The 71,766-nt window shown below is 43.5% G+C and overlaps 5 protein-coding genes across 12 annotated transcripts; 4 read left to right on the forward strand and 1 right to left on the reverse strand.

Annotated features, from left to right (window-relative positions):
* On the forward strand, positions 1,474-4,848 carry LOC8071262 (putative serine/threonine-protein kinase-like protein CCR3). Its single transcript, XM_002439168.2, has one exon. It carries the CDS (start codon positions 1,859-1,861, stop codon positions 4,472-4,474), a length of 2,616 nt encoding a protein of 871 aa, XP_002439213.2. The 5' UTR covers positions 1,474-1,858; the 3' UTR covers positions 4,475-4,848.
* Positions 17,964-23,105, forward strand: LOC8071263 (dnaJ homolog subfamily B member 13). 5 transcript variants are annotated; one of them, XM_021448243.1, is made up of 5 exons: positions 17,966-18,247; positions 18,346-18,692; positions 22,209-22,314; positions 22,546-22,623; positions 22,709-23,105. In XM_021448243.1, exons 1-5 carry the CDS (start codon positions 18,089-18,091, stop codon positions 22,748-22,750), a joined length of 732 nt encoding a protein of 243 aa, XP_021303918.1. In that variant the 5' UTR covers positions 17,966-18,088; the 3' UTR covers positions 22,751-23,105. The 5 variants fall into 5 exon arrangements, with proteins under 5 accessions (XP_021303917.1, XP_021303918.1, XP_021303919.1 ...); XM_021448244.1 differs by having other exon boundaries at positions 17,967-18,247; positions 22,542-22,623; positions 22,709-22,776; XM_021448241.1 differs by lacking the exons at positions 22,546-22,623; positions 22,709-23,105 and adding an exon at positions 21,188-21,638 and having other exon boundaries at positions 17,974-18,247; positions 22,209-22,343.
* LOC8071264 (probable 2-oxoglutarate-dependent dioxygenase At3g111800) lies at positions 24,960-30,738 on the reverse strand. 2 transcript variants are annotated; one of them, XM_021448365.1, is made up of 4 exons: positions 29,398-30,738; positions 28,703-29,036; positions 26,380-26,432; positions 25,314-25,456 (listed from the first exon to the last, which is right to left on the reverse strand). In XM_021448365.1, the coding sequence occupies exons 1-4, from the start codon at positions 29,886-29,888 to the stop codon at positions 25,450-25,452; spliced, it is 885 nt and encodes a 294-aa protein (XP_021304040.1). In that variant the 5' UTR covers positions 29,889-30,738; the 3' UTR covers positions 25,314-25,449. The 2 variants fall into 2 exon arrangements, with proteins under 2 accessions (XP_002440516.1, XP_021304040.1); XM_002440471.2 differs by lacking the exon at positions 26,380-26,432 and having other exon boundaries at positions 24,960-25,456; positions 29,398-30,735.
* On the forward strand, positions 48,584-51,651 carry LOC8068166 (trihelix transcription factor GT-3b). 3 transcript variants are annotated; one of them, XM_021446912.1, is made up of 3 exons: positions 48,584-50,118; positions 50,263-51,178; positions 51,282-51,651. In XM_021446912.1, exon 1 carries the CDS (start codon positions 48,877-48,879, stop codon positions 49,951-49,953), a length of 1,077 nt encoding a protein of 358 aa, XP_021302587.1. In that variant the 5' UTR covers positions 48,584-48,876; the 3' UTR covers positions 49,954-50,118; positions 50,263-51,178; positions 51,282-51,651. The 3 variants fall into 3 exon arrangements, with proteins under 3 accessions (XP_021302587.1, XP_021302586.1, XP_002439215.1); XM_002439170.2 differs by having other exon boundaries at positions 48,585-50,054; XM_021446911.1 differs by having other exon boundaries at positions 48,584-51,178; positions 51,282-51,522.
* Positions 57,617-58,534, forward strand: LOC8071265. The gene has a single exon (XM_002439171.2). It carries the CDS (start codon positions 57,792-57,794, stop codon positions 58,257-58,259), a length of 468 nt encoding a protein of 155 aa, XP_002439216.1. The 5' UTR covers positions 57,617-57,791; the 3' UTR covers positions 58,260-58,534.

Here is a 71,766-nt window from a genome sequence, read left to right on the forward strand (position 1 = left end):
CGGGAATCTGAAAATTTTTATAAAATTTATTGAGAACAAAACAAGGCCTTAATTTGTTTCGTTTTTGAGCGGGGCGAAGGAAAGTTTGATTTGAAGACATAAAAGTGTTGGGTCGTACGTTTGTTTAGTTCCTCAAAAATTTTACAAAATTTTTTAGATTCCCCGTCACATCAAATTTTTAGACATATGCATGGAGTATTAAATATATATAAAAATGAAAACTAATTATACAGTTTGGTCGGAATTGACGAGACGAATATTTTGAGACTACTTAGTCTATAATTGGACAATATTTATCAAATATAAACGAAAGTGTTACTATTTTTATTTTGCAAAAAATTTTGGAAGTAAACAAAGGATAGTCCTACCGTAAAGCAGCAATTGTTTTTGTGCACGCAAGCGCGAGCGTAGGACGCGTGGCATGGTAGTTGGTGGTTAGGCAGCAGCCGTACGGAGCAAAGGAGCACGGGGGCTGCGACGAGGTGTGTCGTTTCTGCCCGGGTGGCCACGAGTCGCCGGCGTGGCCGCCGCCGTGCACCGCAGACCGGCGGGGGGGATGGTTATTTCTGTCCGGCGGCAGGCAATCCGTGTGCCGTGCGGGACCCCGGGCGGCGAGACGTACCGTAGAAAAACGGGCGCCCGTACGGTGGCGATTCCGCACGACACTCCTGTTTGCCGACGACCCTCATGTCCTCAGGCCTGCCTGTGACAGTGTCACAGTGCCAACACCCACCGCCCAGCAAAGGTGTTTACCTGCTGTTGATGGAATCTGGATTGGTAATAGCCGTTACGGAGCATCTTTCGTTGCCGCGGCTTTTTTTCTTTTTTCTTGCTCGTCACAGGCGCTCGTTCCCTTTTGGCCTTCTCTCGGTCACAGCACAGAGCTAGTACTGTAAAAGAAAATGAGACAAGGACGAGTCACACATGGTAGTATATGGTATGCCCCATAAAAACTTGTAGTAATGCAAAAGGAATACAGTACGAGTACCTTCTTTTTTTCCTTTTTATTACTGGTAAAGAATCCATTGCTGGTGCGACATCTATCTCGAGAAGGACCAACTTCTTGCTCTACCTTTTGTTATTATTCTTTTTAAATTTGGCTATGTTTATAGTAGATCAAAGTAGCAATAATATATATTTTGATAGCACAAAAGGTATACTATAAAATATTTCACGGCGATTTTAACGAAGCTTATTGGGCATCATAAATCTCATTTTATTTAGAGTTAACATGAGCTTAATCAAATTGAAAATAGTTTGTTTCTCCGAATTGTACTCCTCCTTGGACCGGTAGACAGAGCAGCAGTACTGTCCACTCAGAGCTGCCTCAAACGGCACGGCGTGGCGCTTGCAGCTTGGCTGCTTGCGTTGCATTGCGTTGTGTGTTTTATTCCAGTTTCACCGTGCGCCTCAAACATTTGCGTCTTTCCAAAAACCAGGTACCACATTTGTGTGTTTTTATTTTGTACTATACTCATTGGCTGGAGAGAGACGACAGTGGTAAACTACGAAGAAACACGCACCTACCACATGTAAAAAGCCATTGACGGACGCAGGAGGAGGGGAGAGCGCCGCGCCCGGCCGGCCGGCCGCCCGCGCCCACCGTGGAACAGAGCAGAGCACGGCACCGGACGAAAAACCCACGCGGAGGCGCAGACGTCGTCCAAGGTCGCGGCTGCCCGCGTCCTTCAATTCAACAGCACCCGCCGCGTATTCTCCCTTCTTGGCTTCTTCACCTTTTCTCCGCGCGCTTTAATCCCTTTCGTCCCCGCACACCTCCCTCCCCTCCCCCGTCTCCACGCCACGCCAGCCGCGCCTCGCAGATGTCGGCGGCGCGCTCCTCCTCCACCTCCACCCAATGACCCCGCTGCCGCTCCTCCTCCACCTGCTCCTCCTCCTCCTCCTCCTCGCCATTGCCTTGTCCTTGCCGGCCGCCTCCGCCGCGTCCACGCTCGCCATCTCGGCGTCGTCCACCTCCCCGACCGTCTGCGGCATCGAAGAGTACAACGGCACCGTCTACTGCGCCGCGCTCCCGAGCTCCACCTCCTCCAACTCCTCCTCCACAAACGCCTCCTCCTCCGCCGCCGCCGTCGCGGCGAACATCATCACCTTCGCGGAGCTCTCAGCGGGGCGAGGCTTCGTGTGCGGCCTACAGGCCGGTGGCGCCGCGCTCTTCTGCTGGCCGTCCACGCCCGCGCCGCAGTGGGACCAGCTCCGCCGGCTCTACAACGGTCCGGACCCGCTCACGGACCTCGCCGTCGGCGGGGACCACGTCGCGGCCTACGAACCTTCCGCCAACGCATCCGCCTCTGACTCCGGGAGGGTCCTATGGTGGCGCGGCGGGGACAGGTTCCCGGCGCCGGTCGAGGGCGGGTTCCGCTCGCTCGTCTCCGGGGACGGCTTCTCCTGCGCCGTCGAGACCAACGCGTCCGCGGCCGTCCGGTGCTGGGGCCCGCAGGGTAGCGCGGTGCAGGCGGGGCTCGCCAACGCGACCGCCGCGCCGTACCTCGCCGCGGGGGGCGGGCGCGCGTGCACCGTCCTCGCCTCCGGCGCCGCACTCTGCTCGGGCTCCGACGTCGGCGCCGCCGCGAACGCATCCCTGCCGCGGGACCTCTTCGTGTACGGCCTCGCCGTCGGCGACTCCCACGCGTGCGCGCTCCGCCGGCCCAACCACACCCCGGTTTGCTGGAGCCTCGGGGGCCCCACCACCACCCTGTCCGAGCCGGCGCTCGGGATCTCCTTCCAGTTCCTCGTCGCCGGTGGCAACTTCACCTGCGGCGTCGCGTCCATGGACTTCAGCGTCTACTGCTGGTCTGCGGGCGCCGATGCTGCGCCCGTGCCGCTGCCCAAGATCCGCCCAGGCGTCTGCGTCAGCAACGACAGTACCTGCCGGTGCGGCATCATGTCGGGGTCGCAGCAGTTCTGCGGGGGCTCCGGCGTGATCTGCAAAGCGCTCTGTGAGGATTCGACGCCACCACCCGCTTCGCCCCCTCTGCCGCCTCCGCCGCCGGCGCCGTCGTCGTCGAGTAGGCGCGTGGCCAAGGCCTGGATCGCGTTCTGCGTCGTCGGCGCGGTGGGTGGCTTCGCGGGGCTCTGCTCCATCGTCTACTGCCTCGTCTTCGGCTTCTGCAGCAACAAGCGGGTGCACAACTCGGTGCAGCCCAACCTCGGCGCAACCGCCGCGGGCGCGGGCGCCGGCACCGGCAATAATAACCACAACAACGGCGGCGGGGGTGCCTCGGCAGGCGGGAGCCCGTACGGGTCGCCGAACGGTTCGCGGGCACGCAGCCTGTTCCGGCGGCAGCTGTCGCGCGTGATGACGCGGCAGCGGAGCGGGCCGTCGTCGTTCAAGGACCTCGCGGAGGAGTTCACGTTCGCGCAGCTGGAGGCGGCCACCAAGGGGTTCGCGCTGGAGGCGAAGATCGGTGAGGGCAGCTTCGGCGCCGTGTACCGTGGCAAGCTCCCCGACGGGCGGGAGGTGGCCATCAAGCGCGCCAGCGAGTCTGGCCCCCGCGCGCGGCGGTTCCAGGAGAAGGAGAGCGCGTTCCGGTCGGAGCTGGCGTTCCTGTCGCGGCTCCACCACAAGCACCTCGTCGGCCTGGTGGGCTACTGCGAGGAGGACGAGGAGCGGCTGCTGGTGTACGAGTACATGAAGAACGGCGCGCTCTACGACCACCTGCATCCCAAGACGAGCACGGCGGCGCCGTCGCCGGTGGCGTCGTCGTGGAAGCTGCGCATCAAGATCCTCCTGGACGCGTCCCGGGGCATCGAGTACCTGCACTCGTACGCCGTGCCGCCCATCATCCACCGCGACATCAAGTCGTCCAACATCCTGCTGGACGGCGGGTGGACGGCGCGCGTGTCGGACTTTGGCCTGTCACTAATGGGCCCTCTAGAGCCGCCGCCGTCGTTGGAGCCGGAGGAGGACGACGACGACGCCACCGCCGTCACGAGGTCGCGGTCGCGGTCCAAGTCCAAGTCGCAGCACCTGACGGTGATGAAGGCGGCCGGCACGGTGGGGTACATGGACCCGGAGTACTACGGGCTGCACCACCTGACGGTGAAGAGCGACGTGTACGGGTTCGGCGTGGTGATGCTGGAGTCGCTGACGGGGCGGCGCGCCATCTTCAAGGAAGCCGAGGGCGGGAGCCCCGTGTCCGTGGTGGACTACGCCGTGCCCACCATCGTGGGCGGGGAGCTCGCCAAGGTGCTGGACCCACGCGCCCCGGAGCCCGCGCCGCACGAGGCCGAGGCCGTGGAGCTGGTCGCCTACACCGCCGTCCACTGCGTCCGGCTCGAGGGCAAGGACCGACCCGCCATGGCTGACATCGTCGCCAACCTGGAGACGGCCTTCGCGCTCTGCGAGGGTAGCGCCGGCAGCGGCCGGGGCGGCGGCGGGGGGTTCGGGAATAGCTCCTCCAGCGCTAGCCTCCCCTCCGTCACGTCCATGGACCGGTCGGGAGCCCTGGCCTGAGTGAGTGAGGGAGTGACGGATGGATGATTTCATTCGTGCAGCAACCGCCGGCGCCACCGCCATTGTCGGTAAGGGCGAGCTCCATCCATCCGTGGAAGCTGTGATTAGCAAATTTTAGCCCGGGGAAAGGGAAGGAACGGAGGGTGATCAGATTCGTTGCTGATTAGTTGGATATTTTTGAATTCTTCTCCATTCTTGTTCATTCTTGATTGATTGGGAGGACCGGGGAGGCTAGTGTGATCCTGTCATCACACGTTTTGTTCTTTGGTGAATGTACATTCATGATTCTTCCTTGTGCCGTTCCAATTGCATGTTCTGATGATGATTCCACTCGTCGTCGAGACGAAATACGAGAGAATTCAAATTCAAATTCATTCCTGTTTCCATGGTGAATGCCCAGCACCAGCACGCCAAGTCGCCAACATCATTTCAGCTTCTCTTCTCGAGCGTTGAATGGGGGAAAAAATTGGAAGGAGAAGCACAAGCACGCAGGTTGTTGTTGACGAGATCAGGCAGGCAGGCAGGCAGGCAGGCAGGCAGGTAGGCGGTCAGAGGCGGCATGTAGACCGGTCCGGTCTACCACAAGGTGAAGGAGGTCAGAGCAGTGATTCCAACCCATGCCGTGACCTGTGACTAGTCGGCACTGCAAAGAAAGGCAACAGCCGCCGGGTCAACAGGGACAGGGACGAAGAGGAGCAGTGGTTGGTTGTTTGGTGGTTGACGGGACTACAGTGACACTTGCTGCCGGTGCTGGCCCTGTACGCCGCCGAGGTTCACGGTCATCATCATCCCGATGACCAATCCATGGTCGTGTTGATGCAAAACTGATCTGCAAACACAAAGGGTTAATACCCGATTCAAACGTTAAGGCGTGCCAGCCGATTTGACCTTACTATCGGCAAAGGTGATAACTCGAATACTTTAGTCCTGACAACAGCGATGCGCCCGGATGTCACGGCTAAGAGGTACTCACGCGGAACTTAAGGATACGCCGAGCTTGAGTCGACGAATTCCCAAGAACTCGTAACAAAAAGAAAACGTATGACGAAGTCGTCGAAAAGTAAATGCTAGAATATGAGTAAAAACGTGTGTTTGATTGATTGATAGATGTCCTGATTACAAGGTCTTAGGGCTTATATTTATACCCTGCTCAAAGAGCTGCGACCAGACACGATTAGAATTCGAATTCCAAATTACACGGAACCCGTATACAAAACGATACGAATAACATAAGGAAATAATAAAACCATCCTTCGTGACAAACCGAAACTCCTCCACATGACAACTGGCAGCTTCCGGACTCCTCCTTCGCGTCATCGGCAATCCCCTCGCCATAGTCATCGGCAGACCCTTTTACTTGGTCATCGGCACCATATTACTGTCTGAGGACTTAGTCACATTCAACCTTTCCCTCATCGGCAACCATCCTTACCAGCAACCCGCATCGTACTGCCACCTTGTCCTGCCATCCTGGACACGTGCCGAAAAATGGTGTCAACACATGCCCCCCAGTTTCGGAGTATAAAACTATTAATGCTCCGAAATTCTCTGCAGTAATGATGTCTTCTCCGCAATTAATGCTCCTAATCTGGTAACCGACAACCTCAATCTGGGCAACTCTGATCCTAATCCTCCGCAGATCTCTCGAAATCCACAACTTCCCAAACGGGCATCTCTCTTAGTCGTACATCGGCAACAATACCGTTACAAAGATCTGCCGATGTTCTGCCCAGGATATTCGCAAAAACGGTTACTTCCCCTCTATCCGCCCATCGGCAGGACGACCGTTATAGAATATCACCGATGGACCGACCAGGAGATCGCGCACAGTAAAATATCTTTAGATAATGACCGCTTCCTGTCAAATCACCTGTACAATCCCTGGATTATCGTGCGAACAGTTACCATATCCACTTGAGTACCCTCGGGTTTCTCGGATGCGGCAAAGAAATAAGTCAGATTTGCCCTTGTCCATCTTGCCCTATAAATAGTTCCTTCTTGGGTACTCCTATCAAACTTCTGGCTTCATCATCACCCAAGCATCGGAGAAGAATTCCGTCGATAGTTCGATAATACAATTCATTTTCAAGGATCACATACTTGGTTGCTTGAAATCGAACCCGTCTTTCAACTTTTTTGGATGGATCTTTTAGATAATCAATAATTTCTTCCCTCCAATCACCGGCACTGACTGCCGATGTCGCATTAATCATTGGCTGATATCCCGAGGCATGCTGGGCCAACCGATTAGCGTCTTCATTATGCAATCGGGGAACATGCTCCAATCGGAAGTTCTTGAATTCTTTTAACAGTTGCATACCTCTCTCGAAATAGGTTATGAGAACTTCACTTCGGCATTCATAGCTTCCGACCAATTGATTTATAATCAACATGGAATCTCCGAATACTTCAACAGCATCAGCACGAACTTCTCTTAACAACTCCAATCCCTTGATCAGAGCTTGATACTCAGCCTGATTATTTGTTGATGTAGCAACAATCGGCAAGGAAAACTCATACTTCCTCCCTTTAGGAGAAACTAATACAATACCGATTCCTGCTCCTCGGTCACAGGTAGATCCATCAAAGAAGAGCGTCCAGGGTGCAATTTCCAAGGTCTCCACTAGACCGCAATGCTGAGTCACAAGATCGGCCATAACCTGCCCTTTGACCGCCTTAGTCGATTCGTAACGCAAATCGAACTCCGACAGCGCCAAAATCCACTTACCGATCCTACCACTCATAATCGGCATAGATAGCATGTATCGGACCACGTCATCTTTGCAAACAACAGCACATTCGGCCGACAACAGATAATGTCTTAGCTTGATACATGAGAAATATAAGCACAAGCACAGCTTCTCTATGGCCGAATACCTGGTTTCAGCATCAATCAACCTCCTGCTCAGATAATAAATTACTCTCTCCTTCCCTTCAAATTCTTGAACTAAAGCTGAACCGATAACCGATCCATCGGTAGATAAATATAATTTGAAGGGTTTCCCTTGTTGGGGTGGAACTAAAACCGGAGGATTCACTAGATACTTTTTGATCTCATCCAGAGCCAACTGCTGTTCTTCTCCCCAAACAAACTCCTGATCGGCTTTTAATTTAAGAAGGGGACTGAAAGCACGAATTCTCCCAGATAAATTCGATACAAATCTTCTGATAAAATTCACCTTGCCGATCAAGGATTGGAGCTCGGTTTTATTGGTAGGGGCCACTATTTTATTGATGGCATCAATAGATCTTCGACTAATCTCAATACCCCTCTGATGTACCATAAAACCAAGAAACTGCCCTGCCGATACGCCAAATGCACACTTGTTGGGATTCATCTTCAATCCATGCTTCCTGGTGCACTCCAACACTTTTCGTAAATCGGCAAGATGCTTTGAAAAATCTCCAGACTTAACCACCACATCATCAATATAAATTTCTACGATTTTGCCGATGAACTCATGAAATATGAAATTCATAGCCCTTTGATAAGTAGCACCAGCATTCTTTAACCCAAAAGTCATGACTATCCATTCAAACAATCCAACATGACCAGGACACCTGAATGCGGTTTTTGGAATATCCTCCTCTGCCATGAATATTTGATTGTAACCCGCATTACCATCCATGAAACTGATGACCCGATGGCCAGCCGCAGCATCAACCAGTAGATCGGCAACAGGCATTGGGTATCCATCCATCGGCGTAGCTTTATTGAGATTCCTGAAATCAATGCACACTCGAAGCTTCCCGTTCTTTTTGTAAACCGGAACAACATTGGAAATCCATTCGGCATACCGACACTGCCGAATAAACTTAGCTTCAATAAGTTTAGTGATTTCAGCCTTAATATCAGGTAGAATGTTAGGATTACATCGGCGGGCTGGTTGCTGATGTGGCCGAAATCCAGACCTGATGGGTAACCGATGTTCAACAATTGATCGGTCTAAACCAGGCATCTCCGTATAATCCCAAGCAAAGCAATCTTTATATTCCTTTAACAAACTAGTTAACTGCCGTTTAAACTCAGGATCTAATTTAGCACTAATAAAAGTAGGCCTAGGCCTATCACCACTACCTATATCTACTTCTACCAAATCGTCGGCCGATGTGAATCCTTGGCCTAATTTTCCATCATCGGCGAATCTATCCATTAAAAACCGTCATCAGAACCGACTGCTTGGATCGGTGGAATCTCATAATCGGCAACTTTGAGAAAATCTTTCTCCCAAACTTCTCCTGAAATGCACCTAGTCTTTTCATAAGTATCCGCTTCTGCCGATGCGATAACATAAGAAGAATCCCCTGGGACGATCTCAATCTTGTCACCTACCCACTGAACCAAGCACTGATGCATTGTAGATGGGACACAACAATTGGCATGAATCCAATCTCTCCCCAATAATAAATTGTAGGCACCTTTTCCGCTGATCACGAAAAAGGTTGTCGGCAAGGTTTTGCTGCCGATAGTCAGCTCTGCACATATCGCCCCCTTGACCGGAGACACGTTTCCCTCAAAGTCTTTGAGCATCATATCGGTCTTGGTCAAATCTTGATCCCCTTTCCCAAGCTTCCGATATACTGCATACGGCATAATATTGATAGCAGCTCCACCATCAACTAGGATCTTGGTCATTGGCTGCCCATCAACCCTTCCTTTGAGGAACAAAGCTTTAAGATGCTGCCTCTCGTTATCGGCAGGTTTCTCAAAGATAGCCGTCATCGGATCCAGAGCCAACTGAGCTATCTGATCAGAAAATCCCAACTCATCATCACTGGCTGGTGCAAGAAACTCCATCGGCAACATGAATACCATGTTGACGCCTGCCGATGGACCTTCCTTCTTAGTGTCTGCCGGCTGCCGACTTTCAGAACTCTCTCCTTTATTTAACTCCTCTTGCCTTTCTCGTTGCAACCTCCTTTTCTGTGTCTTGGTTAATCCTTGAGGGCACCATGGAGGAAGTGGCCTTTGCCTTACTGCCGGGCGTCGGTTCTCCCTTGACTCCATACGATGTGTGTTAGCATCTCTGCAAAATATGAACTCATCGGGAACCCGCGCATTAGCCATTTCCTCAAGCTCTTCCTGGTTCCTGGGAAAATACTGGACACGGTCACCGAGCCGATCGTGAACACTAAGCCTGCCCCCCAGCCGATCATGAGCTGACGCTCTTCCTCTGATTGGCCCATTAAATCGCCGTTCATCATCATGATAACGCCGATCGTTCCTGTCGTACCGATCATAACCGTTGCATTCAGGGCAGTCTCTGACAGTAGGAAGCTTGATATTTTCCTCCCAACAATGGATGAAGAATGGGCAATTCCAATGATCCCTGTGCCGATTCCACTCCTGTCGGCGTCTCTCTTCTTCCCGTTGATAATCTTCCTGCTGGCGCCGGTACCGATCTTCCCGTTGTTGCCATCTCTCTCGAGGCCTTCTATGAGTTATGACAATACCAGATCGAGGAATTCTTCCTGAGCTAGCTCCTTCCTGGACCAAGCCCTTACTTCTTGCATCGGCGGTAGTAACTTGATGCTGAGGATCTACCGATGCACTCTTCTCAGCTGTCTCCGACGTTAAGACCTTAGCCTTCCCCTTAGCATCCAACATGTTCGTCGGGAAAGGATGTTGGTCTATCTTCATCGGCTTCTGGGCTTTGGAACTATCAAACTTGATTCTCCCCGATTCTATAGCCGATTGCAGCTGTTGTCTGAATACTTTGCACTCGTTGGTGTCATGTGACGTTGCATTATGCCACTTGCAATATCTCATCCTCTTCAACTCTTCTGCCGACGGGATCACATGGTTAAGTGACAGTTTGATTTGACCTTCCTGAAGTAGAAAGTCGAATATCCTATCGGCTTTGGCGGTGTCAAAGGCAAACTTCTCTGGTTCTTTCTGCCCAAAAGGACAAGACATCGGCTTCTTGTTTTTTACCCACTCTGCCAAACCGATTACTGGTTCCTCGTCGGAATCTGAGCTTGTTGCTTCGTCAACAAATGACACTTTCTTATTCCACGCCCTCTTAGGCTCGAAAGGCTTGATGTCTTGATCAGATATCCTCTGCACCAAATGACTTAAACTCTCGAACTCTTGAGATGCATACTTATCCCTGATATGTGGCAACAAACCCTGGAAAGCCAAATCGGCTAGCTGCCGATCATCCAGAACCAGGCTATAGCATTTATTCTTGACCTCTCGTATCCTCTGCACAAATCCCTCAACCGACTCGTCATTACGTTGCCTCAACTTAACCAAGTCGGTGATCTTCTTCTCATGAACCCCTGAGAAGAAGTATCTGTGGAATTGCTTCTCTAGATCGGCCCAAGTAATTACTGAGTTGGGAGGTAACGATATAAACCAAGTAAAGGCCGATCCAGACAGTGATGACGAAAATAGACGAACCCTTAATTCGTCCCTGTTACCAGCTTCTCCACATTGAATAATGAACCTGTTGACATGCTCCATGGTTGACGTGTCGTCCTGTCCGGAAAACTTTGTAAAATCCGGTACCTTGTACCGATGTGGAAGCGGGATCAAATCATACGCTGGAGGATACGGTGTCCGGTAAGAATAAGTGTTGACTTTGGGTTTTATCCCAAATTGTTCCTTCATTACTTCAGCAATCTTATCGGCCCAATAAGCATCGGCATCTTGCCGATGAGGCAGCTGCGGATCCGGCACTTGGTGGCGAACCTCCACGTGTCTGTTTGGGACCTGACCTGTATGGAACATCGTATTGGTCACCTGTCCTCCAATCTGCGGACTACCAAACTGCTGTCCACCGACTGGCTGTCCTCCGAGTTGCTGTCCAAAATTTATTGGCTGGTTGGACATTCCCTGACCTTGGAACCCGGGATAAACTTGCCCTTGCTGGAACCCCGTAGTCTGATAACCCTGCTGGGGCGACTGTGGAAAGGCTTGCTGTCCAAGCCATCCATTATTAGCGTTCATCGGCATAGGTGCTGCCGATGATTGGTAATTGGGTATCGTCGTTGAATTGACATACCCCGACTGGGCCATAGGCCTCTGTTGCATCAGCATTGACTCTGCCGATGCGTTGGGCATCTGGAACATTGAATCTTGAAGATTTTCAGTGTGAGGCCTTGCAGTAGTAGTTGTGGTATACCGAGGACTCTGGTTCACCGGCACATTGGAAGGTACCGACGTCATAGGAGTTTTGCCCCTCATGTCAGTTGTCTGTGATGTTCCCGGCGTCAACTCTGGAGGCATACCATAACCCCACCAGTTGGGGGGAAGATTTAACCCTGACATTGCCGATGCCAACATATCTGTCGTCAGTTTATGCTGCCCAACTGAAATTTGGGGGTTGGTTGCCATCGGCATAGATAGTGCACCGGTAGTCCCCAATGTACTTGGAGGGACGGCAGACTGTGCACTTGCGCTCGTCAAGGCAGCCGATGGAACCGTGACCTCTGGCGCCGTGGGTTGATGATGGGAAGGGCCCACATAATCCGGCGGGATTTGTCCTTCCTTGAAAGTTCTTGCCACGGCGTTGAACACCGTGTTAGACAGTACACCAGCTTGGTTGATCAGCGCTCGATTGATGGCATTGTCAACCATGTCTTGAAGCTTGCCAGGATTAGCGTCGAAGGTGACCTGCCGTGGTGCCGGCAGTGCATCTTTCTGGACCACTTCGCCGCTTCTGTTTATGCTGAAAGACTTCAGGCACTGCTGCTTGAACTCTTCCATGGCTTGGGCAATAGCTTGCTTCTGCTCATCCTTAAGGTTAGCTTCCGTCACGGGGATGACGTTATCTTGATCGAGGTCAGAGATCGACATGCTGATCTTGATCTTGAATCGGTCCCACCAGGCGTGCCAAAAGATGTGTTGATGCAAAACTGATCTGCAAACACAAAGGGCTAATACCCGATTCAAACGTTAAGGCGTGCCAGCCGATTTGACCTTACTATCGGCAAAGGTGATAACTCGAATACTTTAGTCCTGACAACAGCGATGCGCCCGGATGTCACGGCTAAGAGGTACTCACGCGGAACTTAAGGATACGCCGAGCTTGAGTCGACGAATTCCCAAGAACTCGTAACAAAAAGAAAACGTATGACGAAGTCGTCGAAAAGTAAATGCTAGAATATGAGTAAAAACGTGTGTTTGATTGATTGATAGATGTCCTGATTACAAGGTCTTAGGGCTTATATTTATACCCTGCTCAAAGAGCTGCGACCAGACACGATTAGAATTCGAATTCCAAATTACACGGAACCCGTATACAAAACGATACGAATAACATAAGGAAATAATAAAACCATCCTTCGTGACAAACCGAAACTCCTCCACATGACAACTGGCAGCTTCCGGACTCCTCCTTCGCGTCATCGGCAATCCCCTCGCCATAGTCATCGGCAGACCCTTTTACTTGGTCATCGGCACCATATTACTGTCTGAGGACTTAGTCACATTCAACATTTCCCTCATCGGCAACCATCCTTACCAGCAACCCGCATCGTACTGCCACCCTGTCCTGCCATCCTGGACACGTGCCCAAAAATGGTGTCAACAGGTCGATAAGGCAGGCAGGGTGCAGGTGGCTGGTGGCGGAGCCCTGCCCTGCTCCAGGCCCAGCCGACGAACAAGACGAGGAGCGAGGTCGCCGTCGTTCTTCTCCCGCCTCCGTTCACATCTGTGGACGATGGTCCGGTAGCAGGCAGCGTTGGCATCCGATCGATCGTTCGCGTGCAGCGCCAACGATATACTACTACTTAAGTAGAAGTACACTCGTAGTACTTGGGTATTCTCTCTGCTAATGCCAGCATGACGACTGGCGAGTTTGGTGACGGGCGATCGACGAGAGACGCCTGAACGACGCGTTTGTCCACACACGCATGCACGCATTATTTTTATTGATGCATAATATGCACACCGGAATCGGAAGCTAGCTATGGCCAGTTGGTGAGACCAACCCTTCATCCTGTCATCGCCTGGACACCACTCCATCTTTCTTTAGCCAACATGCAGATTGCATGTGTTTCATTAAGAGGTACTTTGCAGATATTATTACAATGAAGTGTCAACTGCCAAGCGAGATGCCCGCAGGACTGCTGCTGCTGCTGTAGTGCTGTGATGGTGATGCCGATGCTTGGCTGCTCTGATCATGGGCGCGGATGCCATGCATTGTGGTAGCCAAGCAGAAGCAGTGTACGTAGTGTAGTAGCAGCGGCACACACACACACACACACGCGCGCGCGCGCGCGCGGCGACAAGGAAGCTGGAAGCCCGTACGTCCCTGTTACGTGCGCATATATGCAACGGAGCAGGTGAGCTTGCCTCGCCATGATCCTCACACAAGAAATAATACACTCCATCGTGTAGAGCCGGATATAATAATAACAATGTATGTATAATAATAAAGGGAAAGAATCAAAGAATTAGGCAGGCATCATTAGGTTTGATTTTGAGCGGCCTAGCACACAGACCGGGCCGAGGCATGTGGTTCAATTCTCAGTGCCTTGTATAACTGCTCCCACAAGCAGGCCCTACCTGCTGGGTAGCTGCTCTTAAAACTCGAAAGGAGAGGAAGAACGGGAGAAAGCAAACCTCATCGCGACAGGACCCCATGCATGTCCCCATCCCGGCTCAGCCTTGTTTAGTTAACGAAAATTTTTGATTTTAACTACTGTAGCATATAGTTGATAGTAATTATTATTTAAACACAAATTAACTACGTTTAAAAGATTTGTCTCATAAATTACAGGTAAATTATGTATTGTTTTTATCTATATGTAATGCTCTATACATATGTCTAAAGATTCAATTTGATAAAGAATCTTGAAAGTTTTAGGAAACTAAGCCAGGCCTTAGAGCACTTCTATTTGACCGTTTTTTATCACAAAAGAGATGCAAGTTTTGAAAAAAAAAGGGGGATGAAAAATCCTCCCGGGAGATTCAATCACCACCGGTCAAAAAGGGAGAAGAAAAAATGATTGCTCGACCGTACTGTAGTACAGTATACATGCAACTTTGGCCGATATCCTTTTTTGAACGGAAAGCGTGCTGGACGCAGGAGATCTGCATTTCATTCCGAGCAAGCCAGCAGATTATCCTTTTGTTTCGCCATCGCCATCCAGGTCGATCCCTTTCCCTTTCGCCGCCGCGACTCGCTTTAGGCCCTTTGGATATATTTTTAACATCCATCACATGAATGGTTAGACACATGTACAAAGTACTGAATAGTATATATTATTTATAAAATTAAAAATACAACTAGAGAATAATTATATTTGCGAGACGAATTTTTTAAACCTAATTAGTTCATAATTGAACACTAATTGTCAAATAAAATAAAATATTACGGTACTGGTTAAATTTTAACACTCCAATCAAACATCCCCTTAAGTTCTCGAAGTGTGCACGACCTTTTCTCGAGGTGTTCTGAGGTCTTGTTTAGTTCCTACCCAAAATTTTACCCCTATCCTATCAAATACCTCGAGTATTTAGATATATTCATGAATCATTAAATATAGATAAAAATAACTAATTTGACAAATTGCAAGTATATTTTTTAAGACGAATCTTTTAAACTTAGTTAGTATATGATTATACACTAATTGTTATAGTACTAATACATATCCTAATGGTCGATCAATTAGGCTTAATAAATTCATCTCACAGTTCACTTACGGATTCTATAATTTATTTTTTTTTATTAGTGTCCGAGCATTTACGTAACATCCAATATAAGAGTAACATCAATGTATATGGACCAAGTAGTCCATCATGTGGCCTACATAAGTAGTCCATAGTTATTATTATTTGCTCACAATGTTCAACCAACGAAATAGTCCATAAAGTGGGTTTTACTAGAGATTAAAAATTGTTCTTTCCAACCATTTCATGTATCATGACAAGAGAGAGAGCATGGAGAGAGAAAAAATATTTCTTTATTGCTTATGGGTAGTCCATAGGACTATGGATACCTTTTGTTTATAGACTTATAAACCGCTATATGGACTATCTCCACAATGTTTTAGCTAGCTGATAGAGAATATTTTGTTTCTTATAGACTGCTTTGCTGCTACATTATGGTTGCTCTAACATCTGATATTAACACCAAAAACTTTCGACCTAGCCTTGTTTAGTTCCCAAAATATTTTGCAAATTTTTCCACATTCTTCATCACATCAAATCTTGCGGCACGTGCATGGAGCATTAAATATAGATAAAAGAAATAACTAATTATATAGTTTATCTGTAATTTACGAGACAAATCTTTTAAGCTTAGTTAGTTCATAATTAGACAATATTTATCAAATACAAATGAAAATACTACTGTTTATATTTTGCAAATTTTTTTGAAGTAAACAAGGCCCTATAATAACACAAGCCGGTTCCAAGCCTTGAACCACCCCAATCCCATCCTATCGATACTACACTGGCCTACAGCTACGAGCTAAAAACAAATATATACACTATGATCCCGTTGCCTTTTGTTGCTCTCGTTCTTGTGTTGTGCATGAGATGTGGAGGAAGCGACAGAAAGCTCTCTCTCGGCGGAAAGGAAGAAGAGGATCATGGCCGCATATGATTGTCGCGGCGCGGTAGATGCCGCCGGATTGCAAACGGCAAACCTCATATTTTCTATAATTTATTATGATTTTTTAAAGATTCAACCGAAATAATTTAAAAATAAGACAAACATTTATAATAGAGTCACGATGGTAAGATGAACGGTTTTAAAATTAAGGGAGCTGTTTTATCTCATTTTAGAGTTTATGGAGGAAAAGTGATTTTTGTGAAAGTTGAGAAGATAATATGGACTTTTTCTTATTTACAGACATGTACTTATTTGGCTAAGGAAAAGAAGTTTAGGGCCCAATACGATACAGCAGAATTATGTAGCCTGGTTTAGGGGCTCCAATTCTAACAAGTTTCCGGAACGTGTGAAACCTTAAACCAAATTAGGCCCAATTCTATCTAGTAACGTATTGGGCCCAAACAAGAACCGGTTTCGACGTAGCCCACAAAACATGACAAACGTATGGAACATTGCAGACTAGGGGGGGCAAAAGTCCCTTTTTTCTCGCTCAAGTCTGATTCTACTTCTCAAAAACTCTAAAAACAAAAATTTTACCCCATCAATTTTTAAAACCATTTAAATGACCCCTTACAATTCTGGTTTCCATGCGGTTTTATTTGTTCTTAGTTTTAAAAATTTTGGCAAATACTTGATAAATACAGTTTTTAAAACATGAAAAATAACTTTAACATTCTAAATATGTTGGTAAAAAATCCTAGAGATAGATTCAGATATTGCAACCCAAATAAAATATTTAGAGCTCTTGAGGATATGCTTAGACACCTCTAAAAGATAAGATTTACCTCTAGGGACGTCAGAAAATATATATCTAGAAAAATTTACAAATTTCTGAAACATTCTAATAAATATCTAAATATGGTTTAAAATTTTCTAGAACAAAAACATGAGATACATCTAGCATGAATGCATTCAACATTAAAGTATTTATAGTCAATGTTGGCTGAATCGTGTGTTTTTGTTGTGGAAAGCTTTTAAATGCCCCTAGACAACAAATATAATGATTTGTTTTTTTCTTTTTTCTATGTACTTTTACCATTTTATTAGAGCTAAATCTATTTTTTGGAATCTCATATAGATATTTTGCATGACCTCTAAATAATTTATTTTGTTTTTATATCACAATCTATCTCTGAGATTTTTTTTGTCATTTTTAATTCCTATAGATATTTTTCATAGTTTAAAAAGCTTATCAAATATATATCATATTTTTTAATAAAAAAGATAAAACTACCTTGAAAACCACTTCTAATCATTTTAGGGAGGCAATTGAACAGTTTAAGGGTTAAGAGTGGTAAGGCATTCAGAAAGTAAAGAAATTATTTAAGAGTTAATATGATATCTGTTTTTTTAGTTTGAGAAGAAAATAAAAATGAGATCATACCGAAAATTTGCAAAGATATAAGCTATTTTTCCAAAATAAAAAAGATAACCTAGGCCTAAAAGATATAGGGAGCTCACAAAAGGCCAGCCAAAATACGAAGCTTGTTTAGATTTCATGAATTGAAACTAATATCTAGAAAGTGATTTCTATTTTATTATTAAATTACTTTTCAATGAAACTTAATATAAGGCCATGAACAATCCGGCAAGAAAAGTAGCCCATGAGCCCTGACAACGGCATGTCTCAAAACGAAATTGGACTCACAGGCCCGGCATCAAAATTAAGCGACTATCGTCTAGGAATTCCTTTGCTTTTAAAAGGCGCACATGTCACTTTCGAAATTAGTTTGAATGTAAAATTATTTGCCTATTTTAACTACGGCGTTTCAGTTCATCCATTGAGAATAATAAAGAATTGAAGACCTTTGAACTCAATCAAGGAGGTAAATCGAAGCAAAAAGGAAAAAAAAACATCGGATAGCAGAGCATTGAAGGCTTGAAGCAAACCAACCTGCCAACAACCTGTTGTAAAAAAAAAAATAATAATAATAAAAAAAACTGCCAACAACTTGTACCAACCAAAATCCAAAACCCTTGTTAGGAGCTCGGGGAGCAGCAGAAGCCGCACCGCCCGCCCGCTCGCCGGCAACACCAGTCGCCGCCGATGGGGTTGGACTACTACAAGGTGCTGGGTGTCGGCCGCGGCGCCACGGAGGAAGAGCTCAAGAAGGCCTACCGCCGCCTCGCCATGAAGTACCATCCGGATAAGAACCCCTCGCCGCAGGCCGACACCCTCTTCAAGCAGGTCTCCGAGGCCTACGACGTCCGTACCCATATCCCTCCCCCTCGTCCTCCATTACCGCCGGGAAACCCCATCTGCTTGACCTCCCTCTCGATTGGCCTTGGCTGCTCCTCTCGCAGGTGCTCAGCGACCCGCAGAAGCGCGCCATCTACGACCAGTACGGCGAGGAAGGCCTCAAGGCCGGCGTGCCCCCGCCCTCCGCCTCCACGCACGGCCCCGGCGCCGGCCTCCACGGGTTCCGCTTCAACACGAGGAGCGCCGAGGAGATCTTCTCCGAGTTATTCGGCGGCGTTCCCCCCGGGTTCCCGATGTTCGGCGGCGCCGCTGGGCCAGGGGAGGCGTCGAGCGCGCCGGTGCAGAGGAAGGCGCCGCCGATCGAGCGGCAGCTGGCTTGCACCTTGGAGGACCTGTACAAAGGGGCCACTAAGAAGCTGAAGATCTCCAGGGATGTCTTTGACTTCGCCGGGTGAGTGAGACCACCGATCCTTGCCCAATTTGTTTCCTGCAGAATGCAGACTGACCACAGGTTATAGCATTCTGTAAAGAATCGTTTCTGCCTTGATGATTGAGCAATTCCGTGGGTGGTTGTAGGATTAGTAGAGACTTTTCGTGCTAGGTCGTGGCTTTAGTTATGCATCTTCTGACTTTGGTTGGCACATTGTGCTTGCACACTAGAAATTTTAGGGCAGGGGAACTGAGGAGCATGAGAGGAAAGGTTCACCGGAGAGAAAAACTTGAGAGGGATTGTAGACACGACGAAAGAGGAATCAGGCAAGAATGATACAAGTATGGTTTAATCTGTCTTATGTCGACAGCAATTGAGTAAGAGGCATACGCATACACACATGCGTGCAAGGCTGCAAGCACAAAACATTCTACCATTAGCACCCATGTACATGTGCACCTAAACCCAATATGAATTTATCAGAGGCATCTAAGGTCTCACAGAGTGTGGGTACATGCTTTGCAAAATTGCAACTGATTTTCCGCACCAAGTCAGGCTGGTGGGCTGAGTGCACGCCCACACTCACTCGGTAGGCAGATGGCCTTTGATTTGCTTCTTGTTTGTCTGATTTATCTTATTGGCCCAAGGCTGCATTGCTCTTAATTCTCCAGCACTCTCTCTATTGAATAATGTTAATCAAATCTCCTGTGTTTCAGTCCATGACGTTCCAGCTGTTGTTGCCCCTTGATACTTTAACCACAACTCTATGATGTGCTTCCCATGGTGGCCAAGCTGACTCTGTTGTTAGGTTTTAATCTTAGCCATCATTCTTGATTTATTTAGAGTTGGCAATATCCTTTGGATATGATATTAGGGTGGGGTATATGTATTGCACGGTGCATACTGCATACTGCATAATCCCAATTTACATCCAGCTCAACATTTCATTATGTCAACTCTATTCCTATTTCTTGCACTACAATTTGCTTGAGTTTTTTTGGTTGAAACAAAGTGATTTGCTTGAGTATTTCTAAACAAAGTGATTCCCTTGAGTTAATCATGTCTTTCTATCCTGTTTTTATTTTACCCACATGAGTATGCATTTTGGGACATTGCTAACTGAATTTCATTTGGTGATGCTTTTCCTTGTTTTGTTCTGTTCTCATTGCCTTTATATTTTTTTCATACCAATGAAATAAATAAATAAATAAATAAATACCTTCCTCTTGTGACCTAAACACTTCCAACAGTCAGCTGCCTAGCCTGCTTGCTATTCCTGGAATGCCACATAAAGATCGCTGGTAGGATCTCTTGACAACTTCATATCCATGTATTTGACCATCTAACTTGTGAGACTGTAATGTAACCCTGGGAAGTTTTTATGTCTGTACCTCATGCTTACAACTTAATTTACATATTCTGCTCAAAATCAAATTTGAAGGGTTCAAATTATAGATGCCATAAGACAATGTGTGGGGCAAGACATAGTAGCTTCTTCAGTTAAGGGTCTAAGAGGCTGAGTTTGTATCCTAAACGCACGCGCCATATTAGAGCATTCAGAGGCATTCATAATTTGATAGCTGGGCTTATACATTTCACAGATGATCTTTTTTAGATCACGGAATAAACAGCATTCCGGCCTTCACATTATTTCACAGATGATCTACTGATTTAGTAAAGATCACTGGAGGCAGACAGCTGTGACTAATGATTGAACTTAGGGTAGATCTATTGCTGTGCACTTTCTTGTGGATTTGTTGTATTGTGTTTATTACTTCCAAGGTATTGAATACATGAATACTGATGGGAGCACTTGTTGAAGTACGAATATGTGATATGTTACTCTTTTCGAATGAAGCAGCTAGTTTTTTTATTTTTAAAAAAGCAAATGAAAAGCAGCTAGTTCATGCTGGTAAATAAAATATTTCACATGGACATTGAGGGACCTGTGATTCTGAGCAAACAAACAAGACTGGACATCTGTAATTGATTGAGGCCGAATATAATATCAACTTCTAAAGTTCTAATATTGAAACACATGTTGCTTTCAATGACTTTGGAGCAGCACAGCATGGTGTATAGTTTCATAATTCCATCATGTGTTTGCCTTTTAGCAATATAGTTATCATTATGGGGCAAAGCCACTTTTTGAAGTAGGTCCATACAAGAAAGGGATGGATTGTGATGAATTACCTTCAAAACTACTTTTAAAGATTGCAATGATGTGGTGCTTTGTCAAACATACAGCTCAAGACATTATGATATAGGTGCAGTTTGTTTGTTTGCCCCTATTGAGAAACATCATATGTTTGGCACATGCTTGTTTATGTGATTGATGAGTGTTTAGTTGAGAAACGGTGCTGGATGGATAAGACTAAGCATTAAATTATCGTATCAAGTTGCTAGATTTGAGTAGGTTGAAACTTTAAATGATCAAAGCTTTTTAGTTGTCCAGAATAGACAATCTGATTATTTTCTTATCTTGTTTTGAGAATACATTTCATATTTTTGTGAAGGAGACCAATAAATCGTGAGGAGATCCTGACGATAGATATCAAGCCTGGATGGAAGAAGGGTACAAAGATCACCTTTCTTGATAAAGGCAACGAGGCTCGTAATGTTACACCATCAGATCTAATTTTCATAATAGAAGAACGGGCGCACCCCATGTTCAAGAGGGATGGGAACAACCTTATCTACACTCATAAAATCTCTCTAGTAGAGGCACTGACAGGCTGCACTGTCCAAGTGACGACTCTGGATGGACGAACTCTGACTATTCCTGTGAAGTCAGTTGTGAGTCCTACTTATGAAGAAGTTGTGCAGGGTGAAGGCATGCCGATCACAAAGGAGCCGTCTAGAAAGGGAAACTTGAGGATCAAGTTCCAGATCAAGTTCCCCACTAGTCTAACATGTGACCAAAAGGCGGGGATCCAACAGCTTCTGTCTTGAAGCTCTCTGTATAATGTGAGTCTATTAGGAGTACTCGTTTGTGGAGTAGTTGTAGTGACATTAGCTGAATGAACTGTGACCTTTTTTTCGTGCTAGTATTGGTGTATTCTTTTCTAGCTACTGTGCAAGATTACACCCATGCTAACCTGCCAGTGGAGTTGCTGCTGTTTTGCGTCATCCTCATATTCAGTTGTGTAATTCTAGCAGCATCAGTCTCTCGCGTTAACCAGCGCCTCGTTGTTTCTTTCTAGTTCATCATGTTGGGTGGTCATAGACGCCATTCAGATTATCAGTTGCTATATCTTTGTTGGATGTCCATGCCACTCTGGCTCAGCAGTGATCTCTGATGTCTCAGTTTCTTTGGCCATTTATTTTTGAACAGCATGGTATCTTTCAACAACCGTGCATAGACACAAGTGGTTTACATGTTACTCACTTTTATTTTATTTTTTTGGTAAAATGTATCAGCTGCAAATTTGTTGCATTGCATCCACAGCACAGATGCTTCTGTTCACCAATACAGTAGGGTTGATGCATGTAACCTGAGATGATGCAGCTCAACACATGTACAATTTGCTTTTTCAGAAAGATGCCGGTGGTCGCATCGGCGATCGTTGTCAGGGGAGGATTGCAAGGAGAAAAGCAGGATGGTGATCTTCCTGGCCGAGGTTTATCCGGGTCATCGTCGCAGGTTCGTTCAGGCCTGAGGTCGATGCCAGATTCGTTGCCCGAATCCCCCGTGCTCTCCGCCGTCACCGTCGCGGCGCTTTTGCCCTCGCCGGAATCTGCCGCGCGCGGCGGTGGCCGGTGGGGAAAGAAAGGCCACCCTTTTGGCACCCCAATTGCGGCGCCGTCGCACACCGCATGTATTTTTTTATTACAAATTAATAGTAAAATAATGTGAATTGCGTTGCACAGGTAGGGTTTTCTCGCCCAGTGTTGTGCGGCAGTGCTATCTCAGTCTTGCTCCACTGTGCCAACAGTGACTCTGTACTTTGCTGTACGTGTCCTAGTTCGCTCCATGTGATCATATTTCCTCTCATTTTCTTCCTTTTACCTACTTGACTTGATTGATGTCTTTTCAGGATTCGTTGAGTTGGTGCTTTGTTTACCGGCAAATCATTTAGGACCGATAGACATGTCCAAAAAAAAAGAAGACGATCCCTGGCCTAGCATTATGGAAACTCAAGATTTGAAGATAGGCTCAAGTTTCCTGAAGCAAAAGGAGTAAACTCATTCTCCAATGACCCTATGCAAACGCAAAGCTTTAGATATGGTTTCCCTACGTGTGTTTATAGGTGTGAGTGTGATTGTGCATGCCGTCGTAAGTGTCTAAGTTATACTGTGCAATAAAAAAAATCACATGCATATCTGCGAGCTGATCTTTTGTAAACTTGAATAGGAAGGTAATAATTGCATGTATTGATCAGACTATCGTAAGCGATTCCTGGCAATGTTGGTGACGACGATGATTTTATTTTAGTCTTCCTTGGGCAGGTGATGATAGAGATTCTTGGATATCTTTGCCTTCATCAGCTCATCGTTTCAGGTGGGCCAAAAACGGGTAACGTCGTCAGACAAAGACCCGACCCATCGTCGACCGTTAACTTGTGTTGTTTTCTTTCTTAAAATTACACATCTATGATCTTTCTTTTCTATAAAAAAAATGATGATGAAGGCCTTGTTTAGATACACCTAAAACTTTACAAGATTCCCCATCACATCGAATTTTGCGGCACTTGCATGGAACATTAAATATAGATACAGATAACTAATTGCACAGTTTATCTGTAAATCACGATACGAATCTTTTAAGCCTAGTTACTCTATAATTGGACAATGTTTGTCAAATAAAAATGAAAAATACTACAGTATCAAAATTTTAAAAAAAAATTGGATCGAAACAAGGGCGAAATTAAAATTAAGTTTTAGGAGATGTGCCGTACGTCTCGCAAAGGCATGTGAAATAGCACGTGAAGATGCCATTTTCGGTGCTGTCATGTCACAGATCGAAGAGAGGAGGACCATCGCAATACGAAGGTCAGGGAGCCATCAGAAAATATTGCGCGCACACCACACTGTCAGCGGTATCTTTGCTTTCCCACTGTGGTTGTCGGCCCACTCTTTCCTTTTCCATGGCCTGTTTTTAGTATGTCAGAAAATGATTTTTCAAAAAAAACACCATTCCATTTTGCCCATACATATTTAGATGCCCTGTTTGTGACTTTTTTTTTGTTCATGTGGCAAAGAAATAATTAGGAGAGAGAATGGATCTGTAACACCATGGTGTGCTACATCTTTAGCAAAAACTGAACAGTTTGATGCTAATTTTAATTTTAATTGTTTTTTCATAGACACAATTCTTTTTTGTGATTTATATATGTGAAGTAATTAATTGTATGGTGATAGCGTTTGATACAGTGACATGAGATGCATGTGTATTTTTTTAGGACAGAGGAAAGTATAACACTATGATAACTCAAGGGTCATGATCATGAGTCTCATGAATTAAGCATGACACACCACTTCCAGTTTTTTTATGCCTGTATTTTTTTTATATACGGTTTGTAAAAAAGGAGTGTTTGTTTGCACATGATTTGGACAAAGACGGCCGGCCTATCGTTTTTTGTTCACGTGCGAAAGCTAAAAGGGAATAATATTTTTGCGAGAATGATTGGTGGGTTACATTTGGAATCCAAGGTTTTTTGTTCTTATCGGCAAATAATACCGTTTGGCTGTGGATTGGAGTCACGGTCATTGTGTGATGAGAGCAACAAATAATGGAGTTCGTTGTCATTTTTTTTGTCAACCTTTCACCTTCACCTTGCTCCATCTTGTGGTTGGATGGCAGAGCAGGAGGGGGTTATTTTCATAGTACGGCTAGGCAGAGAGCCAACCGTTGCTCTGCCGTGTATATGTGCAGCCCAATTGGCACGTGTCGATTACTTGTGTTATGGGTCATGACAAATCCAAATATTCCTGATATATAATACTGATATTTGGAGTATCGTCAGTAATATGTATGTATATATATCAGTACATCTGAATCTGAATTTATCACGGTTTTCGTAAAAATTGGTGTCTATATCCTAGTGTTCATTGCCAGCCTTGTTGTTGGAGGCATGCACTGGTGGGTACGGAGACACCTGAGAACCTATTGTTGATTCATGACACATGTTAATTAGTTGACTTCAGAGGTAGGAGTAGCTTAAATTCAGCACGCATGATCGACTACGTGTCATGAATCTGTGGTAGGTCGTCATGGCGCCGCGTGGGGTATGTTCCTACCCTATCCTTTTTTTTACCCTATTGGTGACAGAAAAAGAAAAAAAAAAGGACAAGGAACAGCTAGCACACAGTTAATACTTGACTTGACGAGGATCATGGATGTCGAAAATGATCATCAGATCTGTGAAGAGAGTCCAACGAGCACTCTAGCTAGAGAGCTCCTGGTAGACTAATAAACTAATTAATCTATGGTTTTATTTAGGCCGGCATGCAGCATGCATGTATGCGCGCATACACACACAGTGCAAGCGATCATCTCGGCTGGCTAGCTAGCTAGTACTAGCATTTACGCCGCCGCCGGCGGTGGCCTTGAGGGAGTCGACCTGGCTCTTTCCCCGGGGTCCCTTGCGGCGGATGTACATGCGGTACTCGTCGAAGGTCATGGGTTTGTAGAGCGCTGGGCGGTCCGGCGAGACGAGTTCCGGCATGGGCGCCAGCGGGAGGTCGCTCTTGGGGTTGTAGAAGAGCGCCACCGACAGCCGCTCGTCGGCGGCGTTCACCATCACCCGGTGCTCCACGCTCCGGTACGTCGCGTTCGTCAGCACCTGCATGCATGCATAGTACGTATCAGTTAATTAGTGAGAATACATACAGCAGAAAATCTCTGTGCGTGTGGCTGCTGAAGAACCCTAGCTAGCTAGCGATCGAAACTTTGAGTCGACAAGTGTGTAGTAGTGATTATTGGGTGTGGTAGGACCAGCTGGAGCACAGAGCAGTGTTATTGGACCATGCCTGCATGCCCCCAATTAAGTGTCTGTCAACTGTCATGAACACCACAGGGACCATACCCATAAAGGGCATCGAATCAGATTTGGTGGTACGGGGCCAGCCAGACAGCCCAGCTGACGCGGATCCATGCATGCATGCATGCCACTGTGCAGTGCTGTGGAACTGTAAACACGTGCCTGTTTGTTCCCATTCCATTCCTTGCCCCGGGGATGCACAGCAAAGCAATGCAGGGACCAGTAGGCTAGCACGGCGTCAGGACAGGACAGCTAGGACCGGCCACCGGGATGCAGTGCTCCCCTGCATGCAGCACGTGGTACCTTTGCATGCATGGTCTCACCCACGGACATGCTAATTATTAGTTATTATTATTATTATTATTATTAGAAAAAGAGAGTAAGCAAAAGGCTAGCAAAGACGCACGTTTCATTTCCGACCGAGATTCGGTTTGGTTTGGCCGGTGCTGTGGTCTCTCTCTTGACTCCGCTGTGCTCTGCTCTGCTCTCCTGTCTCCTCTGCTCTGCTCCCCAACCAACGGAGATGCCAGCAAAGCCCAACGGGCAACCGGCCGGGGACTGGAGGCAGACTAGTCGTCGCCTCTCGCTCGGTTGCCTGCGTGCGTGATGAGCTGGTGACTGGCAGCTGACGTGGGCGTATGCCAGTTTTGGAAAGTTGAGGCCCGCCCCGGCGACTGGTATGGTAGGTACGTAGTACGTACACTATCAATCAATCAATCAATCACCTCGTGACGCGTGCGGTCTGAAACCGCAAGGAGCAGAAGCAGGCCCTCGTCATCTAATTAAATGATGAATGAAAATACAAAAAATAAATTATAAAGAGTCGTTTTCTGGGTTCAATAATAACGAAAAGCAGCAGCATGGGAGGGACCGAGGGATAGGAAGCAGCAGAATTGATGTGGATGCTGCTTAATTGTGGCCTCCAAAAAGGTGATATATGTATGACTACTTGGCCGTGCCTACTGTTATACGCGTACGCATGTACAGTAGCACGTGACCATCAGATCAGATCAAGATCAGATGGAGCCCCTAGCTAGGTCCCCACACCACGCAGATCGTGTGTGGGTGTGTCACGTTGTGAATGCATGCGTGGTCAGTGTGCACGATGCATCCAGTGGCAAACCTTGATCAAATTGTGTATTTAGCTTGTGAGTACGTAGACATCTTTTTATAGAGGCATATAGTGAAATTTAAGACTTGTTTCTATAACTTTTAAGAGGTAGTACACTTGTACCCCCTAATTAATTAATATGTAGCTTTGCCCTTGAATGCACCTATATATATAAATACAATACATATATGTACGTGTCTGTCGGTGTGTGGTTTGCATGCACCTCCATACACACATGCAGATATGCATGCACCCACAGGCCACACCTAATCTGTTTGTTTGCTTGCACTGTACCACCTCTCCTTTTTTTTCCCCTAGCTTTATATCGTTAATAAAATTTGTAAGGTTCGGACCAGATTCGTAAATAAATAAATAAAAGAGTATTAATATTCACTGATGAGTAGATGATCTCATAACGAATCGGAGACACTTATCTAGTATTATAAGTAGTGATTTTTTTGGGGGATAAACTAGCTAATAAATTCAAAGGAGTTTAGCTTCTTAATTGGCACTATGTCAAAATTGTGTTGTTTCTTGGACGAGAGAGTATAAATATACCAATACATGTAATTGTATACTCCATCCAGTGATTTCACAAAGTTGGTGCCCTTTCTCTTTTTGAAAACGTGATCTTAACAGGTCTAGTCAAGTTGGTTGGTGCAAAGAATCAACTGCAGTACTATATCTACAGGGGTGCACTAGCTCCGCCAACAACCGATCGAGCTCAATCCAAGACGTCTCTGTACCATACTTTAATTTAGCCACCACTCGCGTTCGAGTCCTCGTTTTCTAGGTTCCCAATGAATATAGGTCGACACGATGACTAGCATGCGTCCAAACTAACTACCATCATTATCCAGGTAATTGGGCACCACATACTACATACTTATCACAAACTGTAGCAGAGTGGAACCTAAGCTAGCTCGATCTATCAGTTGGGTGATATGTAAATATATATCCATGTGGTGAAATGAATGAATGGTTTGGGAGGCTGCCACGGTTACTAGCTGCACTAACCGTGTGGATAGATCGATGGATATCGATCACTTGGCAACGACATGTCTAAAGGTCTTGTACCACGTATATATATTGACGCTTGCGCTTTAGCTAACAGTCTTTTTCTGCCAGGTCACGGGCTACCACACACGAGCAGGGTATATAATAAACTATACATAGGTACTAGTAGGAAAAAGAAAGGGTTAAAAGTAAAAAAGATTGTGAACAAGCACGAGGATGGCAAGAGGATATTACTGGTCGTTAACCACCCTATAGCTAAGATAGCTTTCCCGGCCGGCCGTCAATCGCGACGTGGACGTGCGACGGCCGTCCGTCCGTGTGCTTGGTCGTCCGTCAGATGGGCCATGGACGGACAGATATATGTCGTTTGTCTCAGAGACAGTACGGTGCGCCCGTGTCGCTGCTATAGTAAAAAAAAAAGCACATGCACCGTCGCGTCTGCATGTACGGCCAGCCACCTTGCTCATGCTCTACCTCTCCTCTCTGCGACGAATATAGGCCTATGCGAAATTTTTTTAGATTTTGACACTATAACAATTTCGTTTTTATTTAATAAATATTGTTTAATCATAGAGTAAATAGATTTAAAAGATTTGTCTCGCGATTTACAGATAAACTGTGTAATTATTTTTATTTATATTTAATGCTCCGTGCACGTGTCGTAAGATTAGATGTGACAGAAAATTTTGAAAAATTTATAATTTTCAGGTGAACTAAAGCAAGGCCATAATTTTGTGTCCCGGCCGGCCGCTGTCAATTAATAACACTGCCGTGAAACGTGCACCGTACCCGACCGGCCGGCCGGCCGGCAGGATCAGGCACGTACCGTCGTACAGGCCACACATGCACACAGCATCGTCGTCGTCATCATATCGATCAGGTGCGTGCGTGCGGGAACAGACACGTACGTACGTACATACCTGGATTTGGTCGCCGACGTTGACGATGAAGGCGTCGGGCACGGGGTCGACGGTGACCCAGGCGCCGCGGCGGCGGACCTGGAGGCCCCGGACGCGGTCGTCGGCGAGGAGCACGGTCATGCCGCCGGGGTCGGAGTGAGAGGACAGTCCCAGCGTGAGCTCCGGCTGCGGGCACCGCGGGTAGTAGTTGACGCGCACGCACACCCCGGCGCCGTCCGCGCCGCCGAACGCCTCCTGCAGCCTCGTCTCCCCGACGCCCAGGCCCACCGACATCGCCGTCATCAGCCGCCCGCCCAGCGCCGCCACCTCCCGGCTGTACTCCTCCGTCGTCTCCCTGCAGAGATTCATGAAGCAACAACCATGCATGTGTCACACGTTTCTTAATTCCTCCAATCCACACATATAATATTATATCTATTTCTTTATATATATATATATATAGAGAGAGAAAATTAAAGAGAAAAAAATCCAGTAGTAGTAAATAACATTCGTATCATTTAATACTACACCCAGAATCACGAAATACTGAGCAGCTCTAAACAATATTGAAACGTGAATACTGAATAAACCTAATTCGGTTCTGTATCACAGTTCGTTGTACAATAGTACTTTTATGTAGGATGTATTTTCTATACACCTTATATATATATATATATATATGATGACGATATAGTGGTGGTAATTAATTAATGTACCTGAGGTCAGGGGGCAGGTGCGGCCACTTGTGAGGGTCGAAGAGGTGGGGCGGGCGGACGTGGAGGAAGTAGTAGTCGCCCCAGTCGAGGACGGCGCCCTTCTCAACGCCCAGCCGGCTGCCGTACCCTTCGTACGTGGCCGGCGAGTTGGCGTACCGCTGCTTCACCTCCATGGGCTGCCGGAAGAAGCCGCGCCACACGCCGCGCGCGCGCCGGAGGAGCTCCGCGGGCACGCCGTGGTTCACCGCCTGGAAGAAGCCCCAGTCGCGGCACGCCTCCGACACCGCCCGCGCCGTCGCCGGGTCGCTCGGCGACGACAGGTCCACCACGGGGATGCCCCCGCCATCCTCGGTCGTCGTCGTCAACGCCGCCGCCGCCGGGCGCTCCGACTCTGGCTTCACGTAGCAGTCCGGGATGGTCGCCACGCCGCTCTCCGACAGCGACTGCACCCGCACCACCGGCTCCGGCCACCCCGCGCCCGCGCCTTCCATCGTCCTGCCCCTCCGATCCGCCGCCGACTAGCTGCGTACGACGACGACGACGACCTCTGCTCGATCGCTCACTCTCTCTTCCACTCTTTGTTCTTGTTGGGATATATATGATGCTCACCTCGATCGGCCTCGTTCTTTGCTTGGAGTGCGTGTTGCACAATTCTTATAGCAAACACGACGACGGCTGCCGCCGTCTATAACAAGAGATGGAAGGAAGATGGTGCACGGCGGTGACGAGATTGATCGGCGGCCAGTAGCTAGCGGCGGCGAGATTGATCGGCGGCTAGTAGTAGCTTGTAGCTAGCGACGACGAAATAAATAAACAAGGATGAACAACGAACAATGGTTTGACGACGGAATAATCTATCAACAACAAGCTAAAGTATCAAGATCAACAAAGGAATGATATATAGATGCCAGCAGCATCACGGAGGCAGGCAGAGATATATAAAGATAGAAACGAGATATATAAGAATCGAAGATGAGAGCGATGAGATAAAAGAAGAAGAAGAAGAAGAAGAAGAAGAAGAAGAAGAAGAAGAAGAAGATATGGAGAGCGGTTGCGGCTTGCTTTTTGCTTGTTGCTTGCAGAAGGCCCTGCTGCTGCTGTGTGTCATGTGTGTGCTATATATATTTTGGCCGGCAGTAGATAATTAAGCCGATGCATCATATCTGAATTAGGCGGCTGCTAATCGGACACTAGTTTATCTTTTTAGGCTCCCGTGGCTGATTGCTGATGCAGCTGCAGGGCGAAAGCAACGCGCGCAATAGCAAACGTGACTGAATTTCTGTTGCGCATGTGACGGCACTGCCAAGCAGGTCCACACAGTAGTGACGTATAACGAGCCGTATTCCCTCTGGTCCCAAAAGGCCAAAACAAGTGTTTCTCTTGATTTTCAAGGAGTTATAAACTCCTTTTAAGTTTGATCAAATATATACAACAAAGTACTTATATTTATTATGTGTAATATAAGTACGTGTTGCTAAATTGACAGTAAACTATATGTTTAGAAAAATACTGTTTGGAGATATAAATATTAATAATATTTTCTCGATATTAGGTCAAACTAAAGTTTAACTACTTAGGCCTTGTTTAGTTCCAAAATTTTTGGCAAAATGAGCACTGTAGCAATTTCGTTTGTATTTGACAAATATTGTTCAATCATGGACTAACTAGGCTCAAAAGATTTGTCTCGTCAATTCCGACCAAACTGTGCAATTAGTTTTTATTTTTATCTATATTTAATACTCCATGCATACGTCTAAAGATTCGATGTGACGGGAAATCTGAAAAATTTTGCAAATTTTTTTGAGAACTAAACAAGGCCTTATATTAGAAAGCGAGATGTACACCTACTTTAGGATAGAGAGAGTATATAGATGAACGCATACAGACAACTATTATGTACTCTAGCAGCCATGGTCCACCGTAGCGTACAAATGTACCTCCTCCGTCCTAGAAGTAGAAGGAAGGCAATTTTACAATAGCATGCACCACCGAGTCAAATCTTTTGTTTTTTTAGTTTAATCAGGTTTAGAAGAAAATATCAATACTTATAGTACCAAATAAATATCATCAGATTTATAATGAGATACTCCATCCGTCCCAAAATAACTGTCGTTCTCACTTCTTCCCGAGAAACAACTTTGATTAAACATATATTAAAAAATATTAATACTTATGATACATAATTAGTATCATCGAAAAGATATTTGAATGTAGTTTTTTTTAACAAAATTATTTGGAAATATAAATGTTACACATATTTTTTATAAATCTAGTCAAACTTGTGATATGAAAATCCAAAACGATAGTTATTTTAGGACGGAGTGAGTATGTTTTTACTTTATACTTATTTTTATGTTATAAATATTAATATTTTTTGTATAAATCTTGATCTACCTTTAGAAAATTTGACTAAAAAAAGTCGAGTTAGAATTGCCAAATTTTCCGAATGGAGAACTTAGCATCCTAGGCACTACCTCCGTCCAAAAGAAAAAAACAATTCTATATTCATTTTTTGTTAAAGTGCCTAAAGTTTGACTAAATATATAGATAAATCTATTAACGTTTATGACATCAAATAGTTAATAAATTATGAAAATATTTTTCGTGACGAACCTAATGATACATATTTAATACAATATTTATTAGAAAATTTATATAATATACGATCAAACTTGACATATTTAACAACACTATTCTAAAATTGTGTCTTTTTAGTATGGAGGGAGTACACATCATGGCATCATGCACACAGACGTCTACCATTTCCGCCCCTTGCTAGTCAGTCTTGCTATTTTTTTAGCAACGTCAGTCTAGTACTAGTGTACTAGGATGTTTAGTTTCTCTTTTATCCAAAAAAATTGGACTTTAGTCCATCATTTTGTATAATAGAACTAAATACTATCCAAATTTATTAGAAAAAAAATGATTATTCTCCATTTTGGATTTTGACTTCAAGAGGCTCAAAAAAGTCTAAAAGAGCTTCAAAAGCCCATAATGAGGATAATAAATTCTGCATTTTAGATGGAATTAAACATGACCTTAAAAATTTTAGTATTTAAATTTCATCATTCTGAAGTAGTTGATATTTTGTATTTTATATTTCATGGAGAACTAAACAGGGCCTTTTTTTTAATACTAGAACTAGTGCTAGTGCCTGTCCTAAGGACTTCTATTCATAGCGATGGCAGGCTGGCCGGCCCATTGTCCTGTGAGTGAGCATATCTGAATCAATATCCATCCACTCGGCCCATAGAACTTTCTGCTACCTCACGCGCATCCAGTGAGACTGACGTGCAGGTGCGCTATTTTCTTTTTATAAATATAAATATGATTCTTTTAGCGATCCAATACATACATACATACATACATACATACATACATACATACATACATACATACATACATACATACATACATACATACATAGTGATATACACGAACGTAAATCCTCTCCTATAAATACAAGTACGTACATCTTTAAAGGCCTGAGTTCGTCAATACATACACAAGAGCCACAAAAAATTAATAAAATTAAATCTTAGAATAATTCAATGAAAATATATGTCAAGTTAAGAACTTAAACCCAGATAGATAAGTTTCACCATAAAGAATCTAACACACTCAGTTCAATAGAAACATGATTTATTGATACTATTTTTAAGAAACAACTTGGACTCCAAGGAGTGCTCTAAAAAATTCTTAGCTTAGAACATATATAGGAAGGCAGGACTATATTTGTACCTTAGTATTTGGCAAACAAAAGACCCCCACCACAACCTTAGCATTCATATGCATGTTTCTATGTTAATCTATCGATATTAACAAATAAGGTATCTACATGATTTTCAGATAAGTTAAGGAGCCTAGAAAAAGAATACCTTACGTCCGCTAAATAGTTTGGAGGGACTAAGAGCATCTCCAAGAGAGTCTTTATATCTTTCCTAATTTACAAGAATATATATTTTGGCGAAGAAATACCTTTCAACAACCTCTTCAATTGGATACACAAATGAAGACACCATCTATTTCAGACTTCTTGCTAGCTAAAAGATGGAGAGTAAGGATGGCTTTCTAGACTACGTACAAGATATAGAAAAGCTAGCTGTTTGAGGGGTACAAAGATATAGAAAGCGATTTTTACTCAAATAACTCTCCAAATGATGATTTAGAGAATATATTTCAAAAAGGTTTTTGGAGGTGCTCTAATTTAATTGTTATTTTCCAAAATTACTAGATGGTTGAGGACCCAACATATTTTTGTACAAACTTTGAAGTCTTGATTTCTTATATGACGTCTTTGTGAAACTCTATGGATCCTTCCATCATGCCCAATCCTCTTTAGGGTGCCAACCTACCTTTTCATGCATATAGGGTTGGTATACTGTACTGTATATAGATACTATCGACTGCTACTTTGCTTTGCCCACCACCAAAAGACCGATCGATCCCATCTCCCGCCATCTTGCGTAGGTATACGCCGAGTGATCTTATTGTTTGGATGTCATGTCAACGTATTAGTGGAATTGAGTTTTGGGTTGAAACTTGTTTATTTTTGAGCTGTGATAGCTACCCTGCACGTACTGTACTAAGATATCCGATCGTCGTGCGCACCATATGGACGAAGGCAGAACTTGTTTCCATTACCTAAAACAAGGTAAACCGCATGACCACGCGTCTCTATATTTGACGAGCAATGACTACCCACCAGGCAATAATACTGGAGAGCTTTAGGTGCTGTGTAGTCTTGACCTTTTTTTTTTTCTGACCACTGTGTAGTCTTGACCTAGGAGTACACTAGTAGTTCCATTCCAGTTCCAACAACAAACGACAGAAAAATTAGCACATGTTCTAATCAGCATTAGGAAGATACTGATCTATATATATATATATATATATATATATATATATATATATATATATATATATGGTGGGTTTTCTATACTCCCGGGAGTATACTCGTGAAGCAGGTCTCGCGGCAAGTTAACGGGCGGAGTAAACAGGCTGAGTAACATGGATCCGTTTGTACATTGGAGGTAGGTATACAGCTTCCGCATTTATCTGGACGGATATACGTGAATTAAAAAAAGGCCGGTGTCCATTTAGTTACCGGCAAAAACGGATCTGGGAAACGTACGGTGGCTTGCTTATATATGGATGTTGTTGCTTTGTTTTTGTTTGTTAGTATGTCTCCATACACGGCTTTAGGTTTCTGTAGATCGAAAGTTGGTCTTGTGATTCAGGTTGATCGTGCCAGTATGGATAAAGACGTTGTAGTCGTGGAGGATTCTGGAGTATGAGTACATACGTAAGAGATCCATACTTGTTTGAATGGCTGGTATACGGCTGTATGTATATATTCTAGTATGCACACGTACTCTAATATAGGAGTATATACGTATATGCATGTGTACTCAAGGGATACGTTACTATACAGGTTTTCTAGCTATTTATTCAGAATTGGTAGTTCGACTTTTAATATGGGCCCTTTACAACATCATTGAATAAAGTATGGATGCATACTTTTAATAAGAAAAATGAGTATATATTTATATACTTGTACGTGTAGTGGAAGTATATCTATATACTTAGGGAATTATTTTAGTGTTTATATCTTATAGAAGTATAAATTTTTGGCAGATTATTAGTACGTACACATTAACATGCAGTACGTACTATTTATATGAGTACACACTTTAATTATAAAAATGAATATATTTGCATACTTGTATTTGAAGAGTATATCCATATACTCAGAGGTTATCTCATATAGAGTATGAACTGATACTCTAATCCTACCGGCGGCGACTAGCGTCCAGCAGCCTCCAGCGGCGCCACTATGGATGAATTTGAATGGAAGCTGTACCATAGCTAGCGATTCCAACGGAGAGATAATTAATGATTAAAAAATCATTTAATGGTATATAGGTGTATATGGGATGGGCATGCGCCGTATACATGTGGATCTATCGGGTTTACTTGATCGTGAATCTAACCCGCTAAGACAAATGTGGACGTGGGCAAGTCTGGTTAGCAATATATATATATATATATATATATTGTAGCAATTATTTTTTGACAGGACTATAGTAGCAATTATTAGTTGCTAAACATAACACCGGCCGTGCAGGCCGGGATGGCTAATTAAGCATCACCACTAGCGCTAGCTAGATCCACCGAACCGTGCCCTTTGTGTGAAAGCACCAACGCATACGCGACGCCTGGTACGGTGTTGATTTAGTTAGTCCAGTCCACTCACCTGATACATATATGATGAACCCACACGAGACGATGCGTGCACGATCACGATGCACGAGAATATGATGATCTATCTAAGTTGCGTGGTGGACGACCAATGGAACCCTATCTTTTATTCTATCTCTTCATTCCAAATTATACAAGACATTTCGTCTTTTACCGATTAATAATATATATCTAAACATAGTATGTTTAAGCGCATAGAAAAAAAACTATTTATCTAGAAAAACTAAAACGTTTTGTAGTTTAGAATGGAGAAAGTAATAAATTATTCTACGCTCAAACATTAAATTTTATTCGCACTAATGTACTTTAATTAGGACAAGACTACACAATTGGCGACACAAGCCTATCCAACACTTCATGAAACTCATACAAACCTCTCCACGCATCTTCAATCTCCGGCCATGCATGTGGCAGGTACCTGATCATGATCGATCTAATAATTCAATCAACGGAATCAAGAGATCAAAATATAGCCCAACGTTCGATCCATAGCAGCCAGGGGAGGAGAGATGCAGCGTACAAGGTATTTTCTACGTAAACCAATCATGCATTCCAACACGATGCCCATCCACCATGTAGTGGTCTCAGTTCTGTCGTTTGCATGCATTGGCATTTGGCAGCACGAGATGCGAACGCGAGCATGTACGTGTCAAGTCAAAGTTGGCACCAAATACATTCTTAATCTCCACGATCATCCAATCCAATCCAATCCATCATTGTAGTGTAGTTGTTCGTTCATTAATTATTGATCTAATTTGCGCATGATGCCATCATCTCAGGTTGTGAGAGCACGGGCAACGGTGGTTTTGATGCTGTCTTTATACGATAAACTTTGAGAGAAAAAAAACCCTGTCGAATGCTACAGGTAGCGTTAGAGCGAGTTATCTTTCTCACAAAGTTTCTTGTTTTCTATGTCTAAGTTCGCTATAAGCTTACAGTTTGCTTCTCCTATCTCTTCTCCCTTCTCTTCTATACCTTAGCATTTAGCCGGCTTACAATCTATTATAATACTTGTTCTTATTTGATAAAAGAACGGCCTTGGCTCGTGCTCCCATGCGTACAGCCGGCACCACGTATCCACTTGCGTCTGTCTCTTTTTTCAAAAACGAGCAAATCTACTAAAACTTATAAAACTAGTATAAAATCAAAATCAGATCTAAAAACTATGATCCGAACTTTGTTAGGTTCCCTTGGACCAGAACTATATATATATATAACCTAGCTAGAATGTTTGCTGTAAATTTTATTTTGTGGAACCGTTAGCGTTAGTGTTTTTTTGTTGTTGTAGAAAACGGTTGTGCTTAATAAATCTTGCAAAACTTATAAAAAGTTATTCATATTAGTATGATATTACAGATAAAGATTCACTATCACAGATGCTTCTATTATTTAAGTTACCTAACAAATAGTAGCTAGTATCGTTGGAGTACATGTGTGTATGTGCAGATGTGCTGCAGTACTTAACACGGTCAGCGTCAGTACTTAACACTACTGTATAGTATTGTCTGGGTGAATACTAGGGGGAGAAATTAAAGAAAGAGCATTTGGATTCGTCCACATGACACCTAGCTAGCTACTATAGGCACAGTCTGTACATGTATGTAGTAGACCTTAATGTCACTAACTAGCAAGTCAAGTCATGGACCGTAATCATCATATTCATCACCGTGCTGTCATGTATCATAGTTACGTGTTTACTGGGCTCGTCTATTGTGGTACTCAGCATGCGTGGTTCATAGCTAGCGACATAGACACATAGTACTTCAGCAGACAGCGGTCGTTAGTTAGGGTGTTTCAACGACAATTTACAAATAGCTACTTAAATAGAATTTAAAAATAAAAAATAAACACTTCAATGTAGAGTTATCTAAGAGCATCTTCAACAACTCGGTAAAATTCACTTGTCAAATTTTGAGTTATAGCAAGTTGCTAATTTGTTTAGCAAAAGAAAAAAGAATGTGTCTCCAATAAGTTGCTATTCTCACTTGGTAAAAATAGAGGATGATAGATGGGACCCGCACACTTGGTAAAAGAATATGTGTCTCCAACAAGTTGCGCTCGGGATAGCAACTTGGGATAGCAACTTGACAAATCTCGGCAGTAGAAACCTCTGGATAGCAACTTGGGAAATTTAGCAAGTTGAGATAAAGAGTTGTTGGAGGAGGATTTTTATGCTTTTAGCAAATTTGGTAGGATAGCATGTTGAAATACCAAGTTGTTAGAGATGCTCTAAGCGAGATCATGCTCGATTAATTATTTAAGAGTCACTTGTTATTTGATCTATCCTTTTTGATAACCAATAAAATTGTTTCTAAATTAACTATTTAAGAATCATTGGAGATGGGCAGATGGCTTAGTCAACGAATGATGATTAGATCGATCGGGAAAATAGCTAGCTAGGCACAAATTAAAGCAGTGATGCACGTGCAGCAGGGTGCAGAAAGTTCATCAGGCTGTCCACTTTTTCCATCCTTTTTCTACATCCCTTCAAGTCTTATCTTAAGGTCTTGTCTAGATGTCTTTAAAATTCTAAAAATTTATAAAATTTCTCATCACATTGAATCTTACAGTATATGTATGGACATTAAATATAGATAAAAAATAATTAATTGTACAATTTACATGTAATTCACAAGCCGCACCTTTTGAGCTAGTTAGACCATAGTTAGACAATATTTGTCAAATACAACCGAAAGTGCTACAGTGTTCAAATCTAAAAAAATTGGATCTAAACAGGCCCTTAGGTCCCAAAATTTTTTACAATTCCTATCACATAGGACCTTTAGAACTTAGAAGCATGCATGGAGCATTATATAGATAAAAAAATAAATAATTGTATAGTTTGTCTATAATTTATGAAACGAATCTTTTGAGTCTAGTTAATTTATGGTTGGACAACAATTACCAAATAAATGAATCAAATTCAATGAAACAAGAACTAGAACAAAAGTACTCCAGTAGCCAAACCTTTCGCGAACTAAACAAGACCTAAATGGTCTGACTTCTCATGCATTCTCATCTTAAAAGTTCATCAGTCTGTCCAGTTTGATATTATGATGAATGGAAATGGAGAAATACCTTGATTAAAAAAAATCTATTCATCTAGTACGACAATCGGGTTACGTCGTAGATTGATACTGAAATTAAAGAGGAATAATTAAAAAAAAACATAATTTTCTTATGTGATGGACACATACATATGGACACATGTCATGAATCCATGGTTGATGTCCATGGTTACTCTATGCGAAGATCGTTCCCAGTGATTGTCCCCCTAAAATTTCTACAAAGGTCCGCCACAGCCCAGTAGTGTGCGGGAGTGACCCAGTTGAAGTCACGGAGCACATTGTATTCCGGTGGGACATAGGATGGGCCCACAGGAATGTTCTACCGAAATGCATGTTTTTGGGCTTTTCCGCGCTGTCCGGTGCGGCACCGGAACCTGCAACACAAAGGTGAACTTGTTGTTGCTACAAGTCTACAATGAAATGCAAGATTGTGCTTGGCAAAATTTTTTACAATGGCAACAATTCTCTATAGAACTTTTTTCTGCAATAATCCTTTTATTTTCTCTAGTTGTCGTTGAGCAGCTTTACCAATTGTTTGATTAGTTTGGAATCTAACTACACAACTCATACCAAGTGGTAATACTGAAAACATGATCTTCACTTGTCCCATGCTCTTTTAAGTCTATTGCCAAGATGTGTCCAATCATTACACCTCTCATTCGCTAATGGCGTGTTTGGACTGGATCACAAGCCGGCTCTAGATGAGCCATCCGATGCTGGTGGTCCTCTCTAGTTGAAGCTGTAGTTCATTTCTCAGACTAGGCTCATCTCCCAGAAAACAAGGGGCCGCCTCCTTGGCAGCCATGCTAACTCAAACCACCTAATCCAGCAAACTAAACAACTTGTAAGTTACCTTTTCGATGCCCCTTTGTAAATAGTAATTAACAACCAGATGAAGCAAGATACTCTATCAAGTAATAGACAGGCCAATTCCTATCACAATCATCTTCATTTGAAATAATTCTAGTATAGAATAGTGCATAAAGCCTTCTAGAATATCCCTTTGGTCCTTTTCTGAATTAATAAGTCTCTATTAATATATTTCATCCAAGATATTGCGATTCTCTTGGTCGACATTTCAGTACGGAATCAATCGTCAATGGGACTTGGGCCAAAGAAAAAACAGAGAACAAGTCTGTAAACTATTGGGCTGTGCCCACCTTGCCCAAGGACGGGCCTGCTGACATGCTCCTGCAACGTCTCGTATCTTGCAAGGCTATCCTGGGCTTTTCTTATTTTCTTTTTGAGGTGATGTTGGGCTTTGTTGGTCACTCACTACCGAGACGGGCCAGGCCCTTTTAGTTTTTTTCCTTCTTTCATTTCACGAAACTGTTCCATTTCGTACATGAAAATCTTCACCATTTTTTTTTTGCCATGGGCTTTTAATTATATGTGCATGGGCCAGCCAGAAACCGAAGAAAGGTTAGCACAGGAGCTTTGCTCTAGGCCGGAGTGAAGAATGTGATGAACAGTCCTTACCTCTGATAAGTCTACCCACGAGCGACACCAATTAGAGGGTGTTTAGGATTACTCCATAAACTCTGCTCCACAAACTCTACTGTGGAGCAGCTTTATAAAAAAATTGGAGTTTGTAGAGTACCCTTTTAGGCAATTCTATTTTTTTCTCGAATTGAGTGTGTGGAGCTGAAATTGTTTTGCTAAAAAAACATAGAGTGGAGTTGAAAAACGTAAAGGAGAGTAGTTCTAAACACCCCCTCAATCAAAGCATGTGTGTATGTGACCCACGTACGTGGTTCAGTTGAGTTAATGATCTCGTAGTCGTTGTACTTCCTCCGTATAGGATTTAGAAGTTATTTTGAACAAGGTTTGGGTCATATATTAAGAATATAAATCATCGATAACTTTTACACGGTTGACTTTGCAAATGTGAAAAATTATATGAATAAATTTATCTTAAAAAATACTTTCATAAAAGTCTACATACTATATCATTTTGGCTAAATATTTTTATAAAAATAAGAGATCAAAGTCGTGTGTTGGAGTATTTTTCATAAAAACTTTTATGTTGCTGTCCTAAACAACTTCTATAATCCAATAGGGGAGGAGGAGGGGGGGTACGTTATTAGACTGCTTATATTAAATATTTTCTTCCTACTCATTCGTATATGACTTTATTCCAGGAATATATAACCTGCTGCTTCTTCCGGCCATGACATGAGTTGTTGCTATGCATATAAATCTCATCATCCGGTTTCTCAGTGCTTGTCAAGTTGTTAGTATCGTTATTAATTACTTCCCTCGATCAGTTGACCAGATGCATCATCTCTCATCCGGTGGTTACTACTACATACCCTTCTCTCCAGCTGCGCGCGGAACGTACGTGCTCTGCCCAGTGCCCACCGGCCACTCCCTGTAACGACTGCTGCCGACGAGTGGGGGGTTGCATGCCATGCCACGGCGTGCGTCGGTCGGTGGGATGACCAGACAGCGACGCGCGATCTGTCCGGCCGGCACGGCTCACGTCGCCGGGTCGGGGGTAAACTGTAACCGAGCCATATTACGGGGATGAAACTCCATCACGATCAAACTCTTTCATTTAATAACTTTATTAAGTTAGAAATTTTAAATTTCTAGTATCTTATTTAATATATACGAGACTTTAATGAAACATGCATTAAGACTAGCCTAACAACGTGCACATCTGGTCCCGTCCCAGCTGATCGGAAGCAGAGGAGGTCGTAGTGCAAGCAGGCAAGTTCTAGGCCTTGTTTAGTTGACTTCAAAAACCAAAAAGTTTTCAAAATTCTTTATCACATTGAATATTGTGGCACATGTATAAAGCATTAAATATAGACGAAATAAAAAACTAATTACACAGTTTACTTGTAAATCACAAGACGAATTTTTTAATCCTAGTTAGTCCATGATTGAACAATATTTATCACAATCAAACGAAAGTGTTATAGTAGTAAAATCCAAAAAATTTCACATCAAAACGAGGCCAGGACCGGTGACTCTCGTCGTTTCAAAAATAGTGGCTCTCGTCGTTTCGTTCCGGTCAGATATGTCTAACCAGCGCCGCTGTCGGCCGGCCGGTGACATTGACGACGAAACGCGCCGGCAGTCGGCCGCCCATTGCAGAGAAGCAGCAGCTAGGAGGAGCTACCTGCAGCAGCAGGCCTGCATGCTGCGCCCACAGTCGATGCTCGATCGTCGAGCAAAAGTCACCCCGGCCGGAATCGTCAACCTCCGCCGTCCTCTCCTCTGCTGCTGAGTGCTGACAATCCGACACGTGCTCAGCAGGCAGCGCGCGGGCAACGCCATGGACCAACCACGGCATGCACCATCAAGGCATCAACCGCGACCGACTCGCATCAGCACGTGAAATCGGGACGCGTGCATATATACCGACTCTCTTTTCTTGGAAAGTTAACTGAGGCCTTGTTTACTTCCCAGAAAATTTTGCAAAATTTTTCACATTCCCCGTCACATCGAATTTTTAGACGCATGCATGGAGTATTAAATATAGACGAAAATAAAAACTAATTGCACAGTTTGGTCGAAATTGACGAGACGAATCTTTTGAGTCTAGTTAGTCCATAATTGGACAATATTTGTCAAATACAAACGAAAATGCTACGGTGTTCATTTCCCAAAAATTTTCGGAACTAAACAAGGCCTGATTCATATATACCTGTTTGGATTCTCAACTGTTGAATTAGGCCTTGTTTAGTTCACCAAAACCAAAAACTTTTCAAGATTACCCGTCACATAAAATTTTACGGCACATGTATAAAATATTAAATATAGTAAAAAACAAAAACTACTTACACAGTTTTTTTGTAAATCGTGAGATGAATCTTTTGAGTCTACTTAGTCTATGATTCGATAATATTTGCCAAATAAAAACGAAAATGCTACAGTACCGAAATTCAAAAAAAATTCGGAACTAAACAAGGCCTAAATCTGACTCTGATACATACCATCTAAATTAATCCAACAAATGTATCAGTTGATAAATCTATTGCAAGTCTGCATAACCATGTCCTATTTCTCCCTTGCTATGTCCATTCGATAGGGTTCCATCTTTATGCTAAATGATTCCAAATAGGGTGCAACAAGAAATTATGTTTTATCCTTGAGGAAGAGCGGTCAAAACAAGAAATTTCCAAATATTATTTGAACTTTGAATTTTTTCTGTAAATTCTTGGGGTGGGGGGCTTGGCCCCCTTATCTCCCCCTTTCTGCACCATTGGGTCCAAGCCACCATACATTATATATCCTTTGTTGTTGTGGCCAATGCCTTACAACAACGTGTTCAGTTGTTCCATGCACGAAGGGCACAAATCCAACCGCCTTGACATTCTTGGACAAAAAGCATCATGATGTAATGTGTTTCTTGTTCCCTCCACATCCAATTTCTTTAGTCTTCTATCCCCATGTCAAGTGTTATGGAGATCTATCAAGGAATGTCATTTCCCCCTCTTGTGATGTAGCTTATCTAGTGAGCTAGGTTTACGAAAAAGGAGAGGGTTATTCAAATTCTTATTAGGCTTTCTACAATCCTTCAGATTTCATGGGAAGAAGGCTGGTGAGAACGATGCTTTGGTTGTGGATGATGCTTCACAGATAGTTGATATGGGGGAGGGAATGCTTGTTGTGGTGGCAAAGGGCAGTCCTCAAAGGTTAACTGGTGGATAGTTATGAAATTTGGGTTTTGGGTTAGAAGGTGAAGAACATGTGCAATAACATTTTCAAGAGATGTTGAATTGATCGATATTATGTATCCTTATGTGGTTTTGTTCCTTACCTCTTTCTTGTATTAACATTTTATTCTCTAACTATCTATATATATACAACTTGCACCAATGATGAGGTTAGGGCTCTATACAACGAAGACTTGCTACTAGAAAAAAGAGGTAGATCATGCTTAGGATTCATGTTATCCTAAAATGCTAAATAGTAAATATATGTTCACTTGTTGTTTACCCATTATTTGAGCACAATGGACATTTATACGGTAAAATAGTCATTTAACCAGAGAAAACAACCGATTAAATGGAAATGTTGCACAACCATGTAGCGTTTAAATGGTGTGTAAATAGGATGAACAATCATTTGGACATACATTGCTTTGGGTAGCTCCAACACGGTGAAAAACTTGTGCTTGCTAGGTTCAGTGGCCATAGTTGAGTGAAAACAATGCCCTATGGGGTGTGAGAGGAGCTTTTGTAAGTTGCAAGCCATCCATGCTAGAGACGCTAAGGGAAATCGATATGTGAGAGTAGGATGATGGAACTAAAAGAGAACATGGTGTGTTTAGAGAAGTAAAAGATAGCTAGTGGTGGTCTCTGTTGCCAAATACTCATTCCACGCGCATGTCTTTGCACTCACTAGCTATGCACAAAGATGTGTCGAAAGGGCTAGGCACCTATGTTGTCATTGACCAGCAACAGCATGGAGGCCAAGGTTCAAGCTCCAATGTTCTTCCTCTTTAGAGGGATGGCTTTGCATAGGGTAGCCCAACCACGGAGGCGATTCGCGGGTAGGAATACAAAGATGCTTAGCTGGGTAGTGGAGGATAATTGATGGGTGGGGTCTACTAAGCGCAAGCTTAGTGAGGTCATTGACACTTGAGAAGGTGGTTGTGGGTTTGAGGGGTCGCTTGCGAGGTAGCCAACTGGGATTAGGGAAGTGTGGGGAGTGATAGTGGGGACTCGTAGGGAGTGAGGTAGTTGGGGGAGAAAAAGAAGAATATTCGAAGGAGGAAGAAAGTTCTAGGGAAGAAGAGAGCATGTTTCGACTGGACACGTGCATGCCGTTCAATGGCTCCATATCCGATGTAAGTACAGTAGTCTTCTAGCTCTGAATCTATATGGAACTAATAAATTTTTTTACTCGATATATTGGATGTGCTAACTCTTGACAACGAAGAACATGTTTTTTTTTTCAAATTGTAGAAAAAATATGAGTAGACTAAAAAAAAAGTTACTCTCTCCGTCCCCAAAAAAAAGCACAAATTCACATTTCCTTGGCAGTTAAATAATTTTAAGTTTAACTAAATATATATAAAAAATTATGATACCGAATAAGTAACGTTGGATGAATACAGAATATATTTTCATATGGTAAATCCAATTGGAGATCCAGCACGTACGTGTGCGGAATTTTATGCGGAGTACTATTGCTCGTTGTTGAATGTTTGTTTTGTGGGGTCAATCTAGCGACATGCTGCTGGTTTTCTTCTTCTTTTATTACCACAAGAAATTCGTAATAACAAAAAGAAAATCCGCGCTCGCTCACGTCCCGTTGGTCCACGTCTCCAAACATACGGTCCGGATCCCGACACGCTACGCAAATAAAAACATCGCACTGTAGATTGCAACGTCGTACTCCGTCCAGTGGCACGCAAACCGGCAACCATCATGGGATGTGGGTCGCGGCGCTCTCCGGCGGCCGGCCGGCCAGCCAGCCGGAGGCGCAGCGCAGCGCGTCCAACGGTGGCTGGCTCCTGGCTGTCCGCCTGCTGTGATTACTTGCCGCGCAGGCCATGCCCATGACACGTCCCCGTCGCGGCGCGGGCCGCCACCTGGACGACGCAGAGGCTAGCGAGAACGATAGAGAGATGCTTCGCAGCAAAGGAAGGAAAGAAGACGACTCGCGTGGGCATTGCAATTGCAAATGGCCTTGCCGTCTGACGACGCGCTGGCGTCCGCGTGACGCCACCCTGCACTCCACGCAGGGGCCGGCCGGCCCCGGGCGGGCCCCCTCCCGCGTCATCTCTCTCCGGGCCCACCGTAGGCATGCCGCATGCCCGCCCGGATCCTTTGTGAACGCCGCCGTCTCGCGTCACATTGTGGCGGCGGCGGTGACGGCTCATGGCTGCAGTAATGGCAAGAGATTTCTTTTTTTGTGTGTGGTATATTTGTATTTTGTGCTAATAAGTTTGTTTTTCTTTCACTAGTTAATAAATTGGTGCTCCAAAAATAAGCTACTTATTGAAGACTTCTTTTTTTTTTTACTATAGATGTCCCTTTCAAGTTACACTCTTAGGTCTTACTTATTTAGTTCCACCTAAAAATCAAGAACTTTTTAAGATAGCATCGAATCTTGAGTCACATGCATAAAACATTAAATATCGAAAAAATAACTAATTATACAATTTATCTGTAATTTACTAGATGAGTTTTTTTGAACCTAGTTAGTCTATGATTGGATAGTAATTACCAAATGCAAACAAAAATGCTACATTATCCAGATAAAAAAAAAATTAGATCTGAACAAGGCCTTAGAACTGTGTCACGTTTAGTTTCGAGGATTGAAATACGTACTGAATGAAATTTATACATAAGGTTTCATGAGACAGGAGCCTATGAAAAAAAAAAAACCCCGACGACGTCCCCATATACAATACGTATAATTATATGGATGGGATTGAGCTAGCATTAACACTCCTAAACTACACGACAACGAAAGACACATGGAATGAATAAATTAATAGCACTAGCGACATCTCATCTCGATCAGTCCATTGCTCATCATACCCGTTTCGCTCCAACGGTCCAACCTTACGAGTGTGATTGACTGATGACAGTTTTGCCAACCCAACCGCTTTCTTGACAGTGTGTTTAAGGCACTGTTTAGTTCTCAAAATTTTTATAACTATGATTTGACAGTAATTACTAAATAAAACAAAAATAGTAGCCAAATCTAAAAAAAATCAATAACTAGACAAGGCCTAAGTCAATGCCATTCAAACACTCCAAAATGTTATGGTTGTGGTTCATTATCCAGTGTCGTTGCTCGTTGACCTTTGTAGTACTGTGTCTTCTTTTTCCAGCTTTAACTTTTTGTTCTCTAGTCCACCCGACTGATGTAATGGTGTTCGCCTAATCGATATAGGGCCTTGTTTAGTTCACCTCGAAAACCAAAAAGTTTTCAAGATTTTTCATCACATAGAATCTTTCGACACATGCATTAAGCATTAAATATAGACAAAAATAAAAACTAATTGTACAGTTTACCTGTAAATCGCGAGACGAATCTTTTGATCCTAGTTAGTCCATAATTGGACAATATTTGTCACAAACAAACGAAAGTGCTACAGTAGCCAAATCCAAAATCTTTTCATATCTAAACAAGTCCTAGATTAGTTATGGTATTTAGCATTAATTGTTATGGCTGGAAACGCGAGTGATAAAAAGGTATTACAAGCACGTCGGTATTTATCCATAATGAATTAGGCCTTGTTTACTTCTAATTTTTTTTTGCAAAATAAACACTGTAGTTTTTTTGTTTGTATTTTAATCCAATCATAGATTAACTAGGCTTAAAAGATTCGGCTCATAAATTACAGAAAAATTGTATAATTAATTCTTATTTTTATCTATATTTAATAGTTCATACATGTGCCGCAAGATTCGATGTGACCGAGAATCTGAATCTTTTTGCAAAAATTTTTAGGAACTAAACAAAGCCTTAGTGAATCGGTGTATGAGCAATGCCAACATACAATTCTCAATTCCTATAGCTCGATCGTTTTCTGCCTGCATTGTGCACTGGTCAAGTGGTCATACATACTCCCCATGTCATTTTTATCTGTCGCTCACCTCTCAAAAAGTCGAATATCTGTCTTTCTCATCTCCCATGCATACGGAGTATGTACGATCCAATACATTTTTTTTCATTGGCACCCACAAAAATCGAATACAAAACAAAAGACATTACTAGAATGTGCAGGAGCCAGGAACTGATTAGGCAGTGCATTCGCAAAAGTCTATGATATATTTCCGCTAAACACGAACTTTTGACAGGTAGCGTCCAACTGTTGCAACTATTGGTTGCGTGACACGAAAAATAGTTCAAGTTTTACCAAATTTTTAGTGAATAATGTTCATACTTATAGCTTTGAATTAAATTATTATAAAATACATTTTGTAACTAATCTGATGGTATTTATTTGGTATCTAAACATTGATATTTTGGGGGGTAGATGTAGTAGAATATTGTGCAGAAGGAGACACATTTCTAGGTTGCGTCATATTGCCGCCGACAAAAAGAAAAGAACAAACATACGACACACCTCCGCATTCTAAAACAACGGTACATGCATCTCGTTTTTAAGGAGTAAATAAAAAATTATGATTAACTATAACTAAAATAAAAAACAATATCATTTATTATGTCAATTAAGTCTAATTAGATTAATCATACAACATATTTTCAAACTAAACATGTTCATAGATACAAACATAAGTCTACGGTATAAATCTAGCAAAATTTAGGATTAGATCAGTCTCAATGGAAGTTTCATGTCTCAGTTTTCAATGTATCTATATTTTAGAATCAGTGTAAAAAAGTTCTATTTTCATGAAACTCTCTTTACTCTCGTGAAACTCTTATCATCTCTCTTTTTATTAATACGGCGTCACATCAACATACTTAAGTCTTGTTTAGTTCCAAAAAAAAATTTGCAAAAAAATTTAGATTCTACGTCACATCGAATCTTGCGGTGCATGCGTATAGTATTAAATATAGATAAAAACAATAACTAATTGCACAGTTTAACTGTAATTTGCAAGACGAATATTTTAAGTCTAGTTAGTTTATAATTGAACAATATTTATCAAATATAAACGAAAATGCTACAGTACCAATTTTGCAAAAAAAAATTGAAACTAAACAAGACCTTAATGCTCATCAAACTTTGATAAACTCCTTACGTGAATTGTAGGAATTGATAAAAGTCGTGTGCCACGTAGCAGCACATTGGCAATTAAAGTCAGGAGATAGAAATGGAGCCCCACCGCCCCGGCAAGCATATAAAAGAAGCCAGTCGCCGGGCGGCGCAGAGGATCCAGATCTTGCGAAGAAAGCAATATGAAAGGAAGCCGTTTCCGCGTTGAAACCCAGCAGGCCAACAACAGATTTTCTTCTCCTCTCTCTCTCTCGGGTCATACGGCCAGAAACAAGCAAAGGATTCGGCCACGCCTGCTCTCGACTCTTGACTTCCCATTCCATCCCCCATTTTCCCACCACTGACCTGACCTGACCTGACCGCCCGCCCTCGATCACATCATCCCCTTCCCCCGGCCCGCCCGGCGTCCAAATCCATCCGGCTGATACCACCTCGCCGTCCCGTCCCATCCGCCACCGCCTCCGCCTCCGCCTCCGCCTCCGCCGCCGCGCCATGGATCCCTTCCACCACCTCAACACCTCCTTCTCCAACCCGTACCACCCGCTCCTCTCCCCATCGCCGCCGCACCACCCGCACTTCCCTCCGCTCCCGCCGCTGCCCGACCCGCCCCACCACCAGCTGCCATCCGCCTCCGCCGCCTCCAGCGCCGCCGCCGCCACCAGCCTCGAGCGGGACCGCCTGCCGCAGTGGTCCCACGCCGAGACGGCCGCGTTCCTCGCCGTCCGCGCCGACCTCGACCACTCCTTCCTCACCACCAAGCGCAACAAGGCGCTCTGGGAGGCCGTCTCCGCGCGCCTCCACGCGCAGGGCTTCGCCCGCACCCCGGACCAGTGTAAGTCCAAGTGGAAGAACCTCGTCACCAGGTTCAAAGGCACCGAGGCCGCCGCCGCCGCCGCCGCCGCTGCGGCGGCGGCGGCCGTCGTCGACCCGGCTTCCGCGTCCGCCGCGCAATCGAGGCCGCAGTTCCCGTTCCACGACGAGGTGAGGCGGATCTTCGACGCCAGGGCTGAGCGCGCGCAAGCATTGGAGAGGAAGAGGGCCAAGGGCAAGGGCGTGCGGGACCGGGACGACGAAGGCGCCGGCGAGGGCGAGGACGTCGACGAGGAGGACGAAGATGACGAGATCGAGGCGGACGCCGCGGAGGCGGCGGTTGGCGGCGACGAGGAACTGCCGGTGGACGCGAGCAGGTCAGGCGGCGGCGGCGGCGGCGGGACGAAGAAGCGCAGGCGGAAGCAGCAGCAGCAGGCGGCGCGGGCTGCTAGGGTGGCCGCGGACCAGGGCGAGGTGGAGGCCATGCTGCGCGAGTTCATGCGCCGCCAGGCCGAGATGGAGGAGCGATGGGTGGAGGCCGCCGAGGCGCGCGAGGCCGAGCGGCGCGCGCGCGAGGAGGAGTGGCGCGCCGCCATGGTCGCGCTCGGCGAGGAACGGCTCGCGCTCGTGCGGCGGTGGCGGGAGCGCGAGGACGCCTGGCGCGCGCGCGCCGAGGAGCGCGAGGAGCGCCGGCACCAGCTCGTCGCCGCGCTGCTCGCCAAGCTCGGCGGCGGCGGCGGCGGCGGCGGCGACTCGTGATGACTGATGAGTCGCGCGTCGGTCGCCATGCATGCATCCATCGATCCATCAGCCGTCGCGCGCGACGCGACCTCGTCCGTCCAAAACCCCCCCGCCCACCGGTACGGACCAAACCCAAGCACGCCCTACTCGCTCATCCTCATCGTCATGTCATCTTCATCGTCCGTACGTAGTGTACAACCAAAGCTAGCTATATATATACACCTCCATGCATTGATCGAGTGCAAGCAACTCCGTCGATCTACTGCTAATCATATAAATCAATCTTCTGATGCACACAACCCTACTTCTTGTTGGATTCTTGCTCAGGAGCAACGATGTTTCACCGCGAAGAGCGCGCATCGGCCGGATAGCTACTCATGATCTAGCTACTTTATTTAGATGGTCGTCGTCGATCACTTGATCCATCCATCCATCCATGATCTTTGTTGATTAGGGTTTTTCTGCTAGGCAGCTAGTGAGAACACAGGTTAGTAATGAGGTGTATACATGCATGCTCATCAGGTGGTGAAAAGGGTTTATGATTTTTATTGCAGCTCATGCATGCAATCTCATCTTTGTTTATTAGCCATGCACCCTAATGATGATAACTGATATCTCTGGTTCTATTACTAACTAGCTTAGCTATAGTCTCATCATCAGCTTCAGGATCGATCGGCTTTGAGAGCTTTATTTCTGGCTTTACAAGTGCATGGATGCATCATACTAGCTTCTCCTTGGTACTTCTCCATAGATCTCCCCCTCCTCTTCCGTCTTTAGTCTTTACAAGATGATCTGTAGGACCAACCGCACCATGGTCGGTGCTTTCCACTCGAAAACGAAAACGGGTGTGTGTGCCTCATCAGTAATGATATGTCTCTGCAAAACTTGCGTAGCTTTTGCGCGACACGGCCTAGTAGCCGCAAGATCTTTCTTGGTTTCCCTCTCTTTTCAGTTGCATGGGTAAAGATATATGCATCTCACTAAGCTAGCGAAAAGAGATTTGCATCTGAAAAGTTGTAGGACAGGACTGGCCTGCCCAGCCGGCTCTAGGATGATCAGGAAAGAGTGGAGAGGATGCATGGTGGATACTGGAAGCACATGGTTGCTGATAGAGGGTGCAGGAGCCTCCTTTGCTTTGCTTTGCTTATCATACAGGGAGGGTATCGATGCCCCTGCGGCCTTCGATCGTGTTCTGTTGCAAAAATTCAGAGGTGTCCAGCAGAAGCCACTACTGCATATACATGTATGACCAAACTAGCTACTAGCTAATTAGTCATCTAGAATGTTGTGTGGTATGGTCGTCCTTGCTTTGTTTCAATAATAATAATTATTATTGTTGATTACAGGATCAGCTCGTCCCTAATGATGTGTGAACCGCGTGTCATAGAATGCATCATGGCTTCTTGCAGACAGTGGGCGCATCGCATGCGTGTGGTATGAACCCATCAGCACGCACAGTGTGTACGTAGGGAAGTAGTAGGGTCGTAGTATGAAACCGCGTTACATATATAGTAGTACATCATATCCCAGAGATCGACGTTCGGCCGAGAAATTGCTGGCTCTCTATATTTATATGTGGTTTAGCTAGTTGACCAAGTGATGTCAGGTTCTCTTCTATTATATTAATGTTTATTATTAGCTGTTTGTTTATACGTATACTGTATATATGTTGGTGCATCATCATCATTCATATGCTAATAAAATTCATCAAAGCTAGATCTGTGCTTTTATCAATATAGATGCATAAATACATCTGCCATTTATTTCAAACAAAATTGCTGTGGCTTGTGTGAATCCTTCGGGTGAAAGCCAAATGGTATCAATTGCATACAAGACTTTGAGGTCCAGACTTCCCAGCTGTAAACTTTAGTGCATATGCTACCTGCTAACATTGTCGATGTCTCGATGATAGTGCGTGTGGTCATAACAACAGCTTGTCGGGGAAGCTGGTTACTACTGGCATATGACCATGAGTTCATGCATGTCACTAGAAAAAAAAACTAAGATGTGTGAGTATGACAAACAGATACATACGAGGATAAACAACAACAGTATATATAGTAACTGTAGTTTCCCTTTGTCACAGTTGGTTTTCACTTATTATCTCCAGTTTTGTCCAGAGCTCACATATTGAAGGTAATCGAATACGAGTTGTACGTGTAATCTGTTATATTACACGGTCAAGCAATTTTATTCTATTTATTATGAGTTACTTGTGCAGATAATTAAGATCATAATGACGGGCCAAGTGACATCAGCTTATCATATAATGTTTCCGTGACCTAATAGTATACATCTATAAGCAAATTGGCTAGTTGGTACGTCCAGCTTTCTTGACATGTCGTCTTCACTGTTCACTTTTGATGAGTGTGCTCTTGTGTTGAGTGTTCACAATGGCAACAGACAATCAAAGGATACGTCTGTTGTCAGTATTTCCTTGGCAGCCTGACACAAATAATGGAATTCTAGTGAAAATTACTGGCCATTTGATCGACTAATGACACTGCCTGTAACAATTTTCATTTTTCTATCCCAACTTGATATTTATTTTGCCAGCTAATTAAACTGGTAGCCCCTTTAGATAACTATTAGTTTACTGCCAACTCAAAACAACTGTTATATTGTTTATTAAAATGGATTCAGCTAACTTGTATACATGCCTTTATATGCACCTGCTATTGCTTTTGTGGTGTGAGGAATGATGTCAGTCTGATTTCATACTTTTGATGAATACTTGATAGCTATTTTGTGGTTAATAAATGTATACTAGCCTCCTTATTTCATACTAGTAAGTAGGTGGTGGTAGTAGTTCCAAAAGAATAATACTGGCAATTTCTTGGCAGTATCAAAGATGAACCTAGCAGCCTGCTATACTTTGGGTAGTTGGAAACCAGTAAAATAAAGCCATCTTGGCTGTACTGCATGGAAAGAAATTGACCATACGCAGTAGTTTATTTGCATGCATGATTCGCCAGTCAATATTCTGCCCTAGCTAGCTAGTGGGAAGTCAAGGGTAGCACAAGTATGGCCAAAATCTAGAGGGAGACCGCTTTGACGCGCAAATGATATAAACATCTTGTTTAGTTCCGAAAAGTGAAAAGATTTCGGTACTGTAGCATTTTCGTTTGTTTGTGACAAATATTATTCAATCATAGACTAACTAAGATCAAAAGATTCGTCTCGTGATTTACAGCTAAACTGTATAATTAGTTTTTGTTTTCGTCTATATATAATGTTTCATACATGTGCCACAAGATTCGATGTGACGGAGAATCTTGAAAACTTTTTGCTTTTTTTTGCAAAAATTTTAGTTTTTGACTACTATAGCACTTTCGTTTTTATTTGACAAACATTGTCTAATCACGGAGTAACTAGACTCAAAAGATTCATCTCACAAATTACAGATAAACTGTGCAATTAGTTTTTATTTTTGCCTATATTTAATGCTCCATGCATGCGACCAAATATTCGATGTGACGAAGAATCTTGAAAATTTTTCGAACTAAACAAGACCAATATTCTGCAATTGAAGCACCAACATCGAGATTGATAGATGTGACTCCAGTAGACAATGACCAATTGTCTGTCCTACAAGATCGAGAAAGAGAATGATGTAGATGGAGCGCATAGAGATTCGGAGTGGCAACAAATTGCACTGATGGAGTTGCATTATTGAAGTGGTACATAAGGTTGTGCTACATACTTTGACTACTAACTGACACTTATGCGTGTACTGTTGCAGAGAGCGATCAATGATATGCAAACGTTGTTGCTTGCACGCTTTGAAGAGTAATCGATATAATAGATCGAAACAATAGAGGAAATTCCAGTTTGTATATGTGTGTAGCGAATTACATCTCACGTCGAGAGGACTCAAACTTTCAATATCAACAATTATATCTCTAAAAAAGTATCATAAAAAATATATATGCCACAAATAATCTAATGACATGTTCAGGAACAGTAACATTTATATGCATGAATGCATCTTAGTTTAGACTGCAACCAGTAAACGACTTTTCAGCAGGCAATTTTTTTGGCCTTGTCATCACTGTTCTCCCTCCGTTCATCTTTATAATGCATATTTTATTTTGTTAGAACGAGCCTTTGATCATAGTTATCCTACTAATACATAATGTTTTACAAAATATTTTTTGAATTAATTCATATAAAAACATAATTTGATTATAATAAGTATTATGTAAATGCAAATAATGGTGTTACCACTAATAAAAAAAAGTTCTTGACCAAAATAAAAGATGAATGGCATTTTCATGAACAGCAACATTTGTATGCATCTTAGATAGGCTGCAACCATTGAACAACTTTAGTTTCTGGTTTTCTCACAATGAGACTGATGAAGTTATTACATACTAGGTCTTGGTATCGATCGACAAATGCTGCTAAACCTAAAATAAATCAAGAAAATGGTATTAATTCGCCAACAGTAGATAACTAGTATACAAATGTATACTTTCAAAGTTCAATGAGAGCACTTTCAATACAGAAATTATCATAGTTTCTATAGACATTAATTGTAGTGTCACCTAAGTATTTTGCTGATGTGACAAGATAGTTATTGAAGAGAGAGAATAAAAGTTATAGAAACTAGGAATAAGGCCTTGTTTAGTTCCAAAAAATTTTAGGAAATGGACACTGTAACACTTTCGTTTGTATTTAACAAATATTGTCCAATCATGGACTAACTAGGCTCAAAAGATTCGTCTCACAAATTATAGATAAACTATGCAATTAGTTATTTCTTTTATATATCTATATTTAATGCTCCATGCATGTGCCGCAAGATTTGATGTGACGAGAAATCTAAAAAATTTTAGAACTAAACAAAGCCTAAGTTAGAAATCATGTCTACACGAGATTCAAGACATGAAGTGATATATTTGATTGATAATGAATGTTATTGGATAAAAAGTTGTTCTATAGAAACTATCTAATAAGACTATATTTTTTTATATATAGGCGTCTATAAAAATTAATAGGTATAGAAACTACGTATACTTTCTCGCATTGGGACTGCCCTAATCTTGCCAACTTTTTTTTTCCTTGAGAACTTGGTACTGTGGTCTCTTTATAGATAACTCTTAGGACCTGTTTAGATCCCAAATCTTTACATCCCAAAACTTTTGGCTGTAAACTTTACATTTAAATAGGTGTTTAGATGCTTCCTAATTTTTTTTGGTGTGCAACACACAAGACATGGGTTCCTAAGCAAGTTTACACAGTTTTGGAGCTCCAAGATCCCAAATTCCAAATCTTTACAGCCAAGTTTTACAAGCTTCTGTTTAGATTCATTCTTCCAAAAAGTGCTCATTTCCCCAAAAGTTTTGGTTGTTTGGCTACATCTAAACAGGGCCTTATTCTTATATACAGCAGCACGTACGTACGGAAGAACAAGAAGAAATTGTTCCATCTCCACTGGCCACTGATGAGATCATAAATAAGGAAAAAGGAAATCAAAATTCAATGCTAGCTGGAGGTGTGAACAAGAGTGTGGAATGGAATGGAAAATTAAAAAGAAAAATGTGTGAATGCATACGCGCGCACGGCTCGGCGCGCCGTGTGGAAATCCATCCATCTGCCGCTCTTGCTCGCTTCCGGCGCATGCATGCATGTGTGAAATAATGGCAGGCGGTTGCAGTGCACGTATCGCAAAGGGCATCCAGCAAGCCCATTCCGGTCCACGTAATCACGCACGCCCACACGTCATCGTACGGGGGAAAGTTGCGGGTGAAGCCGAGCGAGCGTGACGTCATGGAGCCCACCTGGTTTTTTCTTCTCTCCGTAGCCGTAGGTCAAGAGAGGACAGGGAGAGTGATAGTCTGATACTAGATTATTTATTGGGCTTTCCTGATTCTCTATATATGGGCTACTCTACTTTGGGCCTCCAGAGCTCGGGGTAAATGGGCCTTAAACGGGTCTAGCTAGTTTGTCTTGCATGTCCAGCAGGGAGCACTAGCAGACGATAAAGGCGCGTTGCGTTATCCGATTCGATTTGGAATCCAACAGGCGCCCTCTGCCGAAGCTCACCTGCTGGTTTATTATGCCAGTCTCGATCAATGCATAGTTTCATGGCACAGTTACCAAGACTATAAACTAGGTAACCGGAGTTTCATGGGGATAAAACTCCTCTCTTATCTGATGAAACTCCTTCATTTAATGATCCTGCCAAGTCAGCAATTTTGCTTATGTGGCACCCTATTTAATGTGCATGACACTCTCATAAAACATGCATTGAGACTGGTCTTACCACGACTTACTATTAGTTATTGTACTGTATTTTCCTACAGTTTTCCTATACGTCAACCGACTGATTTTGGTTGATCTATCAACTAAATTCTAGATGGTTTGATTTGCCCCCCGTGCCATCCAATCTGAATTGAGTTGTGCCTCCTTCCATGACGTCGCGCTGGCCGCTGGCCTGTTCACGGCGCCGGTGCCTTGCACACCGAGCTCCATCATGACGTCGCTGTTGTGCTGTGCCCGTGGCTGTGTTATGCTGCCGAGTGCCGAGTGAACAACCCTACACAATTTGTGAGCAATTTAGAATTTTTGTATGAAATTTGTGAAAAGTGTATATATTTCGTTGATATCTGAAATCCATAGAAACAATTTGTAATTTCTTTCTGAAAAATTTGGAAAATATTTGTATTATACCTAAATTACACTACTATGTCAAATAAATTACACTAAATAAATCATTGTACATATAATAATAAAACAGTGTAAATATAATTAGATGACAGTGTAAGTGAATTGAAAAAATTCAGTTGACAAGTGGGGCTAAAACAACTGAATGTCACCTAGACAGATCATATTTTTATTATACCCAAATTACACTACTATGTCAAATAAATTACACTAAAGAAATCATTCTAGATATATTAATAAAACAGTGTAAATATAATTAGATGAAAGTGTAAATGAATTGAAAAAATCAGTTGACAAGTGGGGCTAAAATAACTGAATGTCACCTAGATAGATTCTTTTTCTATTATAATAAATTAGTGAACGGTACTTTTAGCATCAGTACAAATCAAATTTCAGCTAAAGAAAGAGACTTAAAAATGCCATTCGGATGATCGGATCTACGGTGAAGAGAGTTTCTTCATATTCCTTTCTTTAATTTTTGTGCCTCCTTTTCGTTGGGATCGGAAGGAGGTGAGGAGAGCTGGAAAAATAACAGTAGATCATGTAGCATGTTAATGATTAATGTGCTGTCGCATCAAATTAGGCCTTATTTAGATCATCCTAAAATCTAAAAGTTTTTCAAGATTTCCTGTCACATCGAATCTTGCGGCACATGCATAGAGCATTAAATTATTTAATGCTCCATGATTGTGCCGCAAGATTCGATGTGATGGAAAATCTTGAAAATTTTTTGGTTTTTGAGTGAACTAAACAAAGCCATAAACGAAAACAAAAACTAATTGTATAGTTTGTCTGTAATTTACGAGATAAATCTTTTGAGCCTACTTAATATATAGTTGGATAATAATTGTTAAATACAAACGAAAGTGCTACATTATCAAAATTTAAAAACTTTTCTGAACCTTAGTTAACGTGAAAGTCGGTCTCTTGCATGCCAGCTGTTGCATTGTCTGGAAAGCATCACGAAAAATCTACTTATATTAGTCTGAAACTTTAGCATTTGCAGCAGAGCAGCGCTAATCAGCGAATCAGGCCGGGGGTCTGTACACAGCGACGGGTGAGGTAGGGGCGCCCGCCACCGCAGCTTTTGCAATTGCAGGCCTACTAATCCATCCATCCATACACCGCTGCCGCGAGCTCGCTCAGGCTCTCATCTTCTGTACCTAAAAATATCTTCTTTCTTATCCATGGAGACGGCTGCGCTCACCTCCCACTCGCTGCAGTGTCCAGCTGCTGCTGCTGCTCCCGTGCATGGCAAGCGGCGGAGGGGAGGAGGAGCGGCGGCCTTGCCGCGCCGGCGGCAGACGTTCGCCGGCAGGATCCGGGCTCTGCCGTCGGCGGAGGTCATCAGCGAGATCCTGCACCCGAAGCTGGTGCCCGGCTCGCCCTCCGACACCGGCGACGTCTCCTCGCTCGTCCCGGTCAGTGCTCTCATGCTGCTCTTCTACTTCGTGTCCAACTGGGTGGTGCCCGAGCTGCTCATGAAGCGCCTCAACGAGCCCAAGCCCGAGGAGGACGAAGCTGCTGCTGCTGCTGCATCCATGGCGTCGTCCGGCGCAGCGGACGGCGGCGACGACGCCGCCGCCTCGCCCCGTAAAATCCGGCTCAAGGTCAAGAAGAAGAAGAACGGGAAAGCAACCATCGTGAAGGTCTAGTTATTAGGTAATATGCAGGAGCACACGCATGGAGCGTGCGAGGGCGTCGACCTCTAAACACAGATCGATCGAGTACGTACGGAGTAAGTGTATTACCGCCGACGTCATAGTAAGATAAGATACTGTATTACCAATCTCCATCAGAGCATTGAAGAAGAATTACTCTAGTAATAATTACTGTCAGATGATATGCACGTTAGTGTGCTGTGTGTGTGTGCGCCTGTATTTGTCTTTTGTGATCGAATAAAATTAAGCTCCAGTGCTTATTTACACTACACCACGTCTATGGATGATGGATGCTATGTTACTGCCACACTCAGCGGCGTCCCGGCAAAATACGAGACCCTATTCGAAATAGTAAATGGAGGTCTAATATCTAGTGCCAAAATAAAAAAATAATAATACATATCAATGTATTACTTATATTACAAAGTATAGCAGCATAGACCAAGAATTATAACAGTTGTATAATCATCACTTGAAAAGTGATATTCTTTTAGCATTCTTTGAAACAAATCTTCAATGATATACTCATAATCTATCTTGTTCAGCATGCCACTTGCGAGTTGAAACAATTAGATCAGTTCATGTTTGTTTCATACGCATATGTCTCCCTTAATTTATGTGTGTTGGAGTGGTACCAAACAAGATAATTTATAGTGGTTAATCAGTATCAAACAACTCCCTATGTGTCTCAGAGAGAACCGGTACTAAATACAACAATAGTTACCGTCAGAGACAGAGATTAAAAGGAGGGCTGATAGTAAAGACCGATAGAGAGTAAGCTACACTGCAACGTTGCAAGTGCCAAAAATGAAGCATTAATTAATTATGCTCGCCACACATTTGGCTGTTGCGCTAGACAAGATATAGAAAAGGCTATCATACTTTTGACGTTAAAAAAATGCTCAAAGAACATTTAGAACAATCTTTTGACTAGAGGAAAGTACAATATACTATATCGGAAGCTGTTAAAACCCACTCGAGTCAAAAACAAACGTGAGCTATAATTGAGTATTGACGCCATGGGCAATGGGACACAGGCCCAAGGTTGCATCCTGACTGAATTAAAGAGCCCAGGGCTGCTATGGCTTTTATATGGCCCAGCAGGACTATACCATATGGCTACGGCTTTGGTTTTGTGTCAAAGCCAAGCATTAACCATCCAGCCCAGCCTCAGCTGCCGTGGGCCATTTCTACCTAAATCCGAAGTATCACTGGGCCAGTTTCATTATTGGTCCTTTTTAAAAATACCGCACCGGTACACTTTCTTTCCATTACTTACTAGCCAAAATAAGTCGCCCGTTTTAATAAAAGTAATGCAACGATTCCCTCGAAAATAAAATGTTAATTACTGAAGCCATGAATATTTTATGTCTCCTCCAGAATGAACTATCTTTTATTTTTCCTTGAAAGAAATTATGATTTTTTAATAACATGAAAGAAACTATGGCTGTAACTATCAATAGCCACAACGTTACTGCTGATGCGTCTGGCTTTGTGGAAGGCGCAGAAAGGTAAGTATGTTGTGATAGTGCTTGCAGTTCCAAAAAAAAGGAGCAGCAGATACCTAATTCTATCAGCTAGCGGTGGGGTGGGTTAGTCTCCACAAATCATCTCTGAACTGATCATGTCAACGGGATGAGTAGCAGCAGAGCTGACAGAGGCATGCAGCTAGCTATGTGTGATGACCTAGACTTCCTACCTGCTACTACTCGATTTCCAGAGTTGTGATCTGAAGCAGTCAACGCAGATGATGTATGTTTTGTTAGTCGCTCAAAGTAAGGGCAGGAATGGCCGGTTCTGGAGTGGTTTCAGCCAACTTTTCTGAAAACCTAATTCAATTCAGAAAGCTGACATTATTTGCACTAATCAGCTTAACACCATCTCCGCCCAAACAAACTTAATGACCACACCTAATAGGGTAATGATTATCGTGCTATACTTGATGGATGGAGCCAAGATATTCAATTCAGCAAAATAAAAAGCTTAAAGATTTATTGTGAGAGAAAACTGTCTGCTTTCTTTTCTTTTTCTTTTTATTTTTGGTTGGAGAAAACTCAACTTCTGGAAGTGTCATGCATGTTCTTCTAGAATATCTCGTGAGAGTGGCTACTGGTTATACCACTTGGAGGAATGTATGCACCACTTGCAGGCAGCCTCGATCGGCTGAGAAAAAAAGGGCACCCTGTTTCTTGCTTCCAAGCAATAGAAAATCGAACAAAGCCGCCGCCGTCCCTCGTTTTTCGATCTGAAATAGGTAGGGAAAAATCTCTGTCATTGCTTGTGAATCTAGAACACGCTCTCTTCCTCGGAACAAAAACATGGTGCTCCAATAATTGGTTAGTTGGCAAATAAAAACCTATTTAGCATGGTTTCTCTGTACTCTCTCCATTATAAATATATGTCTTTTTTGGGCTAAATCAAACTTCTCTAAAAGAACACACTAGCATCTATAACATCAAGAGATCAGTTTTATTAAATCAGTAATGCATTTATTTTTTTTAATGTGGATGCTAATATTTCTATAACTTTAGTTAAAGTTAGAGAAATTTAACTTGGAACAGTAAAGCAACCTAAATTTTAGAATGGAGGGGGCATATAACAACTACTTAAACCCTTCACGTTTTAAATATATATAACATTTAGGATAATCTAATTAGTTAACAATGGACTTACTAGCTTGTTCGTGTTCCAAACATCATATATATTTAGAAAAGGGGAGATGGGAATATTTGGGAGGCAAATTGATAAAATATTATCTCGAAATGACATGTTCAAACAACTTTAGAACACTTTAGCTTAGGAGAATACCGAAATGACAATGACCTATACTTTGGAACAGAGGAGGTAGAACTTAGAGAGAGGAAGTGGTGTAAATAGTTAACCAACAAAACTAAATGTTGTAAAAAAAACACCAACAAAACTACAAACAACATAAATCCAAAAAACTGAGCACCACAAACAATTAGTACCAGGGAAAAAAATTAATTCGGTAACTAATTAGTGCAGCGTTTTTGTGAGTGTGTGTGTGGTTAGGAGTGAGTCCGGAGTCCGGACATTAGATGGCACCAGAAGATGGAATCACGTGTGGCGGACAATCCTCCACTCCACTCCACGGCGGTGAAGAAAGGGTCAAAAAAACGCAAGCAAAGGGTGGTGACTGGGCCAGGGAAATAATAAAGGAAAAGCAGAAGAGCAGCTCTCACTTTCAGCAGCGATCACTGTTCATCCTCCAAGTGTGCGGTGCGACGGTGGTGGTGGCGGCGATCGCGACGCGGCTTCCGATCCACCACGTCGGCACTCCGGCGGCGAGAGTCCTCCGCACCGGCACCGCAAATAATCCGCGCCATTATCGCCGTCGCTAGCGAGCTGATGAGCTAGATGATGCTTGATGCTGGTGCATGCATGCGCCCTCTCTGCTTCGTTATCGGTGCCGGTCTCTTTCCACGGCCAGCAATTCTTGCGACGGGGATTGTCGACGATTCTGAAAAGGACTCCATTGAACATATTAATTCGCCCCTGCTTCAAAAATCAGTTTTTTTTCAAAAAAAAAATTGGCTAGGCGTGTAAAAATAATATAAAGATTTGTGTCTTCGAATATATGCACTTCAACCTCTTTTCCTTTTAATGAAAAACGGATCTATATGCCCGATCGCAAAAAAAAAAAAAAAAAAACGGGCCTTTGAGGAGCTGATCAGCCGAGGTCTTGTTTAGTTCACTCTACAAACTAAAAAGTTTTCAAGATTCTCTGTCACATCGAATTTTGTGACACATGCATGAAACATTAAATATAGGCGAAAATAAAAACTAATTACACAGTTTAGCTGTAAATTACGAGACAAATCTTTTGAACCTAGTTAGTTTATGATTAGATAATATTTGTCACAAACAAACGAAAGTGCTAAACTTTTCGGAACTAAACAAGGCCCGAGTCGATCTTCTGAGGCCTTGTTTAGTTCGCAAAATTTTTCAAGATTCCCCGTCACATCAAATCTTGCGGCACATGCATGGAGCATTAAATATAGATGAAAACAAAAACTATTTGCACAGTTCATCTGTAAACCGCGAGATGAATCTTTTGAGTCTAGTTACTCTATAATTGGACAATGTTTGTCAAATAAAAACGAAAGTGCTACGGTGCCGTTTTTCACATTTTTTGAGAAATGCATTTGAAGCGACAAAATGTTGCTCGCAAGACCTTGTTGCTCTTTTAAATTCTGGCGGAGAGATGGCGACAGAACACTGCGCCGTGGCGCGTGTGCGATTTCGTTTGCAATGTGATGTGATGCATCAGGGGTCCACTGAATTAAGGGGATGATTTTTTAGTGGACACATGACGGGGATTCTATCAGTTATCCGTGAACACCAGCACGTACGTGTGGGGTAATGTGTCATGTGTGTGGGTGTGTGTTGTGAACGTGGTACTATGTAGTACGTTTGGTGTAATGCATCGTTTAAACTCTTTTTTTTCACTACAACTTTTACCATCTAAACGATTGTTTAGTGATAAAACGTTTGTAGACGACGGTTTAAGCGAGTTTAGGCAAAGGCTGCTGGAGGGCCAAACTGTGCTTTGGATTATTTGATGAGGAACAAATAAACAGATATAGTTGGTTTAAGAATTAAGGTTGGTTAAGTTTCAGTTAAAAGGAAAAGGATCGGAATGGGTGAGGACAAATTGCAAGCCACATCAACGCACCCGCCAAACTAAATGAAACAAAGATGAGGAGAAAGAGAAGGCCAATCATGTTCAAGAAGCTTGTCACATATAAATGATTTGTTGCTGATGGAACCACTAAAACACCACTACACAGGTCGGTATATGCAGTAGCTGGCTATATCTATATAGGTCGGCACCAGAAAACGGAAGTGGGCTTTGGCTCCATGTAATCATGCACTAGACAAGGACGGACAGAAAAACAAACACACACAAACAAAAAGTTCTCAACGAGACCAAGAAATCCAGGCTAGGTTACGTGCAGGTCAGGTATGTATCATGGTTTCGTTTCGTTTCACCTGGATGGGCGGCGAGAGGGTAGCTCACTATATACTAGCTCGTTCTCAGACCTTATTAGCTATAAGCTAGCTTGTTAGGTTGCACCGTACTACCTACAATCATGCATGGCATATTATTATTGGCATCGGTCGATCGATCAGTGAAGCAAAAGTGGCATCATCAGATGGATGAAGCCAACTAGGCACTGCAATAGTAAGAGTAAGCAGTTCTTGTTTGATCTCAAAAGACAAGCAATGCGAAACATCATCTATGAAAAAATTGGCGTCGTACTCGTATGCGCCTACTTAGGCGCGGCCTTGTTTAGTTCATAAATTTTTTTAGGTTTAGCTACTATAACACTTTTGTTAGTATATATTAACTAGACTTAAAATACTCGTCTCGCAAATTAAAAACAAACTGTGTAATTAGTTATTTTTATTATCTATATTTAATACTTCATGCATACGTCCAAAGATTCGATGTAACGGGAAATCATACAAAATTTTGGAAACTAAACAAGGCCTTATATGCATCTGAGCGATGATCTGACAAGAAATAGAATTCAAGGGGTCAAAAATGAATGTGGTATGATCGAGTAGCAAGAATCTCTCTATGATGCATGCATCCCAAGTCTATTCCTCAAATTTAGTAGAATGAGCTCATTCTTTATACGAATGCTAATTATTAGCTTGTGAGAATTAAGGTGATGGTGGTATGAAGTTATTCTATATTTCATCACAAACCAAATAAAAAACTAAAGAGTGATATATAAGAATGAACTACCTCATTTTACAAACCAAACACTACACCTATATATTTGGAGATCAACCGGATGAACGATACGAGTAATTCATTCTAAGATACCTTTCTTGCTCACCGTCCCAAAATGAATAAATAAATTTGTAATCAAGATTGACAAGCATGCCGCCCCCAAAAAAAAAAAACCAAATCGATGCCCCAAAATATGCATGTTTAACTACCCCTGTATTATGGATATGGACACACCTTTGGTTCCTCCATTATTGAGCCTCACCTCGCCTTCTCTTGCGCAACCAGGAACCCAAGATAGAGACGGTCGAGTTTTTGCTTCTCCCTTGCTTCGCTGCCTTGAATTCCGTTTGAGCGAATTTCATGTGAATTGGGGGTTCAGAGCCCGTTAAGACACCTTTTGGAACGTGGGGATATATTTTTTTGTCCCTGTTTTTGGTATTTTTTATGTATGGAAATGATTTGATTGATATGAGGTTCCTCTATGATCTTTGTGAAAATTCGATATGATGAAGAATCTTAAAGTTTTTTTTTTTTTGAGTGTATTGAACACGTGGACACCAGCATATAGTATGTCGACCTTGGTGGGCCCAGCCACTACGCATGAGCAATGAGGTGGGGTTTTGAGTGGCAAACTTTGTGTCTGTTCATGGCAACAGCAGGTTAAAGGCAAGCATGCAGCAAGTGTGCGGTGCGGATGCAATGCACGCCCATGACGGGGATGTGCACTATAATCCCATGCTTAGATTATTAGTTAGGTACTGCTATCTCATAAATAATCCCATTAATTAGGCCAGAGGGCAGAGCTAATTAGCCAGGTAGTAATTAACTAGTACGATCTATCAGGAGTATATAAATTAGTTAAACCCAGTAGTAGTGCAGTGCGCGATATGTGCGAGGCGTGTGTGTTGACTCTGACGGACCTCTGCCGTACGTGTCACGATCGGGCTTGGCTTTGCCTGGCCTTTGTGGTGGACGGAAGCTTCGTCGGATCGCACGCACGCACCACCACACCTGCATGCAGGCTGCTTGTCCCCACGAGGGCCGGGAAGAAGATGAGGAGGAAGACTCGTTCGCCCGTGACGTGGCGATGGGCTTCCCCTCCTCCCCCGCGCACCCTTGACCGTTGACCAGTCGTCGCCTCGCCTCGCGTCCATTTGCTGCACCTGCAGGCAGTATGGGGGAACCGGGGCAGCAGTGCAAGAGCAACGCGGCCCGCGGCGACCGTTGACCGGCTCCGGCTGACCGGCGAGCCCGGCCTCGACCTCGCTCCAGACGAAGACGACGACGACGTCCATCCCTTGCATCTGCATGCATGCCGCCAGATCGAGGCAGCAGCCGCCAAATTTTACTAGCACACGTACTGTACATAAGTAGTATGTCACTGGGTACAGTGCAGTACCCCCGCTGCTGATAGTCTAAAGGCTGTTCACTTTGCTTATAACCATACTTTTTTTTCAATCCTATGTTCTAGGCTACTATAGGTGAAGCTGCTGGACAACTGTAACGAGAGCGATTGCCAAGAACATCTCGCGTAATGATACAACAGTTTTCAGCTCCTTCCACGGACACATCACGGATGGTTGGGGAGATCGACCATGACTTTGGCTGCCTGTGTGACTGTGATTGTCCATGCTCACTTGGTCAGTCGTCGTCTGACACGCAAATTATGAGCTGCTGACCTTCTACGTAATGCTCCGTATGCCGCAGCTTTAATTTCTTCGTCCAACAACACGCCTCATGGCGTGTGTGTGCCGTGCACCGGCAGGCAGGATGCAGCATAGAAATGATGGACCATAGGACTCAATTTACTCTAAAAAGCTAGGCTTTCTGCTCAAACCGTTTTCAGAATTTTATTTTGCTGACTATTTATCGCCATGACATGGACACTACAGTACGTCTGTCGTCCATCTATAAATACGCTACCTGTGTACCTTTTGTTATCACGTCCAATTCTATATGACCTATCTGCGGTGCAGTTGCTTCCAAAATCTATAGTACTAGCTAGTATATCCTCTGTTTTCCTTTCTTTTTTTTTCTAGCAAAAGATGTCCTGGCATCTGCTTATATCTGGATTATAACAAGGCAAACGAGAACCATCAATGCCACAAAGTCCATTGCCAAAAACAAGAGGAAAACAAAAAGAAAGTTGCAATCAATTTAGCACGTTAGGCTACCTTAATAGACCCCATACTCTATATTTTTAGTTATGGGGCAAAAAATTCACCCCCAATAGACTACGAACTTGGTCTTCTAAATTTGTTGGCCACCTAGATTCTCACCCACTACCTATTCCCATGGGTCAAGTAGGGAGTCTCTACCTTTCCTATTGTGTCGGTTCCTTCTCTACCATGCTCAATGCCTATCCGACCGATGCCTCCTCTTTGCCCGCCAACCCGGCTCCTCCCAACCGTATCTTGACTTGTCGCGCCCAGCGCTCTTCTCCATTTGACCCCATCTTCTCCGTGCCCGGAGCTACTACGTTCCACCAGATCACATCTACTCACCCAACAGGCACCGCGACATCACCGCTTGACCCTTGCTCCTCCTAGTCCAATCCCGCCTCCACATCCAGCAATGCACCTCCGCCCCGCCCAATCCCTGCCTCCTCACACCTAGCACCTTCTCTTTGTTGTCCGATGTCGTCTACTCCCTATCTAGTGTATCCAAATAAACACATGACCCCATCACCTCCACACTTCTTTGGGATCCCTTTGACCGAGTTGCGGTTAGCCCAAGGGACATGCGAGCCTAGCGTAGCTCGCTAGCTTAACCCTTGTTGCTGGCGTGTGCAACATTGGTTGAATTGGACATTTCCTCTTTGTGACAATTTTGTGCCTAAGCGCCCGCGTCGACACACACATGAGAGAGAATAGGGTGGCTATCCAAGTAAGTAGGGGGCTTGTTTTAGGTAGTATTGCTGGAGATGCTCTAGTATGGCGGTTGAGACAAAGAGTTTTCTTGGTTATTTCATTTTTCTATGAAAAGGTGCATCCTACTAGTCCACTAGTGGGGAGGCTTTGTAAAGAGAGGCTTATAATCTAGACGGAGTGAGTTGTGCCGAACAATAGTTTTTTTTACAGAAGTGATTTATGTGAATTGGTTCTCGCGAATGAACTAAAATACTGGAAGCACCATCTTCTCCTAGATCATAGGGCTACACCTATGTAGAATTTACCCTAGAGAATCACTTGTATCCGCACATCGTCTGACAATGAGCTCTCCCAAAGCAAACTAATTTTGAGCTCATACAGTCCTACGTGCTCCACACCTTTGCTCACGTGAGTTGTAGGACCAATTCAAATCCATAGGTGCAACTTTTTTAAAAGAATGACAGGGGTCGGTCCAACCGAGCATGCATGAGCATGACTAATCCTGTCTACTACCACTAGTAATTAGTGGGGTTACAGATAAATAAACTGACAACAAAACGCTGCACCACCTATAGTACATTCACATCCATGCATGCCCTTTTTAGGCTCTGTTTAGTTCCCCATCCAAAAATTTTTTATTTATCTCATCAAATCTTTAGACACATACATGAAACATTAAATGTAGATACAAAAATAAACTATTTACACAATTTGGTTGAAAATCACGAGACGAATCTTTTAAGCCTAGTTAGTCAACGATTAGCCTGAATTGCTACAGTAACCCACATGTGCTAATGCTAGATTAATTATGCTTAATAGATTTGTCTTGCAGTTTACACGCGAGTTAAGTAATTTATTTTTTTTAGTTTCTAAAAACTCCTCCCGACATCCTTCCGACATATCTGATGTGACAACATCCTTCCGACATATCTGATGTGACAACTAAAATTTTTTTATCTCCAATCTAAACAGGACTGAGTCTCACAGTACACAACTGGAGAGAGGGATAGTAGTACGGAATAGAGACAGAGTGTAGCTGGCTGGTGGCCCTGCCTCCTGCGCTCCTGCAAATTGTGGCCTACTAAGTCGGATCCCGAGTTTCGCACGTGGAAACCATTTCTCCCACGTGCACGTTTTGCTTCATGATATTATTTGCCACCAGCAACCACCATTCGTGCCAATGCAGGTGCTGTCTGTTTGCTCTAAACAATTTGCAGACCATGCATGTGAATCAATCAATAGACACAGGGTACCCAGGAGGCCAGAGGACACAGACCAATTGCTCGATCTTAAGATACCAGTGCCTAGTAATCGGCAAAGTGACCGCGATAGCTGAGATTATCATACATGTTGGCAACAAGAGACCCACTGTCATCGTCATCATTCCCGGCTTTCCGTGTTACTCGATGTCCACGAAAGGAAACAAGTATATTTTGGGCAGTATCATGCCACTATTTTCAAGCGAAAGTGTCTCTGGTTGAGTTGGTTAAGTGGATTTAGTAGCATGTCTTAAATTCTAGGTTTGACTCCTTGTGAAAACAAATTTTTAGCTAACCTAGCCTATTCGCTTGTCTTATAAGTCGTACTTTTTCTGTCAACCAACATTATTTTTCTCTTATAATAAATCAGTGAACAGTATTTTCAGTCATGTCTTTTTAGACCAGCAAACAGGTAAGTTACACTACTAGACACAATCGATTTAACTAAAGATCTCCCTCTTGCACAAAATGAATATGTAGGGGGTGGCGTGACGATGTACCACCACATGTAGATTAATTGAACGACATCACTATATTTTTATCATTGATTTTTATCGGTTGAAGTTAAGCTATCTTATGTTTGATCAAGTTTGCATAAAAGGATAGTATTATTTACATTGTCAAATGAGGTCCATTAGATACATGATGAAACATATTGTTTTCATTTCTCTTTGGTGTGGTAGATATTTCATAAAAATGAATTGAGGTCTGGCTTGATTCCTACCAACGCGTATAGATTGAACGGGGTCGTTATATTTTCATTTATAGCTGTATATGTGTATTCTCTGCACCCTAAACTATAGCAAAATTATAGTTGTTCTAAATCAAACCATCTTATATTAGATCAAGTTTATAGAAAGGAATAGTAATACCACAGTATCAGATGAGTTCCGTCAGATGATGAAATGTATTTTCATATGGATATGTCAAACAACCAGTTGTTTTAGCCCCTCTCTGCAACTGAATTTTTTTCATGCATTTACACTGTCTTCTAGCTATATTTACCTCACCTTATTACTATATTTACAGTAATTTATCCAGTGTAATTTATTAGACAAAGTGATGTAATTTGGGATAACACAAGATCTTAGACAAGTATATGCCAAATTTTCAAAAAAAGAAATACATTTTTTCAATGGATTCCAGATACCAGAGAAATATATATGAAATTGTTCACAGATGTCATCAAATTGTTCACAAACTTACAAATTTACAAATAGAAGAACAAACAACATAGAAAACATAGAACATAGTGTAGGGGCCTGGAAGCTAGTTGTGGAGGCTCCGAGTAGGGGGCCTCTGGGAGCTGTGGGGGCGCCGGCGAAGGGTCGGCATGGGGGGCCGTGGCGGAGGGTGCCCCGGCGCCGGGGGTGGTAGCGGATGACATCCGGAGCGTGGGGAGCCACAACAAGCCTAGGGCGGTGCCGGAGGGGCTAGCCTAGGGGCGGTTGGGGCACCGGAGGACTGCCTAGATTAACCGGCTAATGTATAGCGTTTCTGTTCTATATACGTCTTTTGACAGGGCAAATGTTACATAATATATTTTTTTCTATAAACTTAGGTCCCATGTGGATCCTCCAAATTTTAAGAATCTAGATAGAAAAAAAAACCCACAATCCTAGTAGATCTTGTCCAAACGGTATAAATTTACTTACATGAATTTTATCTCACAGATTTTTAGAATCATGAAATCCAATAAAGCTGTTAGGATTTCTTTATCCGGATCCTCAGGGATCAAAACGGGGTCTTAATAAACTTAGAATACTCTGGCTCGTGAGAACTGAATATACACAAGGACATACTGTAGTCAAGGAGCGAGAGTTGCGTGCAATATTTCTGCCCCATGTCAAATCATATATGTGCCCATTTCTTTTATTTAGCTCATAATAAACTGTCATCATCAGCTAAACCCGAGCTTGACCGAAGAAACAGCACGCGCGCGGATTGAGTCTTGTTCGTGTGTCCCCCCTGATCGGATCTGATCTGTTCCTGATTCCAGAGCACAGCACAGCACAGCACAGCCAGCATCTTCTCGTGCATCAGCAGCAGGAGGAGCGCGTGCGTTGACGCGGTCGCCGCGTTGCAAACCAGCTAAGCACGTCTCAGTTCTCTCAAATAACTAATCTAGTATCTTAGAAATATATTCTCACAGCTCATATAATTCTTTACCGTAGAATTTACTTTTAAATTATCTTTAAATTCTATTTATAAAAACCAACGGCGAAAAGACAAAGGCCGTTAATCTAACGCCGTAGCTGTAGTACAGGAGGGAGTGGAAGACTTACTCGGAAACCAACCGCATGGTGGGGCCCACCACTCCCTACAGAAAGGCTGTCCGCACTCACCCTCCCCGTAGCCTCTCCTCACTGCCCGCGGGCCCGCCGCGGCCCCACGCGCGTTGGGTGGCAGAGAAGGGTAGGAACGGAGCGGAAGTATGCGTACTACTCCAGGCACAGGACGTCGTACTACCGCCTTCATTCAAGGCCTTGTTTAGTTTCAAAATATTTTGTGAATAGTACCAATTTCGTTTGTATTTGACAAATATTGTAAAATCATAAACTAACTAGGTTCAAAAGATTCGTCTCGTCAATTTCGACCAAACTATGTAATTAATTTTTATTTTCGTCTATATTTAATACTTTATGCATACGTCTAAAGATTCGATGTGACGAGAAATCTGAAAAATTTTGTAAAATTTTTTGGTAACTAAACAAGGCCCAAATGGAATCGCGCCACGTGTGCCATTGTGTCGCGTGGCCGCCCGATATTTGCCGGCACAGGGGGCGGTGACGTGGCGGCCCATGATTCCGCTGCCGGCGTCGGGCCCCGCTTCCTGTCCTTGACTGGAGTAGGGCCAGGGCGGCGTCAGCGGTGACGGCGTGAGGTGCCGTGTGGGCCCCACGCCAGGCGCAACAGTAGCGCACGCGTGAACCTCGTTGGCGTCCCCTCCCCTCCCCGCGGCTCCCCGCGGCTTCCTCTTCCTCTTCGTGTCAGCTCTGCTCTGCTCTGCTCACTGCGCTGTTGCACCACAGATCTCGTCAGCCCCGTGGCCCTGGAGCATATTTTTGCCAAGGACAAGGAGTCCAGTTGGCGCCGCCGTCACGTGCTACGTGCACACGCACACGCACACGCCGTCTGTTGTAGCTACCGAAAATGAGAGAAAGCCACCGTATGACCATCTCTACTCAGGTTCCATTTTTTTTAGTCACGAGCTGGAGCTTGAAGTCCACTACTAGTACAACTACTATAGGTCCTCCTCTTCCATAGCGTTGTGCATTGACATAGTTTCGTAATTAACCTATCGATTTATGGGTAAGCAAAGCTGCAATAGTGCCTCTCAACAAAACATTCAGGCCTTGTTTAGTTATCAAAAAAAATTTCAAGATTCTCCGTCACATCGAATCTTACAGCACATGTATGAAGTACTAAATATAGATGAAACTAAAAACTAATTACACAATTTACCTGTAATTTGCGAGACGAATTTTTTGAGCCTAGTTAGTCTTTGATCAGACAATAATTACCAAATACAAACGAAAATGTTACAGTCCTAAAATCCAAAGATTTTGCCAATTGAACAAGGCCTCAGAGACGTCTTATTTCGTATT

The sequence above is a fragment of the Sorghum bicolor genome, chromosome 9 (assembly GCF_000003195.3).
Source record: "Sorghum bicolor cultivar BTx623 chromosome 9, Sorghum_bicolor_NCBIv3, whole genome shotgun sequence".
NCBI classification, from domain to species: Eukaryota; Viridiplantae; Streptophyta; class Magnoliopsida; order Poales; family Poaceae; genus Sorghum; species Sorghum bicolor.

What these genes read in the sequence shown, in the direction of transcription:
- LOC8071262 (XM_002439168.2), top strand. Translation starts at nt 1,859, where the DNA reads ATGACCCCGCTGCCGCTCCTCCTCCACCTGCTCCTCCTCCTCCTCCTC.
- LOC8071263 (XM_021448241.1), top strand. Translation starts at nt 18,089, where the DNA reads ATGGGGTTGGACTACTACAAGGTGCTGGGTGTCGGCCGCGGCGCCACG. An exon ending in AGGTCTCCGAGGCCTACGAC is followed by an intron (nt 18,248 to 18,345) that starts GTCCGTACCCAT and finishes CTCCTCTCGCAG; the next exon opens with GTGCTCAGCGACCCGCAGAA. An exon ending in GATGTCTTTGACTTCGCCGG is followed by an intron (nt 18,693 to 21,187) that starts GTGAGTGAGACC and finishes ATTTTTGTGAAG; the next exon opens with GAGACCAATAAATCGTGAGG.
- LOC8071264 (XM_002440471.2), bottom strand. Translation starts at nt 29,888, where the DNA reads ATGGAAGGCGCGGGCGCGGGGTGGCCGGAGCCGGTGGTGCGGGTGCAG. An exon ending in CACCTGCCCCCTGACCTCAG is followed by an intron (nt 29,037 to 29,397) that starts GTACATTAATTA and finishes GAATCTCTGCAG; the next exon opens with GGAGACGACGGAGGAGTACA. An exon ending in ACGTCGGCGACCAAATCCAG is followed by an intron (nt 25,457 to 28,702) that starts GTATGTACGTAC and finishes GCATGCATGCAG; the next exon opens with GTGCTGACGAACGCGACGTA.
- LOC8068166 (XM_021446912.1), top strand. Translation starts at nt 48,877, where the DNA reads ATGGATCCCTTCCACCACCTCAACACCTCCTTCTCCAACCCGTACCAC.
- LOC8071265 (XM_002439171.2), top strand. Translation starts at nt 57,792, where the DNA reads ATGGAGACGGCTGCGCTCACCTCCCACTCGCTGCAGTGTCCAGCTGCT.